We start from the raw sequence: 72,089 nt of genomic DNA on the forward strand, positions 1-72,089 counted from the left end.
GGCATCTGCATGGTTGCTCCAAAGAATGAGGGATTATGCGGGTTTCATTGAATCTTGGCGCATGTACGGGATCCGAGCAGCCCCCCTTACGAATGTTTTGAATGCACGTCGTAAACCAATCGCTCTCTTTGTTCGATACGTCCTGTCTAACAATGATAGAAGCAGCTTCTGAAGCCTCTTCGCACGCACGCCTAGCGATGAACGAGAGGCTGGTCGAACCCTGTCGCACAGGCCGTCCTAGTCCAGATAATAAATAGATAGCCAAGTATTTCTATCGATATAAAAGCTTATAGACAGGCTAGTCCAGATTAGAACAGCGTAATCTGCGCCATGCTCAACGCGCACCCGTTGACCTCCCAGTGGTGGCCAAACAACTGTTGCAAAGTGCCAAAAATCGGGAGCTTAAAGAAAACATAACTCGTGGCTGATGCCGCTTTCCTAGGAATCGGCAAAACACGAAAGTGGAATGGGCCTTCGCAGAGTGTGCATCTATATGAACTTGCACGTCGCTATTTATATTACGTCGCTATGGCAGCGTTGGATGCATCAACGTCAGACAGTGAATTGGCCGCGTAGGAACATTGCGTAAATCTGACGTAACCACAGCCCCCCGAAAACCGTGCGAACGAAATCGAACCGAAACCACTAGGAGGCGGGGGGTGCGGACACGAAGACACTGTCATCGAGGCGCCAACTGGCGGCGCTCAGTTCCGTCATGGTGTACTACTTCGCCTCGCCTCTCCTAGACAGCACAATCTGAATGAGGAAGGTAGTGGGAAAGACATCAGGGGCGTTCGTAGACCAACTTGCGCTTGAATTCACAGCGCAGCTGGCCGAGCGCTGTGTACCGTATCCTGTTGCACCGACAGGCTCGAAATAGGGACGTCATGAAAATTTTTCTGGCGATGTCATTTCCGTGACGGATACGACGCCGGTGAGATCTTGGTGTAGCCGGGCACTTAGAAAAAAAAGTGGCAGCACTTCACTCCGTGGATGATGGCGAGGGTGCGAAGTACGGGGACTCGAAATGACATCCGATTTGCCCCCCGACCGTCATTCGATTTGAGCCGTTAGTTGCACCTTGGTTATTCCCTAAATGAAACTGCAACTCACGGATAAAATCGAATTTCGCTTGATTTTCGCCTGATGGTGGCGTGCGCCCGCATGTACGCAGACGGATATTGTGCGGTCCTGAGGTACTCCGCACCTAAAACAAAGAACCGGCAAGATATTTAGGACAGCAGCCAAGCGGGTTCGACTCTGGTGCCACCGCTCGCAGTAACTTTAGTGAAAAGAATGATGCTCCAAAGGTCGCCTTCACTAGCAACATGAATTTCGGCTATGCAGCTGCGTCTCAACAACGGCAATGTCCGCAACATTCTCGAGGCGGCCGACATGTTACTCCTAGACGACGCACGCGACAGATGTCTGGCGTACCTGCTGCGTTTCCTGGGCCCAGACAACTGCATAGAAATGGCTCAACTCGCTCGACGATACTACTGCCCGAAGTTCGAGGACGCCGTCTGGCGTTACATGCACGAGCACTTCCAGGCGGTAAGTACTTCGCGAGGGGAGTTGTATTTTACATAGTACTGGGTGGAAAGCCTTTAAAACAAACAGGCTCTCTGATAGTGAACAATGTTTTAGGGCGAAAACCTATCGGGCTCCACTCTGCATAAAACCGTCGCCTTTGTCGTACGTGCCTAGTCAAGACAATGGTGGCCAATGAGATAAATAAATAAATAAATAAATAAATAAATAAATAAATAAATAAATAAATAAATAAATAAAGAAATAAATAAATAAATAAATAAATAAATAAATAAATAAATAAATAAATAAATAAATAAATAAATAAATAAATAAAATTTAATAGCGAACTGCGCGATCATAGGGGATTTCAACCCACGTCTCCCCAGAACCTGCCGAATGCGCTGCCGCCATGGTCTACTTCTCCACGTCACCAGCGTCAGAAGGAAAGCTGTCGTCGTTGTATGCACAGTAGAATCTCGATGAACGGAAATCGCTTAAACGGAATTGCTGCTTAAACGGAACAGTTGCCTGGAATTTGGTTGGTTTTGTATTCAGATAACGTCAAAAAACTCTCGGTAATCGGAACTAATATTTCCGCATCACCGTGTAAACGGAACCAGAAATGGAACTTCTTGTGAAATCCACTGGCATGAGAATCAGCTTTTTACGGTTCCGGCTGTTTCGTTGTTTTTTTTTCTTCCTCCATGCTTTTTTAGCCTTGTTGGCCTCGTAAGCTTCGTCTCGTAAGTGGTTAGCCGTGTTAGCGCAGCGAATGCAACATCGCAGTTCTTGTTCCAGTCGTTCGGTCTCGGTTCTAGACGCCGAGGCTACAGGGCTCACCTCCTGTCGCCTCGTTCGTGCCATCGTTGTGCTATTCGTCCTTCGTTACCACGTTTCCGTCTTCTACATTCTTCTACGGTGGCTCGTAAGCACTCGCGAAGTTGAGGCCTCTAGCCTCCGTGAAAATGCAGTTGCAAGGACTCAAACAAAAATAATTGGCGCACTTTGTAGTGCACAGCGACTCATTGTTGCCAAATCAACTTCGTGAATGCTTTGCCTATGCTTCTTGTAGTTTTCTTGCTTAGTCACTTTCTAGTGGTTAGAGTTCCATGAAATGCCCTTAGAAGTGTGTACGCACATAAATTTGCACCTTAGAACATCTCTCTCAGTAAACGGAACTCCTGTTAAACGGAATTAATTTTTCCGGTCCCTTGAAGTTCCGTTTATGGAGAGTCTACTGTAGTTGTTTCTTCGTCGAACATTCGCACAAGGGGTAGAATCGGATGTCTAAATTGGCTATGAATTCACACATGGTGAAGTTGGCTTTAAAGCCCCAACGAGCCCACTTTAGTAAACTATAAAAACCATAAATTTGAAAAGTTAAATTTGCAGAACACTGCGTGCCGCGTATCGCTTCATCGTGACGGCATGCGAGTTAAATGGGTGCGCACCAGCCGGGGAAACTGTGGCGCGGGCCAGTCAGCTCGGGTGAGCGATTGTCGCCCCAAGACGAAAGCCAAGAGAGAGAGGTGCAGCAGGAGGCCGTCGCACCAAAAACAAGAACATGATTTTGCTGCCAATAAATATCGAATCCCTTTCGCCTTCAACGCGCGTAAGGTGCCGAGAGGATTTTTTCTTTAAAACAAAGAGCGAAGATTCTGAAACGCGCTCTCTGATAGTGAAAAACGTGTGCGAGTATTTATTCCTAGGTCCCCCTTGATTCCTTACCCACTGACGTCTTAAGTAGCAGCTTTGGTTATGTCTCTCAATAATGTGCTCTACCTTGCACCACTCGGACATCGCACGTACGTCGCGGCTGTGGCACGGCGGGCGGCCGCGGGAGCCCTGCAATCTCCAGTGCAAAGCTTGTGCGTGCGTGCCTGCTGTAACGGCCTAAATAAAGGAAGTCCTTCAAGTACAGCGTAATCACTTGCACATTATTTTGTGGGGAGTTTATTTATTTATTTATTCATTAAATTTTTATTTATTTATTTATTTATTTATTTATTTATTTATTTATTTATTTATTTATTTATTTATTTATTTATTTATTTATTTATTTATTTATTTATTTATTTTGTAAGGGATATAGTTGAAACTCCGGTAGGAGACCGAACGTTGTTTATTGGCAGGAGCAGAAGCAAGGCGAGCGCAGGTACAAGCGCACAGACGATGGCCGGACACGCGCCAAGCACCTTCTGCTGTACTTCTTCTTCCACTGCTACCAGCGTGCGCGCATACCGTCGTGCATAGATTGGCCACGATCGCATGGCACTCTTTCTTGATGTGGCGCATACCCGGATAAGCTGATGGCGTCACAAGAGCTGCTCGTTATCCTTGCTACAATTTATTTATTTATTTATTTATTTATTTATTTATTATTTTTATTTATTTATTTCAGAACACTGTCAATCCCAGAAGGGATTACTACAGGAGGGGAATGTCAGTAATAGAGTGTCATTTCAATCAAAAACAACAAAGTGAATCGTAACAATCAGTAGGAAACGTGGGAACTAAGAATCACGCGATGCCAGAGACCAGTTCAAGAGCGATCACAATCCGTGCACTTCTCGAATACAACCAACTAACAATCATCATCATCATCATCATCATCAGCCTATCTACGCCCACTGCAGGGCAAAGACCTCTCCTATTTTTCTCCAATTAACTCGGTCCTGTGCCAACTGTGACCAATTTATCCCCGCAAACTTCTTGATCTCATCTGCCCATCTAACTTTCTGCCGCCCCCTGCAACGCTTTCCTTCTCTACGGATCCACTCTGTTACCTTTAATGACCAGCGGTTATCTTGCCTTCGTATTACATGCCCTGCCCACGTCCATTTCTTCTTCTGAATTTCTACTGATATGTCTTCAACACCAGTTTGCTCCCTGACCCACTCCGCTCTCTTCTTGTCCCTTAATGTTACACCTATCATTTTCCGCTCCATTCCCCGCTGAGTCGGAAAAATCAGATGTATGCACTTAAGGATAAGCAAGGCAATGTCATTACAAATAGGGATAAAATAGTCACAGTGGCCGAGGAGTACAGTAGCCAGGACATACAGGATAATGCCGAACGAGACAGTAGTTCAGAGGAGATAGGCATCCCACCAGTAATGACCAAAGAAGTAAGGAAGGCTTTGAAAGAAATGAAAGGGGGCAAAGCACCTGGCGAGGATCAGATAACAGCAGACCTCTTGAAGGATGGCGGAGAAATTGTACTTGAAAAACTGGCAAACCTGTATACGCAATGCCTAATGACCGCAATGGCACCGGAATCTTGGAAGAACGCGAACATCATCCTAATTCATAAGAAAGGCGACATGAAGGACTTGAAAAATTACAGGCCGATCAGCTTACTGTCAGTCGTCTACACGGTATTTACCAAGGTAATCGCTAACCGAATCTCTCCAACCTTAGATTTCAGTCAACCTAAAGAACAAGCAGGGTTCCGTAAAGGTTATTCAACAATGGACCATATTCACACGATCAATCAGGTGATAGAGAAGTGCGCTGAGTATACTGAACCCCTATATATAACCTTCAAAGATTATGAGAAAGCATTTGACTCGGTCGAAACCCTAGCAGTCATTCAGGCATTACGGAACCAGGGGGTAGATGAGCATTATGTAAGAATACTAGAGGATATCTACAATGGGTCTACAGCTACCATCATCCTCCATAGGGAGAGCAGTAAAATACCTATAAGGAAGGGTGTCAGACAAGGAGACACAATCTCTCCAATGTTATTCACAGCATGCTTACAAGAAGTATTCAGAACGTTGGATTGGGAACAAGTGGGAGTACGAGTTAATGGAGAATACCTCAGTAACCTCAGATTTGCTGATGACGTTGCCTTGCTAAGTAACTCGGGGGACGAATTGCAAAGCATGCTTTCCGCACTGGGCGAACGGAGTAGAACCGTAGGCCTGAAAATTAATGCAGAAAACTAAAGTAATGATCAATAACCTCGGGACAGCACAGCAGTTTGAGATACGTGGCGAGGCAGTGGAAGTGGTAAGCGAATATATCTACTTAGGCCAAGTTGTGACCCCAGATCCCAACCATGAGGCAGAGATAATTAGAAGGATCAGAATGGGGTGGGGTACATATGGCAGACATTCTCAGATAATGAATAGCAGCCTACCATTGTCGCTGAAGAAGAAAGTGTATGACAGCTGCATCTTACCGGTACTCACCTACGGGGCAGAAACTTGGAGGCTCACTAAGAGGGTTCAACTTAAATTGAGAACTAACAATAGCAACAGATTAACACAGAAACAAGAAGAGAACGAAATGTGGGAAGAGCTTACATTCGCTCCAAAATAGTGGTTTTTTGTTTGTATGGGGGAACCACACTATGTTCGCATAGTCAAGCATCGGCATGATAAGCATGAGGTATGCCAGTCGTTTTGTGTCGGAGACCACGTGGTTGAGGGTTCGTTTTAGGTAGCATAGGTTGTTGAATGCCTGTTTTTTTACGTTTTGTATGTGTGCCGTCCATCTAAGGTCAGAGGAAATAGTAATCCCCAAGTATTTTTTCTCTGCAGCATTCTTCAAGAGGGTGTTTTCGAACCCGTATGGAAAACTTAGACACGACTTCTTTTTTGATACTGTCATTGGTACGGTTCTTTCTGGATTAATCACCCTTGACCAGTCCCGACACCACTGTGCAGTGCGATTCAGCGAATCGGTCAATTTAATTACGTCATCAACAGTTTTTATCTCTTGGTAGAACATGCAGTCGTCTGCAAACAGACTAACTTTCACGTCAACACCGCCTGTTCAATTATTTATAAAAAGTAAAAATAATAACGGAGCCAAAACAGAACCCCGTGGAACCCCTGACATGACGGGAACAATATTTATTTATTTATTTATTCAAAGTACCCCTAAACGCCCTCACGCAGGAGTGTATTACACAGGGGGTAGTCAATGCAGCAGAAACAAACATACGAACAAAAATATATACACAGGGAGAAATAGAACATAAAAAGGACAACGCATGCGGTAACTTAAATATGATAAATGTAATGTTATCTCGAAATAACGCGTAAAAAATAAACTCAGTAGAGGCAACAACAAACAAAACGTTTTAGAAAAAGAACAATCTGTCAGAAGTTATACAATAAAAAAGCGAAAGTTCTGTTGTCAATTCACAACTTCCGTCAGTATTAGTTGATTAAATTTAACAGCATCAATGACGGTGGCTATGTGTGATGGCAATGCGTTCCATTCAATGATTGTACGCGGTAGGAATGACCGAGAATAGTGGAATGTATGACATGGTAAATGCTTTACTTTGAAAGGATGGTCGTCTCTGGGAAGAATGGAAGCTGGCGAAAAAAAGAAATTGTCATGAAGCAATGGGTGGGGATAACGTTTGTGAAAAAGTCATAACCTTGCAGCTGTGCGTCGTTGCGACAAGTCGAGCAGTTCTGCACGAATTTTAAACTCAGTGACACTGGAATGACGGGAGTAGTCTGAAAAGATGAAGCGAACTGCGCGGTTTTCAAGTGTTTCGCTGTTGTTGATTATGTAAGCTTGGTAAGGGTCCCAAATGGCTGATGAATTTTCGATTTTAGGCCGTATAAGTGTTATGTAAGCGCGTTTACGTAGGTGCGATGGGGCATGCTTCAAGTTATGTTTTAAAAGACCTAGTGAGCGGTTAGCCGATGCAAGTATGACGTCAATGTGATGATTCCAGGATAAGTCCGAACTAAGGTAAACACCAAGGTACTTGTAATTACTAGTAAGTTCAACTTGAGTATTATTTAAAGTGTACGAGGTTGAAATGCGAGATGCACGTTTAGTAAAGGACATACGCTTTGTTTTAGAATTATTAAGGCACGTTAACCATTTAGAGCACCAAGAGCTTATACCATCTAGGTCAGCCTGGAGGGCCTGCTCATCTTTTTTGCACAACATTTTGCGATAGATCACGCAATCGTCCGCGAAAAGCCTGATTTGGGATAAATCCGTGTTAGGCAAATCATTTTTGAAAATTTAAAAGAGCAGGGGGCCCAGCACGCTGCCCTGAGGAACGCCTGAGTACACTTCCCCAAAAGAGGAGAAACTGTTTGTAGAAACTTTATAGGTGTCATCATTGCTGCACCGATGTGATCACCATCATCGGTGCCCATAGTCGCGTGAGCAGCTCTCGCTCGAGCTGCTTCATCTTCATCAGTCGCCATATTTGTAAATAGAAGCACCATCGTATTGTCAGGACGTCGCGGCTATCGGTCTCTCCTTTTATTCTATATTTTGGTGCCGAAACCCGGGAAGAAGGCCCAGTGCGATTCGGATTCATCCGAACTTTGGCCTACGAGAAGGAGGACCCCTCGAAGCCGACGACGGAACGTTTGATGGACATATCGACGATGGTGCTACCCATGGCCGACCGACGCGATGGGAAGACAAGACACGAAAAGGAAAAGCGACAACGATCACTGATGTTTGCGGGGTGTTAACAAGCTTTCTGAGCCAGCTGCGGAAAAATGAAGTTGAATTGAGGTTGTTGAATGAGGAGATCGAACCGCTTATTGATATCGAAGATTTGGACCAGGAATTTACCACCAACATTGACTATGAAGACGAAATGACGCATATCATGATCCGATTGTACTACCGATTGAAAGATAAGAAATGTGACACCAAAGAAAAGTGCCAAATTATGGAGACCTTGCATTTATCAAATAACTTCAATGAGTTTTTTACAATGACTGAACAGTGCTACGATCCATGCGATTTGGACACACCCGCGGAACATGACTTATTACCAGAAAGCTCACCTCAGCCAGATTTCCCATCGCAAACAGGACTTGAGAATGCGACATATTCATTGTCTCCACTAGACCTTGAAACTGAAGGCGCCTTACTCTCGCGAGCATTGAAAGAGTCGGCCGAGATGTCCACGAACAAGACCGGCGGCAGGTCATCGAACCTCATGACGCCAGCAGAGTCTCCGTATGGCGAATATATCAAGCGGGAGACCATGGATTTGGAACCTGGAGAGCTTCAAGGGCAAGATACGACACAAAAAGGAAAACCGATGCACGACGCTGGAGAGCGGGATGAGTGCGTTTTTGAAAGGTATGCGAGAAAGATGGCCGCGGCACATATTTGGCAATCGCTTCTAAAGAAAACGATACACTGCAGAAAACATCTGAACAACAAGGCACGTCACAACGAAAATCGTATCACTAATGTCCAGAACTCCAGAAAACAGCGGAAGCCTCCAAAGCACTATTTTGAGATCGCAGTGAACGAACCTGAACTTACATCAGGGTACAAGACCGTCGAAGATGGGCTTCGAATATTGACCTGGCTACGTGGACTGCATCGACAGACTTGGCGTGTGCTCAGAAGACGGCCACAGTGACTGCTTCGCCGTCTGACTGCCCTACCGGATCGGATCGGAACGAACTTGTTAGTTTATGAAGCGGACTGACCATGGTTCGTTGTGGGTGGGGAATATGTAGAAACTTTATAGGTGTCATCATTGCTGCACCGATGTGATCACCATCATCGGTGCCCATAGTCGCGTGAGCAGCTCTCGCTCGAGCTGCTTCATCTTCATCAGTCGCCATATTTGTAAATAGAAGCATCATCGTATTGTCAGGACGTCGCGGCTATCGGTCTCTCCTTTTATTCTATACTCTAATTAACGGATGTGAACTGAAGTCTTCTTGAAAAGAGGAGAAACTATTATTAACGGATGTGAACTGAAGTCTTCTTGAAAGGAAATCTTTAATATATGCGAGCACAAGCGGGTGAATGTTAAGCTGTGTTAATTTGATTAGCAACCTGTGATGAGGGACCCGGTGAAAGGCTTTGGAAAAATCAAGAAAAATTGCGTCAGTTTGTATGCCAGCGTCAAGGGAAGAATGTACATCGTGAATAAACCCGGCAAGTTGAGTGTCGCACGAGTTTCCCTTTCGAAAGACGTGCTGGTACTTGAAAATGATGTTATGCTCTTCTAGGTAGGTAATTACCTGCGAGTGAATGACGTGTTCGAGAAGTTTGCAAATGGTGCTTGTAACGATATTGGTCTATAATTAGGCGGGGATGAACGATCGCCAGATTTAAAGATGGGTATTACCTTAGCAATTCGCCAGTCTTCGGGGATTAAACCAGATGACAAGCATTGAGTGAAAAGAGCTGATAAGATACGATGGATGCCTTGAGAAACATTTTTTAGTATTTTGTTATTGAATCCAAGGTGATCAGATGCGGAAGTGGTTTTACGTTTGCTGAGTAAAGAAAGTATACCAGCCTTGTTAATAACTATTTTTGGAATTGAGCTAACGGTGGAAGTGTTAACAGCAGGTGATGATGTGACGTCCTCTCGGGTAAACACTAAAGAAAAGGTGTTATTCAGGACCTGCGCGCGCTCGGCCTCGGGGATTGCGTCGCCTGCAGCATTAGAAAGGGTGATGTCGGGATAGTTAGAAGGGTTTATTGTGCGGCAGAACTTTTTTGGGTTGTTAGTTAACATTGACCGCAGATCACGGGCGAAAAAGTTACCGCGGGTTGATTTTAGTAGAGATTGGTAGTGACTGTCACGGGGCCACGGCACTGCCGCTGCGGGTCAACGCTCACCCATCATGTATCTGCAGGTGCTGCTTTTTGCCGTCGTGGGCCGGCTGTCGTCTGCATCATCGGATGACCTACGGACTACAGTCATCGAAGATTCTGGCAGCTTTTACGCGTACCACAGCCCGTTTATTTATTTATTTATTTATTTATTTATTTATTTTTTTTTGGGGGGGGGGGGTTTGGATGGTTTGCCGCCAGATCTGGACTTCCCCGTGTTTGCCGTCCGGCAACATGGTGCAACATCGGCTGACCCACCCCTTCAAAAGCGCGCCGACTGCATCGACACTTCGGGCCACGGCACTGCCGCTGCGGATCAACGCTTACCCGTCATGTATCTGCAGGTGCTGCTTTTTGCCGTCGTGGGCCGGCTGTTGTCTGCATCATCGGATGACCTACTGACTACAGTAATCGAAGATTCTGGCGTGTGCTCGGGTACGCCTTTGAGCAGCTTTTACGCGCACCACAGCCCGTTTTTTTTGGGCTTCAGATGGTTTGCCGCCAGATCTGGGCTTTACCGTGTTGGCCGTCCGGCAACATGGTGCAACATCGGCTGACCCACCCCATAGAGTTTCATACTAATATATTAGTATGAAACTCTATGACCCACCCCTTCAAAAGCGCGCCGACTGCATCGACACTTCGGGCCACGGCACTGCCGCTGCGGATCAACGCTCACCCATCATGTATCTGCAGGTTAGTTATTACGACTGTTGTTCCTACCTGGATGATGATGTTTGCCTTTTGGCGGTGTCGTGGCCTTCTGGGTTCTTGAAATTTGCTCGGAGTGCAGCGTTGTACCTCAGCCGCCTTTTGTTACTTCACGGTGACGTGGAGGAAAATCCTGGACCAATGAATAAGTGCCAGGAAGAAAAATTGAACTTTGTGCTCGATGCTGTTAAGCGCCTAGAAAACAACAGCGCTACCTTACTGGAATCCGTAAATAAGGTTTTACTAACACATATTGCTATTCAAAACGATGTAGAACAGCTCAAAACTCGGGTACAGGCTATCGAATCTAAAATGGAAACCAAAGATAACACCGTAACTCTACCGACCCACGACCAACATTTTTCCGCATTACATGACAAAATCTGCGACCTGGAAAATCGCTCTCGGTGTTCCAATGCTCTTTCCTTTGGCATAGATGATAAAGAACCACCTGAAACATGGGATGTAACTGAGGGTCTCGTTAGGACATTTTGCGCGTCAAAGTTAGGCGTAACAGTGGGTTCCGTTGCCCGAGCTCATAGATGTGGGCGTTTTGTACGGGACAAAAAGAGGCCCATTATAGCCAAGTTCTTTAACGATAGGGAAATTGAAGCAATTTTGAACAAAGGACCTAAACTAAAAAATACGCCCTTCAGCATCTCGCGCGATTACTCGCTGCCCGTTCGCGAAAAGCGCCGAAAACGTGCCCACTTCAAGAAATCAGTGGCGAAGGAGGGAGACCGCTGCCGCCTAATATTTACTAAGCTATTCGTGAATGACGACATCTACGTGTGGGACACTGAAAATGAATTCGCTGTCCGATTAAATTCTCGTGATAACGTACACGCGGCGCTAACTCCCGTGAGCGACACGAGTGAATGACGCGGCTTTCCCCCGAGAATTAAGTGTTCTTCGCCACTTGTACCCCGCCCCATAGTCAAGCATTTTCCATTCTTGTTTACAAATATCCGTACTGTTCTTTCAAAAACTGTCCCTCTTTCTTCACTCGTCGTCAGAATCAGTAGTAATATTAACCGAAACATGGCTTAATGACACTGTTAGTGATAACAATATCTTTGTTTGTGCATCTGAATTCAACTTTTTTCGTTGCGATCGAAAGCACCGAAGGGGCGGTGGTGTCCTCCTTGCCGTCAAGAACGATCTTGTTGTTACCCCCATCTCAATATGTTCTTTTCTAGAATGTGCCTTTGCTTCCTTGAAGTGCGCTGGTAATCATGTTATAATTGCTGTTTTTTACCGTCCCCCCGATATGGGTTGCACGTTTTCGGATGAATTTTCCCGTGTTCTGGGCGATATTCATACCTGCTTTCCGAACGCTGTTCTTATCATTTTCGGTCATTTTAATTTTCCTGCCATTAAGACCTCACCGTTCCACCAAGTGATGTTGGAGCGCACAAATTTTTGCAGAGTTGCCTTGACTTTTCTTTAACTCAACTAATCAGCTTTCCTACACGCTGCTCAGCAACAAGTTCGAATATCCTCGGCCTAATTTTAACAAATCAACCCGATGCTTGCTCGAACATTAATATTTTTGATGGTCTTTCCGACCATGCCATTATTACCGGAAACCTGATTCGCCCAGTTGTCGAAAAAATAACAACTAACAAATCGATTAGGTGCTATAACAGAGGTAACTTTGATGGCATAAATAATGAATTATCGGCCTTTTACGAATAATTCATACATGGTCACCTCCAGCGCACCACTCAAGAAACTGGTTGCTATTAATAAATAAACTTACTGGTCTCATGAACAAATTCATACCTGTCATCACTGTGAGAACCCGAAGCACGGTTCCTTGGCTTACTCAGCAGCTCCGACGGTTCAACAACAACAAAAAAAACGTTTATATAAACAGGCTGTCCAAACTCTTGGGCGAAATACAAAAAAAGCGATAAAGAATATCAGTCGCTTTAAAAATCTACCCGATATAGTCCCGATATTTAAAATCTGATATAGTCCTAAGATTCTGGCGCGTTGTTAACCCCAAATGTTATCCTGATATAGTCCTAAGCAATAACGATAGCGTTTCAGTTCCCACATCGCAAAGCGCAGAGGTCTTAAACCAGGCGTTATCCTCAGTTTTTACCAGAGAAGACGTTTCATCCGCTCCCATATTGCATAGTATCAACAGCACAGTCATGCCGGAGATTGTTAGCAATGAGGCGGGTATTCTGTCCCTTTTACAGAAACTGAAAATTTCTTCCACCTCGGATAATATAGGCTTTAATAATAAAATCCTCAAATCTATATCATTCAGCATCACCCCCTTTTTATGCGCTCTCTTTTCACAGTCTTGGTCTACCGGAACTCTACCTCAAGACTGGCTAACAGCTAAAGTCGTCCCCTCTTCAAATCGGGTGACCATTCCTCACCGCTAAATTACAGGCCCATTTCCTTAACTAGTACCATTTGCAAACTCATGGAGCATATCATACACACGAGCACGAGGTCACGGGTTCGATTCCCGGCCGCGGCGGCCGCTTTTCTGATGGAGGCGAAAAGCAAAAATGCCCGTGTGTACGAGATTTCGGCGCACGTTAAAGATCCCCAGGTGGTCAAAATTAATCCGGAGCCCTCCACTACGGCGCGCCTCATCGCCTGCGTTGCGTCGGCGCGTTAAACCCTACAATCAATCAATCAATATCATACACACTCAAGTCATAAGCTATCTGGAACGTCACAATATCATCTTCAATTTTCAGCACGGTTTTCGCAAGGGATTTTCATGCGACACCCAACTTGCCGGTTTTGTTCACGACCTTCATAAATCTATAGATGCTGGTTGCCAGGTCGACGCAATTTTCTTAGATTTCGCTAAAGCTTTTGACCGCGTTCCTCACCACAAATTACTACTAAAGCTAGAACAACTTAACATTCATTTTAACGTTCTTGCATGAATAAAAGCTTTTCTCTCCTCCAGGTCTCAATTCACCTTTGCTATGAATGTTTATTCTTCCTCTTTACCGGTAACATCTGGTGTACCCGAAGGGAGTGTTCTTGGTCCTCTACTCTTCCTCGTTTATATTAATGATCTACCGAATTCGAATTCTTTATCTTCACACGTTCGACTTTTTGCGGACGACTGCGTAATATTATTTACCGTAACATTTCTTCTGATTCGGACCGCTTAGCTTTGCAATCTGACCTTAACAAAATTAATCATTGGTGTTCAACTTCGCTCATGTCGTTAAATGTTTCTAAAACAAAGTGTATGTCCTTTTCTAACGCTGCTACCCGTTTTCCTAGTCAATACTCGTTGAATAATGGCACTTGAGTTAACATCTACTTACAAGTACCTTGGCCTCCACTTTCAATCGGATCTATCATGGCACCATCATATAGAACTCACTCTTGCAGCTGCTAATCGGTCTCACGGGTTATTGAAACGAAATCTTAAACATGCTCCATCGCACTTACAAAAGCTTGCTTTTACCACTTTAATTCGCCCTAAAATATAATACGCCAGTGCCATTTGGGATCCTCATCAAGCCTACATCGTATCAAATATTGAATCCTTGCAAAACCGTGCTGCTCGTTCCATTTACTCAGATTATTCTTTTTATTCCAGCCACTAACTTAAAAAATTGTGCTGAGCTAGAGGGTCTGGCCCTTCGTCGGAAATATGCGCGCTTATCACTTTTGCACAAACTTTACAATCACCCGTCATTACATGACAGTTTCTTTGAACCCTCCTGTTCCATCTTTCCACGCCGTGATCATCCTAACAAAGTTAAGCGCCCGCTATCTCGCACACTTCGTTTCGCTCAGTCATTCATCCCGCGCACTATTATTCAGAGGAACAGTTTACCCGCACACATTGCCACCGGGAAAGACTCGGCTAAGTTTTTAGAGCTCATGCGCGCTACGGTGACCAACTAATTATTTTTTTTTGCTTTTGTTGTTCTGTTTTCGTTTCTCTTTTGTTAACTATTGTATAACGACATGCAATTGCTGCCCGTATTCATGGTTTGCGTTTTGTTGCAGTTGTTACCTTGCATTGTATCTTGTTTTACTGCTTCTTTTCTGTTTTTTTTTCTTTTTTTGTTTTTGTAGTTTACACACCATGTGGTATTGCCCCCTCACCCCTATGTAATACCCTCTTCTAGAAGGCCTTTAGGGGTAACCTGAATAAATTAATAAATAGACTGTCACATAATTTGTAACGTTTCCAGGAAGCTGAATCTTTGTGCTTATTGGCCTGCCTGTAGAGGCGCTTCTTGTTATTAAGTCGGCGCAGCTGATTATTAAACTGTGTTAGTGCAAGAAATTGTTATGACGGGTACAAATTTATTTATGAGCTCGGGAAATTTAGTTTTAAACAAACTCCAGTTGTTCTCTACTGATCGGGTTGGAAAATCTTCGAGAAAACCTTCTGCGAAGGTAGACAATTCCTGGTTTATTCCATCATAGTTTGCCCTTCCGTAACACATTATTTGCTTTTTAGTGACGTTCTTTTAACTGGTGAGCATTTCAGGTTACCTGTGATAATGGAGTGATCGGAAAGACCATCAAGATGTATATATCTGAACAATGATTGGGGCTGTTTGTTAAAATTAGGTCAAGGATGTTAGCTCAGGTTGCGGAACGCCTTGTGGGCTGAGTGATTATTGAAACAATGAGAAATCAAGGGAGGTGTCGAGGAAAGCGCTAGCCTCTTATTCCGTGCATTAGATGCATGGTCGCCGAATTGAACCTATTGATGCCGATCAGACAAATATTTAGCTATCCATTGCAGGATAGGCCCGTCACCCAGTATTTCTTTGCACTTAACAAGTAAATGTACATGAGACACGCAATCAAAAGCATCTAAATGGCCTATAATTATGACGTCAATTTGAGAATGATTAATGCACTTCGCGAGGCCGTGCACTGTTTATAGAAGCTGTGTTACCGTGGATAACCCACAACGGAATCCGTGCTTATTCGTATTAAGAATTTCATTCCGTTCGACAAATTCAGATATATGTTTCATAATAATATTGTAACAGTGTATTATTACAGGGGCGATGCGGTCAATCCCACTGGCGTTAGCGCGAGAGTGTACAGAACGAAGAGCAGGATGAAGGCCTCTTGCCGGTGCTCTTGCTCCAGCTGTGTCGCCATTTTGACTCTCCCTCTGCTCAGTGATTAAAAGTGCCACCTAGTTTTATCCACAAGCTACATTGTTGGTCGAGGTGCGGGGTAGACACGTGAGGGGAGACACTCGCAGCAGCACACATGCGGTATTGTTGCAGAGCTTGAGCGTTCATCCACCCACTGATCATCCACCCAGCACAGCCCATCACAATTACTGTAAACGGTATCGTTCGCGCAATCGACAGATTGCCCCTGAGCTCAAGTCCAGGTCCTGATGGTGTCGGAACAAAGCTTCTAAAAATAACATCTCCATGGTCAGCCTTTTTACTTTCGCTAGTATTTCAGCAATCTCTAGACACTGGATGGATTCCAGACGATTAGAAACTTGCTTATGTAGAGCCTCTGTTGAAATCTGGCGATAAAAATTCTCCCTCCAACTACAGACCAATTTCCTTAACTTCCATATGCTGCAAATTGCTCGAACACATCATTTACACCCATATAATGTCACATTTAAATGCGAATAACTTGCTTTTCTAAAATCAGCATGGCTTTAGGCATAAACGGTCATGTCAAACTCAGTTATTTGAATTAATAACAGACGTTCATGAAGCCTTACATACCAAGAATTATATCGATGCAGTTTTCATTGACCTGTCCAAAGCCTTTGATCGTGTGCTTCACAACCGTCTACTCCGGAAATTGGCCGCCTTGGAACTTGATGAAGGCGTAACTAGCTGGGTAAAAGAATTCTTATCGGAACGCTCTCAATCAGTAATAATAGATAACTGTGTTTCAGAGACCACATGTGTCAAATTTGGCGTTCCCCAAGGCTCTGTCTTGTGTCCTTTGCTTTTCTTGGTCTACATAAATGACATCGCCACTAACATGACTTCAACTATACGACTTTTTGCTGATGATTGTGTTTTGTACAGGCAGATATCTACCCGAGATTATGTTACTGATCTTCACGATGACCTAACTAAGCTAACTGAGTGGTGCGAGAGATGGCAAATGCAAGTAAATACCGAAAAAACAAAACACATGACATTTTCTGTGCTTTCTAGAACCCCTACAAACTCTTATGTAGTAAACGGCACTGTTATTGAAAACGTAACTAAACTTAAATATTTGGGCATCTTCTTAACGTATCATCTGTCATGGAGAGCTCATATGGACTCAATTATTCATAAGGCTTTGAAAAAATTAGGTTTTTTTAACGAAGCTTATTTTTAGCCAATGCTGATACTAGACTTCATGCGTACACTACTCTGATCCGGTCATCTCTAGAATACGCATCGATCATCTGGAATCCTCATCAAGACAATTTGACTAACCTACTCGAGGCAGTCCAGAACAAGGCTGCAAGGTTATTTTGCGTTCTGACTCTCGAGACTAAAATGTATAGGCCTTTAAAAATTCTCTAGGTCTTTTAAACCTTAACGTGCGTCGTAAATTATCTCGTCTTGTTTATTTCCACTGACTGTATTACAACGGCTCGCTATTTTCTTCAAAACATATTTTTCCAGCGCATCACATCTCGTGACGGGTTGATCATGCGCACAAGGTGTCACCAGTTTTTGCCCGGACAGAAAAATACAAATCATCTCCCCTCCTCGTATCAATAAATGACTGGAACCATCTACCCGCCAGTATAGGATCCCTAGCGGATGCTTCATTTGAGGCCGCGTTACTCGGTCACCTTCAAGCGGAAAGTGCTGTTTAATTCTTCCTGTAGCGCTTCTTTTTCCTTAGTAAACTTGGTCACACCGTTTATACTGTTCCCTGCTTTTTTTCGCCGCCTGTGTACCTTTATCTTGCGATGTTTTTTTGTGTTCACACTTGTATCAATTGTTTATCTGTACTTTTTTTGCATTCTGTGTTGTAGAAAATCCCCCCCCCCCTATGTAATGCCCTGACGGGCCCTTAGGGTACTGAAATAAATAAATAAATAAATAAATAAATATGTGGCGGAGTAGGGAGAAGCCGGCTGCAGCCGCCTGCAGCCGCCTCCTCTCTACTCCGCCCCATACGCTCAAGCTCTGCAACAACACAGCACGTGTGCTGCTGCGAGTGTCTCCCCTCCCGTGTCTACCCCGCACCTCGAACAGCTTGCCTTACTTCCTCTCTAACCACTTGAGCGAGAGAGGCACATACCAGCGGAGCCGTAGGCAGTTGCGAAATACGGAGTTCTTCCCGCACACCAGAACGAATTAGCTCTCGTAGAGAATCCTGGCTGGTGGTCAATGCAGCAGACAGCACATCCGCTAGCGCGCAGCTGAGATTGCGGTCATACTGTCTGGCGCTCTGTTGCAGTGTCCTCTCCATTGTCGATGCCTCAGCAATAAATTCTGCGGCGATGTGCGGTGGCTGGCGTACAAGCCCCGCAAAGAGCTCCTTTTTCACAACTCGCATTTTGTCTTCAGCCATACTCGGGTCTGCGCCTCTTAAAAGGCGGTACATGTCCTCACAGTACATTGCCCCGTTCTCATTGGGACGCTGATTTCTGGTGTGTAGCGCAGCTTCGGCCTTTTCCCTCCTGTCGCCTCTTGTATAGGCAGCCAGAAACCTACTGCGAAATTTGTCCGAGGTTGGGAACTCCCTTTCGTAATTCTCAAACCACGTCTTCGCGTGGTGGTCGAGCAGAAATACAATTGTCGCCGTTTCAGCACTGCATCCCATCCATTAAAGCTCGTTACGCGCTCATACACGTCAAGCCAGTCCCCAGCGCTCGCGGCTGATGGATCACGAACTGATGGGGACAGAATAGTCGGTCTGCGCCGTAGTTGAGGTCATGATGTGTATTCTCGCGCTCCTGGTGGTCTCTGGCAGCACTCCAAATTTGGGTGAAGCACCTTGGAGTGGACAACTGCTGCGTTGGGGAACATGAGTCAGCTCCGTTCGAGGGACGTCGTCTCTAGCAAAGCTATGTTCTTGACGCATACAGGGTCAAAACCCGCACCCTCCACCATAGACTACGGCTGGTACTGGAGGCTGTTAGTTCGGCTGGTTTAACTAAAAATCCGAAAAAGTGCCACTTGGGTACAAACAGCTACGTTTTCTTGGCCACGTTATCAGCGCAGGAGTGTCCCCAGACCCTAAGAAGGCGGCTGCTGTCGCAGGCTTCCCGAAACCAGCCCACAAAAAAGCTGTTGGGAGAGCAAGACGTTGCTTTCAACAACCTGAAAAATCGGCTGCAAACAGCTCTGGTTTTTGCTCATTTTGACGAACATGCGGATTCCGAAGTCCACACAGACGCCAGTAATGTCGGCCTCGGCGCGGTCCTCGTGCAGTGAAAGGACGGTGCGGAAAGCGTCCTAGCGTACGCAAGTCGCACACTCTCCAAAGGAGAGGCCAATTGCTCCACGACCGAGAAAGAGTGCCTCGCCGCAGTCTGGGCCATCAGCAAGTTCCGACCATACCTCTAGGGTAGGCCATTTAACCTCGTCAGCGACCATCACTCGTTGTGCTGGCTGGCAAACTTAAGGAACCCATCTGGGCGCCTCGCTAGATGGAAACTCCGGCTGCGGGAGTACGACATGAAGGCCGTCTTGAGTACGACATGAAGGCCATCCATAACGATGCCCACAGTTTGTCCCGCGCACCTGTCTACTCACCAGGCCAAGAAATAGAGGAGTAAAGACCGTTTATCTCAGCAGCGCTTAAAGGATTACTGACACCAAGTTTAGAGGCCTAAAGAACGATATAATTGGCTTCAGTGGTTTGTACAGATTCCCCGCAGAAATTTTTGCAGCGACCCGAGGCTGGAAACGCATCTGCAATCGATTTCAATTCTCCTGGCCCCGAGCTACCACAAATCGGCAGCAGTAGCGAAATCGCTATGGGTGTGACGTAAGACTAGCCCGCATTTGCGGGCGATTCAGCATGACGTCGTACAGTTTTTTCCGGAACCTGAAACAACAGCCTGCACTGCTGTTGTGGGTGGTCGCGCTTCGATAGTAGGCTTGGCTGCGATATCGCTGTGAGCAAGGCAAAGTGCGCACTTAACGTTTTGGACGGTTTGCCTCAACAATTCGCGCTTGCTGTTATCTTGCACCGGTGCGAAGACTGTGTGGTGTCTGAGCGGCCCGTACGCGTCGCCAAGCACGCCGAAGTTCTATGGCAAGCTCACGGAGTGCAAAGTATTGCTCAGTGGCAGCCTGTCCTAGTAAATCCACGGACGCCGCCAAGCTGCATTTTTTCGCCCGGGACGACGGGGAGCGCAAAACCTGGGCTCAGTTCGTGCGCGGCAGTGCCCGCAAGAACTGGTCGCCCAAGCCGGGCAGCAGAATTTGCTTGCTGCACTTCTCGGAGGAGTGCTACGTGCAGAGCCTGAAGTTGACGCAGGAGTTCGGGCGTCTCCACTCAGATTTGCGCCTACATACAAATTTCCGTATTTTGCCTGGTGCCATGCCCACGATTGGCGTGCCCACCGCTAGCGATCCTGCACACGGGGGTCGAACACAACCGAAGCGCCGGAAATTCGAGGTTAGTACACGCCTTATGATCTGAATGCGGCCGTTCGTTTGTTCCGGCGGGATCGTGATGTTTGCCGTTTCAACTGCTTACGCAGGGGTGCAGCGAGGCTGGTTGCACTGGTGGCACCCAGAGCTCTGTCGGTAGCTTGTTGGGCGCCGCTGATGTGGACCTTCGCACAGATGGTTCTGCAAACGTCGGTTCGTATATGCTAGCGCGTTACCCTCTGCTAACCTTGCGAGACGTAGGCGATCGTGCATCAAGGTAGGCGATACATTGTGCTCAATCCAGTATAAAGTTTTGTGCTAGGAAGCCTAGGTTCTAGTGTAGTGTGCATAGGGACGAAGGGATGTTATATTAGCTACTTGGGTGCGTAGCAAATGACGCCTCATTGGTGAGGTGCCAAATGTGTTGGTCGGTGCAGTCTGCCGTGTATCCCACTGTTTTTTCGGTCGATCGGAAACATTAGGTCTTGAAGCCAGTGATAGCACACAAAAATGTCTGGGTGGATCCACATAGCTCCTTCACTCCGCTAGCCTGAAGGCATTGATTTTTAGCAGGGCGCTGGCCCTGTTACAACTGAGCTTCATTATGTACCATAGAAGCACTTAGTTCTGAATATTAGGACTTGCTCTTATTCCTGCTAAACTTCAGAAAGCCGGCTGGGAAGTTGACTTCGCAGGGTAAATAAAAGTGCGCGTTCTTAGTTCAGCTGCTAATGAGAGCGGCAGAACAGCTAGGTCCTTGCTTTAATGACCATAGCCCAAACAGCGGAGCTGCACACAGCATACAGAGAAGTTTTTGCCTAATAATTTTTAATTTCATTCGCCACTGCCTTACATGTAGGCTTTTTTTATGCTCCAGATTCCGTTGGTTCATTGGTCAATTTGGTTGTGGCTGCACCATGCTCCGATGAGCCGCCAGCACCACATTCCAGGGCCTCCGATGCACAAACACAGTGCTACATGCAAGTAGCACTGAAAGCGACGCAAGCGTCCATCAAACTAAAGACAAAGTCGATCAGGATGCAGACAGAAAGCAGGACAAGAGAAATAGGTGTGCAGTAATGCATGTCACTGCACAGCTTTGATAAGTACTGTAAACAAGCGCAATTACGCACTGTATGAAACTAAATCAACCCCTGCCTGCAGCGTGCCAAACTGATTTGGCTCTTCCGGAAAGCCTGCTGCTCGTGGAAACATGTCAAGCGTCTACGCCGGTGCCAGAGTGGTCGGGACCACCGCTTGGCGAACTGTCGCTCACATTTGACGATGACCCCTTGGTCAAAAACTGCGAGCCAAGCACTCCAGAAGACTTGGAGTGCTCAGGAGCATCACTCATGAATCCCTCATCGGGGCATGAGCCAACCGCGTCAGACCCATCATCAGTGTAAGCATCTGACGGCACAACATATTGCCTCTTTATCACAAGGGTTTCATGCATCGTGGTACTTAAGTGATATTTCTGGTCGCATGACCTCAGCTATCATTCATTGAACAATGCAATTGTAAAGACTAAGCTGCCTGTAAACAAACCTGCAAGAAGCATTTTTTGCGCTGGGTGAACAAGCACAGCGGTCAGCAGCACCACCACACATCTGTGCGTGCTTTTTCATCAAGAAAGGCAATTGCTAGTCATGAGATATTGCGAAAGTTGGGGGGACGCTTACTCCACGAGCACTATTCAAAAAAGAGGCATCTATGCTACTTGAAATAATAAAACCAAATGCAAGTGTAAAAAGTATACATTATATACTTTTTATTTCCAATAACGTCAGCATTGGCTCGTGGCTGAATGGTCCGGAGCGCCAGGTAAGTTATTTTGCAAGTTGCAAGTTCGAATTTTTCGGGAGTACATCCTTTTTTTTGTAAGTATATTTATTCGTTTTGGCCTGTGTTTTCTAAACTGAATTCACCATTTTTGTGCTGTGACATTCATTGCTCCACGGGCAAGTTTGCAGAATTCGCGCAGGCTGACACTGATGCAGTAGTCAGTTCTCGGTGGTGTGCTGTTGCCATGAGCACCGATTGCTTGCGGGCAGTGGGCACAGACCAGAATCAGCAGATCCTTGGCCTGGTTTGAACATGCTTTTTATAATACGGGCATTGGTGAGGAAGCACCACAGATGGGGGAAAAGTGTGTGGCATTTGAGCGCCTTTGGTGAGACGGAGGGCGTGCATCCACTGAGGAGGCCTCGGCTAGTGATTACTACCGTTTTAAGCCGTCCTGGTTGGCTTATCTGACACACTTTACAGCCGATAACATGACAGAAGTGCTATATGGCGATTACTGAGATATCGAGAATGCCCATCCAATAATATTGTCGGATGCCAAGCATGTTGTTACACAGAACCAAAACTGACACTTGTTTGAATTCTAATCTTGGACATCGTCCAATTAGTTGATTAGTTGGAGTAGCCGCCGCAAGCCGCGCATGGTAATGTTTCTTCTTTCAGGCTTTATAAGATAAATACACTCCGCAAGCACTCAAAGCAAAAAAGAACGATAAAACTGTGCATACAGGTTCAGGTGTAGAGGAGGTTGGTACACATCGCCAACATCACAGGAAATGCGAGAAATATGCCGCGAAGGTGACCAGGGACAGCCAATGGGACAGCCATGGCCTCATGCCGTCTTAGGCTATGCCATGGGTGCATAATTAGGAAAATTGAAGATATCGCGGTTGGTTTTCCGCGTTGTTCACAGTGATTTGCACGCTGGCCAATTAACATGCACGTGTAATATCTGGCTCAGGTATTCCTGGCAGTGTAATCTAAATGCCACGCCGGTTCACTTGCACTGCTCAAAGAGCGTTGTAGGGTCGCTTCAAGGACATATTAGTAGAAGGTAAGCATAGCAGGGGGCGGCAGAAAGTTAGGTTGGCAGATGAGATCAAGAAGTTTGCGGCGATATATTGGTCGTAGTTAGCACAGGACCGGGATAATTGGAGGCCCATTGGAGCGGCTTTTTCTCTGCAGTGGCCGTAAATAGGCTGATGATGATGATGACAACTCTTTACCATTCAAGTTTTGCGCGTCAGTGCAAACTTCCCTGAATTTTTTTATCTTTGACCGTTACTTCGTGTCAGCGGGATTATAAAAGGTAAAAATAGGGCATATTACACATCTGCAAGCTACTCTTTGTACATGCACTCATTTCCATTGCTGTTTTGGCACTAGGGAGTACAGTAATTACGAAATTGTAAAAATTTTGTTCTTTTAATTTTTACAGGCACCGACGCATTTGACAAGCTCTGTCCCATCATTTCAGCAAAGAGGCTGCTGGATGACATCAGGCAGATCTTCCCTGCTTTAGAGACTTACGGAGTGGAGTCTTTCCACTCCGTCATTAACCGTTTTGCTCCGAAGGCCTTCCCGTTCTCGTACAGAGGAATCGTTGCAAGGTGGGTGAAGAAAGTGAAAAAAGTAAACAAGCACGAGCGAGAAGCGCGCCGTCCCGTGTTCTTTTCTACGTGTAGTCGCTTTTCGCCCTTTTTCCCAAGAGGCTAGACCACTTAGATGCTTTTAGCAACTCTGCAGGGACTGTGTGTCTCACCCCTCCCCCTGTAAATGGTACAATATCCATGGGAGGGGACCCTGCTCTCCCGTTCAGTACGTTCTTTGTGCATTTTCTATTACGGTTGAAATGAATATCAGTCAGCGTGAAATAGGTGACCGTGTTACAGGTTCAAAATTTCCCCCATTCAATGGAGAGCGAGAGGGAGAAAGAAAGCTCTTTATTAGGGAAGAAAGCCAAGAGGTTTTCCGGACTCTCAACGCTGACATGCTAATTGGTGGGGGAAGGGGTAGGGAGGATGGAAGAGGACCTAGAGATGACAGGGCAGAAGAAAGAGGAGAAAAGAGGTAAAAAAAGAGAGCGTCCGTTGTGTGACCAGTTGAGTGAACATCACGATCACAGCAGTAGTATAAATCATTTCAGCGACGATGATCTCGTCCAGGTATTCAAATGACGCCTCTAGTGCTTTGTGTTGAGCTGAAGGGGAGGGCCATGAACTGAAGAGCACTTTTAGGCTGGTTGTTGCTGAGCATAGGTGCTCGATCTCCTGCACCTAACAAAGAGCAGCTTTTGTGCTACAGGTTTTGCAGTGCAGTTGTGTGCACAGTTGCTGTGCGCTCTCACCCAAAAACCGAGCACGGAAAAACATAAGCCTACAGTTCCAAGTATGTGTCTTAAGCGATACTCATAACTTACTCTTAGGGATGATGGTCATCTGTGCTCGAAAGGAACAAAATTTGCTCGCACTTTTTGCCTAAATTTTGTGGGACCTGTATGTTGTGTGCCAAAAACTTTCGCTAGTCTTCCACCTTCGGGGTAGAATGGCTTCTAGTTTTTCCATACCATCTTTCGATAATCACGCCATTATGTGTAATCATGTACACAGATGCACCTTATCAGCCTTGCACTACAGTGAGAACCCTGGAAGAGAGCAGGCAGAGACTCTGAGTAGGGACCCGCGCTTTAATGTGGAATTTCCGGAAGCGAGGAAGGGAGGCCACACTGTCGCCGCCATAAAAGTCCCACCCCCTTACGGTATGTGACTCTGTGCATGTGGCAGTAGCTCGTATTTTGCAGCCAATGTGTATGAGCGTTGACCAGAACAATCTAGGTTTTTTCCTTTACTGTTTGCTGCCACCTTTTTTACCTGTATCTGCCTTTTTCTTGTTTATTCAACAGTGCCATTTATTACAAGTATGAGTGCATAATTCGTGTGGCCTAGCATGTTCCTTTACTTTGCTGCTTTTGTTGTATAGCAGTTGTTAGGCAAACGTTATACTTTTGCTGTCATACAAGGACTAGCTGATATTGCTTGCAGGCTATGTGGACCACCTGCAAAGAGCCGTGGACGATCGGGTGAGCGATGCCAGTGGAGCACCTAGCCAACTTCAACCAGTGCCACCGCCTCTGACCATCTCTGTTGGGCCTGTTGACAATGCAGCAGCAGTGCAGGCTATCTGAAGCCGCTTTGACTGCTCGTAGGGAAACAATTCCAAGAGGGACTCCTGGCACCTTCTAGCGCGGAAAAGCTAGTCTACCTCTCTTTGCACATCTACGTTCAAGCCTTTTTATGATTCAGCGGGAAGGCGTGTTAAATTTTTGTGGAAGTTTAACGTGCCAAAGCTACACCTGGGCTATGGGGAACACCTTAGTGGGGGGGCAACAGATCCATTTTGGCGACCTGGGTATCTTTGACATGCGCCAAAATCTTGACGCACTGGCATTTTTGCTTTTTGCCTTCATCTAAAGTGCAGCCACCATGATCAGGATTAAAGCCGCGTACTTGGGTTCAGCATGCCTGAGAGGCTGCAGCGGTCAGCAGGTGATTTTTGTACCCCTTCGTGCCCGTGCTTGTTTACTTTTTTCACTTTCTTCACCATTGTGTACACTCAAATTTGTGCCGTAAACCCAACTCATAGAGAAGATGTGCGGCCATGTCGAGGTACACCTCTTGCATGTTCCTGGTTGTAATGCAGGTGTGCTTAGCACCAGAGGCACGTTGCCAGCGTGGCCAAGGGGGAGTACAGTAGATATAGCTCATCAGCATGCTGGGTGTTTTCGAAGGTGATCTCTACAGCTTGTGGGATATGAGGGGTTCCTCGGGCACCTTTCCAGCACTCCAGCGTAGGCCACCACGCTAGTTCCCGGCGTGTCAACCACGCAGGCTCCCATGCCTACGGCAGCCCAGCGAGGTTCGCCGATACGAGAACACAGTAGACAGTAGTGCCGAAGCACAGCCCGAAGCACGTTAATTTGGGGACTACCAAAGCATGCGAGCACAAGGCTCGACGGCGTTCACGAATCACGCCGTCCGGGTGGTGACCGTGAACGGGAGGCAGGCACTCACGGCACGCGACAAACAATAGTTCCCACCTGAGATACATGTACCCTCACATCGCCGCGCTGTTCCGCCGAACCAGCCCCGACCGGGTCTCCGCCGACTCTCCTCGTCTCCCGCGCGCGCGCGCCTATGCTTGCCTATGCCATGCTTGACTATGCCCGCACAGATCGGTGGTGCCATCTCTCGTGGGACGCCCGGGACGCCGACGAACCAGCGGAGCGCTGGACCGGTTCCAGCGCAGAAGTCTCTCCCGAAGCGCGCGCCGGCTCGGGATCGCGGGTCGCGGTTCTCCACGATTCCCGCACTCCTCCCCCCTAAAAACTGGACGCCACTTGAGCTCGAGTGACGCCACGTTACACCACACTCGTCACGACGCCTCCAGTCAGCAAAACAGCCACCGAACGCCACTCCTACGCCAGTCCACACCAAAGTTCGCCATACGATGCCGCCGTCGCGATGCTCGCCTCACAAACCCGCAAACACGTGGCGCAGGTTCCGAGTCACCCGCGGCCGGACAGCAGAGCAGGTGGGCAGGCGCGGGGGTAGTCTGCAGCCGCAGCCTACGAACGCCGGGGTCGTGCCATGATGCGACCCCCTACTCCCAGCTCGCGGCGGCAACAGGAACGACTGCGCTCACTGCGGCTGCCCGAAGGCTCGCGCCGCTCGCATAGACGCCAGATCCCGCCGCCTCCTGGGTTCCGTGGCCGCTTCGGCCGCAGGTCCTCCCGAACGGTTGGCTGCCGCCTGGCGGTAGCTCCGCGGGCCGCGCTCGGCCCCGCCGGTGGTTCAACAGGCCATCGACGCTGTCCGTGGCAGTGGTGACCGGAGTGGCTCCCGGTGGTTACCGTTTGGTGCAGGTCTCTCTCTCACCGACTGGTGCAAACGATTCCCAAACTTCAAGTGGGGAGCAGCGGGACTGCGCAATCTCCGGTGACTGGCCCGAAATCTTATCGACGACCTCCACAAATAGGGTAACAAAGATGCCTGAGGATACTCGCCCTTGCACGTTCGCTTGCTCGCAGAATCACAAGTCCGGAAACTGTGCTCCAGCAGCCACCCCCGCCTGGAGGCAGCTCGCCTGACTATTACGGGTTATCGGCATCGAAACGCCCGTCCGAGTTATTTCAGCCTGGTGCGTTGGTCGGCAAAGCTGCGTCAGCATCAAGCAGGCGGGGCTCCTGCAACTCACTCCCAGGAATACAAGCTGCCGTAGAGCCAGCGCCAACCGCAATACCAGCGGCATACGGGCGCACATCACCGGTATAGGTCGCCTGAGAGTCCGTCTCTTAATAAGACTAGCGATCTCTCGCGACCAACGAGCCCGCTGCCTAGCCGCGCGAAGCTCTTACAGCCTAAACGCAGTCTAGAGCCGAGCCTTCACGGCATCGAGACGCACGCGCTCCGGAAGCGCGGAGACAACGGTCCCATTGCTCCCGCTTCCACCCGCAGAAAGAGGAGGCTGAGTCTTCAGCGATCCCCCTCGCTCTTTGTCAGGCGTCAAATCGGCTAACACTCCGCCTCGGATTCGAAACGCAGTACCGGCGAGCTTACCTGCGGCATGGGAACTCCCAAACGCCGCACCCTCGCTCTGTACAGTCAAACCCGTTTATAGCGAACTGCAATATGCACCGCGATTTGTTCGATATATCCAATAGTTCGATATAGCCGAACCCGCCTATAACGAGCTTATTGTTACAAGTTCGCATTGCGCGATAGCACCCCCCCCCCTCCTCAACTCCACCATCTCCGCATGCAGAAACGAACGCAGTAAAGTAGCCCGTAACCATACCCAAAGTAATCCATTTATTGCAAATTATAAAGCTTCTTTCCGCCTTAACTACCTACTTTGCAAAAAAAAAAAGCGGTGATTTTTGTTTTCACTTTCGTTTTGGCGGCTACAACTAGCATAGCATTTTCTACACGAAACATTGTTTGCAGCAGTACGAGTCTGCGTTCTACAAAATCGAAGAAGCATTGGCGGAGCACATCGACTGTCGAAAGCACTTCACTATAAGCATCGGACGGCTTTCCCTCGCGACGTCATCGGCAACGTTCGCGAGCTCTTCCCACAGTTCACCGATGCTGCTGTCTTGGTCCGGACTCGCTGACTGGGCGCGTTCCGTCTTAAGTGCCACGCGTCGGAAATAGTTAAGCCGCGTTCCCACTAGGCCGACACGACGGCGACGACGACGCGACGGCGACGCCGACGAGTCGCCAAACCATCGGCCAACTGCCGAGTTGACCGACCGCGCTGTCATACTACGCCGACGGCGACGCAAACACGTCGGCCGATGGAAAGTCGCCGTAGTGTGACTGACTCGCCGACCGAAGACGCCAACAAAACCGGTCGTCCGACCGGTCGCCGGACGCGTCGTCGGGAATCGACCGAGAAGCGAAAACTGCTCCCCGACAACATTCGTGCCCAATGAATGCGGCTCTATTTTGATAGTTTCTGGAGTGTAATAAACTCAGTAACGTCCATGAAGCCCATACAACTCAACACTAGCGCTAATGCAATCCGTATTTTCGCGTTCGACGCTTCGGCCGTGCTCTTCGGCGACGCCGCTACCCCGGAGCTGCAACCTGCAAATGCGTGTGCGATCGGCTCGCCTGTAGAAAATGTAAGGTCAGTTTCGTGCAGAAGAAGAGTTACGTAGGGTAATTTGGGTAATAAGGCATCAATATCGGCCAAGGTTTTTCATGTGAAACGTAAAACCAAAGTACGGCAAGCACTATCTCCGCAGTGGGAAATCGCAGTCGCAGCCGTGCACACACATTATTGCGAGCGCTTTCGCGAAGCAGCGGAGTTGATGGCGAAGCGCTATTTAAGAAATTTCAGTTTACCAGCCAGGAATTCTGTAAACCAGCTAGTAAACACCGACGTATGACACGGAAGGATGGGCCTCCATCTATTACCCAGGGTATTTCGCTGCGAAGCACCATTTGGGCAGTGGCGCAGTGCTCTCGCGCGTCGCGCCCGTGTGCTCACGTTGGGGGTTCAATTCCCGGCGGGGTGAGTTTTTTTTTTTTTGTGCGTGTGTGTGTGTGTGTGTGTGTGTGAGCGGTTGTTTAGGGGGTATGGTTTGCGCATCCAATTTGGGAATCGCGTGATTTTGAGAAGCAACTACCTTTGCAATGAAATATTTCCTTCGAAACAGCGAGTGGCGTCTTGAGCCACAACAATTAATTTCCCTTTTCTTAATCGCACCGTGTTTCTAGAAAATGCGGTACCATGGTGCAAAGTAAGGCCTTCTCCATTAGAGGAGGTAAAATTTCTGCTGACGTACGCACTAATTTATAAGCATATTTTACGTGCTACAGGGGTTTTTTCGCTGGGGGTTAACATCCATATTATTACTGCCGCGGCAGCAGCGCACAGCTCTTTTTTCTCTGTCCGTAATCTAACAAGAAGTTGAGGAGTACATACAGTACAAGCAGCGCACACGCCAGTACGCACGAATGGCTTCAGTCGTGCTGCGGCGACACGATACTCAAAGTTTGACTAGAGAAAGAAAGAGATCCCCGGCGGAGAGGCGAGGCGGCGGAGTCGGCCGTCGCGGGGCCGTCGGTGTGGGACGTCGCGCGGCCGTCGGTGCGGTGTGACAAGCGCGTCGGCCGACATCGCGAAGACACCGACGCCTCGCCGATTTCTCGCCGACGCCGACGGTTGGGCAACGGTCGGCGTCGGCGCGGTGTGACATGGCCGCCGACAGCTGGCCGACACGGTGTTGGCCGACCAAATCGGCCGATGGTCGGGCTAGTGTCGGGCGTCACGCCGCTACGTAAGGCGCAATGTCCCAGTCGCGGCTCTTGCTCCGTGGTCGCGGCCAATCCACAGCTCAATCGCCGCTCCGAGACCATGCATTTCGGCGGCCATTCTAGGCGCGCGGAGTTCAATATATCGGATGTGAACTTCTTTATAAGGAATATGTTTCCCATGTATTTCCGAAACTGAAATATTTTTGTTTGATATATAGCATAATTCGCTCTATCCGGGTTCATTATAGCCGGGTTTGACTGTAGTGTCCACCGCGCCTGCGGGAAACTTGGGAAACTTGAACCGACGCCGCCGGCCTGACTGCGCGGGAACGGCGCTACGAGGAAGGCAACCCGCCGCCATGTTGGAACAAGCCCTACGTACCTCCCGTCTCGCAAGCTGGCCACGACTGTGGTGCTCGGCGGTATCCTTCGGACGCACCGCCTGGTGCGTGTAGGAAGGTTTACAAATTTGCCGTCACGGCTGTAACGGGCACCATAACTGTCCGCCTGCAACCGACTGGCGCGAGGCGTTTCGTCCGAAGTCTTCCGGACAAAGCGTAGCGGGCTGCGACTGCAGCAATGCATTTCTCGGGGAGCTAGCAACCTCGAATTCGTCTGAAGACGAGACCCACGTTCGGGCGCCATGTGGGATATGAGGGTTTCCTCGGGGACCTTTCCAGCACTCCGGCGTAGGCCACCACGCTAGTTCCCGGCGTGTCAACCACGCAGGCTCCCATGCCTACGGCAGCCCAGCGAGGTTCGCCGATACGAGAACACAGTAGACAGTAGTGCCGAAGCACAGCCGTTTATTTGGGGAATCCTAAAGCATGCGAGCACAAGGCTCGACGGCGTTCACGAATCACGCCGTCAGGGTGGTGACCGCGAACGGGAAGCAGGCACTCACGGCGCGCGACAAACAATTGTTCCCACCTGAGACACGTGTATCCGCCGACATCACCGCGCTGTTCCGCAGAACCAGCCCCGACCGGGTCACCGCCGAGACTCTCCTCGTCTCCCGCGCGCACACGTTCGCGCCGCCCGCCCCCGCGCGCCTATGCTTGCCTATGCCATGCTTGCCTATGCCCGCACAGATCGGTGGTGCCATCTCTCGTGGGACGCCCGGGACGCCGACGAACCAGCGGAGCGCCGGACCGGTTTCAGCGCACAAGTCTATCCCGAAGTGCGTGCCGGCTCGGGATCGCGGGTCGCTGTTCTCCACGATTCCCACAAGCTAGCAACTAAACCAGAACAAGGCATAACAGTCTGCCTGTTTCTCAGGGATTTTGTTGACTTCATGAGCGTTTTGTTGACTTCATGATGTATACGTAATCTTGGCTCAATCTTTTGCTGGTGCAACGTGAAAACCACCGCAGCTGCCACGACCTTGCGTGATGAGTTGTAATGATGTGAGTGGACACACATCCCACGGGACGACTTCATGTTCATTAAGACAGCCTCACTAGAATGGAAGCAAACCGCAGGCTCTACTTTCCGACTCTGCACACTTTTTCAGATGGTTCACACATGTCGACTGCATCAGAAGCAGCCTTTGTCATTTTGAAATGGCGCAGGCCGTGTGTATACGGTGTGGTAGTTCCATCTAGTGTGTCCAACAATTTCGTTTGATGGCGAGGTGATTGCCATGCAACGAACAACTAGTGCAGTTTCTCTTGGAAGACAGACCTTCCTGCGCCGTCAGTATCTAGTGGACAGCCTTTCGCTTTTATTAGCTTTTATTGAAACAGTCTGCTACCGTTAATCCCCTAAAAAAGGCCCCTTCCCTACTTTGAAGCCCACGCCAGGCCTTCAACTTCAGTGGGCATGGCAGACCGTCCAGCGCCATGTGGCTTTACAAGCCGTTTTTCTGCTTCGTGCAGGTTTGTAATTATTTCAGTACTATTAGGAGTGATTGCCGAGGTTTACTGGTCCTGCCGTGCCCACAGCAGTGTGTTGTTCTTGCGTATGATGCATACTGCGCATGCAAATTGCTCATGTGCGGTGATGTCGAGATGAACCCAGGACCTGATACGCATGAAATGAGCACAGTTGATCTATTGAATCAGTTACTTGCAGGGCAAAACAAATTATCAGCCGATATTGCTGCTCTCAGGGCACAACAAGCCAGTGTTGAAAAACTGATAACTGACCTAACTTCCCGCTTTGTTGACTTAGAAAAACAAACCGCCCGCATTGATAGCATTGAGCAAACGATGCATTCTCTGCAGGCGAAAGTGGTCGATTTAGAAGATCGTAGCAGGCGCTCTAACCTGATTGTGTTTGGACTGCCCGAAGAGCCAAAAGAAAGCGATACTGTCTTGAAACGGAAAGTCCTCACCGAGATCTTTAATGTTAAACTTGGTGTTCCCTGCAGTTCTGTTGGAAGAATCCACCGCCTCGGAAAACCTGGTGGGAACATTAGGCCAGTGATAATATTTTTTCAAGATTATAATGAAAAGCAAGAGGTTCTCCAGAATGCACATAAACTTAAAGGAACTAAACTTTCTGTACAAAGCGACTATTCAAAACCCACCCTTCAGAAGAGAAAACTACTCTGGGATAGCGCCAAAAACGACAAGTTAAACGGTAAGAAAGTAACACTAATATACGACAAGCTTAGTATTGACAATGAACTGTATGTATGGGACGATACCGCCAACAAAAGAGTTAAGGTTCCCAAATCCTACCAGCGGCCAAAGAAAGACAGCACAGACTTAGGTGCGTCATGTAGTAGCTCAGGTGCGGCAGGGACAGCCTGACTTAACTCTTCCAACATTAAAGAATTCCGACTTTTAAACATTAATTCCCGCAGCGTTGTTAAGAAGAGTGAACAATTAGAAGTTGTTATTCTGGGTCACGATCCGCATGTTGTAGTGATTACAGAAACCTGGCTGCATGACGACATCGATGATAGTGACGTTTTTCCTACAGACTATCAGGTTTTTCGGAGCGACAGGTCGACTAGAGGAGGCGGTATTGCTGTTTTAGTTAAGCATAATATTCAAGCCTTTCTTTCTCGGCAAATTGACCATCATGAGAGTATTACACTCAAGCTTTATTATCGAGGCCGATCCATTCTTTTGTTTGCCGTTTATCGCCCTCCAGATTCCCCACCGCATTTCTTGGCTGCCCTTTCTGAACACATGAGTACATTTAGGCATGATAACATATTTCTAGTCGGTGATTTTAACTTGCCCGGTGTTGATTGGGACTGTTGCGTTCCCCAACCCATCTCTGGTGTGAACGCAAATTTTTTATTTGATATTATGTTAAGCCTCAATTTGCAACAGATCGTTACTGAGCCAACGCGTGTTCAGGGTTCCTCAAGTTCTGTACTTGATCTTGTGTTTGTTAGCCGGTCTTTAGAAAACTTTATTGTTACAGTTGATCATGGATTGTCTGATCACAAAATGGTTTGTATTTCTTGTTTGTTTGAAGTTACTGATCACGTCACTGTTTCCAAAGCTATATCTGTTAAAGATTACTCGCGCGCCAGGGATGAAAGCATCCTCGACTATCTGGAACTTTGTCTTGAAAACTTCACTGGATCCGATACTTGTGATCTATGGTCTAAATTCAAAAATATATGCACATACTGTATCGATCATTTTGTTCCTAACAGAACAAAAAAAGCTTCGAAGCAAAATCCCTGGCTTACACGAGAAATTTTGCACATGAAACAAAAATCAAACGGCTCAAGAGAGCACGAGCTGCTGTGGGGGCAATTCAGGCAACTCAATCAGCTTTAAGTCATGCTGTGGTCTCTGCTAAACAGCGCTATTTTCAGCATACTCTTCCAAACTTTATTACTAATGCGCCTGATAAGTTCTGGCGATTTCTAAGCAAAAAGAAACAACCTCTAAGCCGCATGATGCATGACGGGACAGTAATCAGCGACAAAAAAAACCATTGCTCAACAATTCAACCGCTACTTCGCCAGTGTTTTTTCACCACAAGATGTAGCTATTCCTACAAAAACTTCCTGTTCCCCAAGCCAAAATGATATTGTGTCACAACCCGGTGTATTTGAAATGTTATTGAATTTAAAAACAAAAGCAAGTCCAGGTCCTGATAACATTTCAAACACTTTCTTGCGCCGTTATGCTGAGATGCTTTCTCACTTTCTTGTTGTCATTTTTCGTTCATCACTCAATTCAGGCGTTCTACCATTTCAATGGAAAATAGGGCGCGTAGTACCCGTCTTGAAGAAAGGCGACAGTGCTTTCTTCAGTAACTATAGTCCCATATCATTAACTTCATCATGCTGCAAGATGCTTGAGCACATTATAGCTACTTACATAACAACGTTCCTGAATGACAATGTCGTACTTTCTTCCTTCCAACATGGATTTCGCAAAGGTTTTTCTACGGTCACTCAGTTAACATCAGTGGTTCATAGCTTTGCCCAGGTCCTTGATAAATCAGGTCAAGTTGACGTTATTTTCATTGATTTTTGTAAAGCCTTTGACCTCGTCCCACATGGCAAACTACTGCATAAGCTCGAAACTATTGGCCTTCCACCTTTCATTATTAACTGGGTTTCTGCGTATTTGTCTAACCGTGTTCAATTTGTAAACATTGATGGTCATAATTCCGACGAACTCCCTCTCATTTCCGGCGTTCCCCAGGGAAGCGTCTTAGGTCCCTTACTTTTTTTAATTTATATAAATGACCTTCCTAACGTTATCCCGGACTCTATACAAATTAGGATATTTGCTGATGACTGTGTTTTGTTTAAGGAAATTTCTAACCATGATGACCAACGGCTACTTAATTCCTCCTTGCATAACATTATTGCATGGTGTAATGAATGGGGGATGCAGCTTAATCCACATAAAACTGTTTTCATGAAAATTACCAACAAAAGAAATAGTCTTTCCTTCCCATACCACCTTCCTTCTCGTCCACTTTCAGAAGTTAATGAATATAATTACTTAGGCGTAACTTTAACCAATAACCTTAGTTGGAATAAACACGTTAAAAATATTTGCTCATCCGCCTTTCGTAAACTCTGTTTTTTGAGACATAAACTGCGCCATACTCCTGCTAACGTTAGGCTCCTCGCTTATACTTCCATAATAAGGCCAAAATTAGAATATGCATGTTTGGTATGGGACCCTTACACAAAAATTAACATCGATGCCCTTGAAATGATTCAGTGTAAAGCTGTCCGATTTATATTCTCCAAATATCGTGCAACTGACTCTCCTACCCTCTCATTGAAGAAAAATGGAATTCCTACGCTGCAAATTCGAAGAAAAATGTTACGATTGAAATTCATGTTTCTACTAAAAAACAACAAATTATCCATGCAACCTGACTCTTACATCAAGCCTTCCACAGCCCGGTTGTCAAGAAATAGGCACCTCCAATCACTTACCCCACACTACGCCAGAACTAACATCTTCAAATACTCGTTTTTCCCTCGAACCATCACAGAGTGGAACCAGCTTTCACCCTCAAACGTTGAAAACCTTGATGCCATCCAACAAGCTGTTTGCTGATATGTGTTTTCATGTACACCTTGATGTTATGCCCCTCCTGCTTGGGCCCTTCAATGGGCCTGCAGTATGTACCAAATAAATAAAAATAAAATAAAGTGTACTGCGTCTTTCTATATACCCCGTGCCAGCTGAAGCTGGTGTGTGGGGGTATGAGCTCGCAGATACTCTCACCCGCAGTGCTGCGACAAGGGGAGAGGAGGTTCGTGGAAGGTGGTCGAAAACTAGGGTGCGCTCTTTGCTGATAAAGGTTGGTCGCTTGGTGTGGCAGGATACAGGTATCAACAACTATGACAGTGATTTATATCGATGCACCCCTAGTGTACTTGACCTCCCTTCCAAACCCAGCTACATTCAGAGGCTCTGTCAGCTCTTGAGATCACCTTTCCAACCGCCACATCTTCCCCACCTTTTGGACACATTGAAAGCAGTGGATTCTAATGGAGCTAGTCAATTTAATTTCTCTAACTATGCCTGAGGTGTGATGCCTATTGTTTTCAGTGACTTGCATCTGAGCCCTGTAGTGCATGTAGTGCCAGCCCTTACCTTCCAGCACTCCATAGTGTTGGCATTGGTGAGGGGTTTATTGAGCGTTTTATCTTGTATCTGCACTCCCACTTGCTGCACTTTGTGTTGAACTGGATGACCCCTAGTTATGTGCCACCCATGAACTGCATCTCTACAATACTGCGTCCAAGACCACACTGCTTCGTGTGAACTCGTATCTGTGAGATGTGCAGAATGCCGTCTCAGCTCTGACTTATGCCTTCTTTGAGAGTACTGCTCATAATTGTAATGCTTTCAAAACCCGGAACTCGGAGTGCTCATTTGTGCTGCAAGTAAAGTACATATTATGTTCAGAGTTCACTTTCGCAATAGGCTATGTAAGGCTTTAGCTATGTTTATGGGTTCCTGGAAGTACATGCTTACACGAGGCCTTTCATTCGATTTTAAATTGTGTACATGCAGTGAGCGGTGTATCGCGATATGTTTCCTTAGCGTGTACCTCCTGCTTTGTACGAACTGACTTGAGAACTTTCTCTCTTCTGCTCCGTTTTATGTTAACTTGTACTTGGTGTTATTTTTATAGTTTCTTTTTAAACTTTACTTCAATGTCCTGCTGTTACGTACTTCAGGGTGTTTTTTTTTTCTTCAAATTGGCTTTTCCTTTAAAAATGTTTAGTTGGCTTCTAGCCGTATTTGTTTCTAAAGTTGTCATAGCCAAGCTGAAAGAGGTCTCGTTCCCCGCATTTTTTTTTCAGAAAGTGTGGGGAGGGATGGAGTATTGGCTTTCGGCTGATGGCTTTCGGTTCGATTTTTGTAGTAACTGGGCCAATATGTATTCTTTACAGCATAAAAACTGAAAGCCAGAAATTTAGTGTCAGTACTCCTTTAACAACACAACGATGAGGAAGAGGAGACACAAGACGGCGCTGACTCTCAACTATATCTTTAATCGGAAGAAAACACACATATAAACAATCATACACCACATGTGTCTCTAAACGTCATCACTACACAGAAGTGCGCCAACAATCTTATCGTAGCCCACTCACTGCCTCCGCCCCCCCCAAAAATAACGCAATCTACGGCATCCTCTTAGACAGGAAGGCAAATTCCTTATCAAAGAGTGTCACAGAAGCATGGCTAATGCACTTCCCTTCCCTTTTTTATAGGAACAACTCTCTTGTCAACTCGCGTCATTGTGGCGCCAAATAATACACGTGTCCTTATGCAATGGGTTGCATTTTTCTTGACTGTTTTTCTCGTGGGCCTTACAGTGCCGAGTGATATGTACAAAAAGATTATTCTTGAGTGAAGCACGGTGCTCCATCAGCTGTACATGGACGCACCTGCCTGTCTGGGCAATGTACACGTCACCACGTGAAAACCGAACGATGCCCGTCGAGAAGGGAACTGAACGTGACACATGTTTCACGCTGCCCCCGGTGCCAGCTTTCTGTACTGACAACTTGTTTTCCACCATTTTACATTTCGTCCAAGTTTATTCGGGCCGAAACAACAACCCGAACCCCGTAATGACCGGCAACATTTTTCAGGCCATGTGATATACGATGCACGTAGGGGATAACAGCGATCCGGTTTCTTTAAACCGGACGGCTAGATTCACACCCCGCGGATGAATTCACAGCTTTAAGTAGCTTCTGTGCACTCCTGCGCAATATTTCCTGAGGAAAACCAACCGAGTTAAGCCGGTTGATTTGGGCCTCAAAACTACTGACAATGTTATGCATACAAGACTTAAAACGGCCGAGCTTAGCACAGAAAAGGCAATCCCACATTTAACCAGTTTGAAGTGCCCAGAGCTGTAATTCGAAAGCGGTTTGGCAGACCTGGGGCAGTACCCCCAGCATACATGCCCTGGTTCCAAAGACAAACAAACGCAAATCCAGGAACTGTAGCTGACCGTCTCTCGGAAGCTCACATGTAAACCGAAGCCCCAGGACGAATCCTTTAAAATACTTTAAAACATCAACCATTCGGCGTGACACATCGCAAATATTAACAAAAACCAGAAATGGTCCACATATCTAACTACCTTTATAGCGGAGCCACACAGGTTCTGCTCAATACGTCTGTCGATCCCACTGAGGAAAATATTGCTAAGGACCCCGGCTACCCTAGAACCAATACATATCCTGGTTTTTGGTGCATGTAAGCCCCCATCCCACACCACAAAGGTTGACTTGAAGTAGAAAGACAAAATTTCCCAAAACTGCTCACCGGTACCCCACAATTGGTAATGAACTTCATTTCATCATTTTCCTCTGTGATGCACCGCTTAACACTGTCCATTAATTCACCACGGGGAATGGAATAGTACAAATCTTCGACATCAATACTGAAAATTTGACACATGCCTGGATTGTCCGTTCACAAAAAATCTACAAGGTACTCCGAGTTAGCGATCAAAACCGGATCCACAATAGCGCCACAAGGAAGAACTGACAAGAGAGTTGGTGGAGGCGTTTCATACAAGAAAAAGTGAAGGGAAGGGCAGTAGCCATGCTTCTGTGACACTGTATGATAAGGAATTTGCCTTCCTGTCTAAGACGATTCCTTAGGTTGTGTTTTTTGGGGGGCGAGTGGGGTACGATAAGATTGTTGGCGCACTGCTGTGGGGTGATGACGTTTAGAGACACGTGTGGTGTATTATTGCTTATATGTGTGTTTTCCTCCGATCAAAGATTTAGTGCAGAGTCAGCGCCGTCTTGTGTCCCCTCTTCCTCGTCGTTGTGTTTTTAAGCGCTGTTTAGGATGGACAGATACGAACAAGCCCAGCTGTCAATTCTGTTGATATACCATTTCTTGGAGCCATCAGGACGTCAGAAATGGCCCAACTGCAACCAGCTGACCCAGAGCTGCTACTCATTATCCAGAGTCTGGAAGGTCGTGAAGTTCGTATACCGCCCACATTTATCCGCAACATCGCCTCCTTCAGCCTCTGGAACAGCGTGTTTTACAAGCGCGATTTTGGAAACACAAAGGAGGCGTCTGTAATGCGTGCGGAAATGTTGTATGCCTGAATATGGAAAAACAGCGCTAAAACGGGACAAAGAACGTGACGAGACTGGGCGCTGACTAACAACAACAAGTTTTATACCAACAAGCCCGCACCAACACACTTTTTCAGTTCTTATATGCCTGTCACGACGAAGCTTCAGCCGACCATTTGGGTGTCCGCCGTACAGTATCCAGGATTCCAGAAAAGTACTTCCGCCCGAAACTTTTGCAAACGGTCCAGCAGTACGTCAAGAGGTACCGTGAGTGCCCAAGAAGGAAGACTCCACCTTGGAAATCGGCAGAAATTCTTCAGCCGATAAAACCGCCTACAGCACCATTCCAGCAAGTCAGTATGGACCTTCTTGGCCCATTTCCAACGGCAACACAGGGAAATAGATGGATAGTGGTAGCGACAGACTACCTGACGCGCTAGGCGGAGACAGCATCTGTAGTACGGGCAACATCAGCTGAGGTTGTGGAGTTCTTTGTGAACAGCGTCGTTTTACGGCACGGGGCCCCCGGGTCGTAATAACAGACCGAAGGAAAACCTTTACAGCCAATCTAACGCAGTCTATCATGAGGTTAACTCAGACCACCCATAGGCGAACGACCGCAGACCACCCGCAGACCAACGGCTTGACCGAGGTATTAAACAGAACCCTCGCCGACATGCTTTCCATGTGTGTCGACGTCGAACACAAAACATGGGATGACGTTCTAGCGTACGTAACGCTCGCCTACAACACGGCAGTTCAAGAAACTACAGGACTGACTCCCATCCTGGTTTACGGTCGCACGGTCACCACTACTCTAGATTCTATGCTACCCGTTGCAGAGGACGAATACAATGGTGACGTCGACGACTTTGTACAGACGGCGGAGGAAGCTCGACAGCTGGCACGACAACGAATCGAAAATCAACAGCATGTCGTCGCAAGCCATTAGAATCAGCGCCGACGTACTGTGTCCTACAACCCCGGAGACGCGGTGTGGATGTGAATGCTCAGTACGCCAGAGGGGCCGATCCAAAAAACTGCTTCGCTGGTACTTCGGGCCCTACAAGGTGGTGCGTCGCATTAGTGACGTCAACTATGAAGTCACTCCGGATAGTAGGGCACACTCCTCGCGGCGCAAGTCCACTACCGAGATCGTGCACGTCGTACGAATGAAGCCGTATTACGACGGAGACTCTTCCCGCTCATAACGCCGCCCCCCCGCTAAGGCCAGTGTGGAAGCTGACCTCTTCGCTGACGACTGTATGTACTTGGACAGTGAGGCGCCGTAACGTCGTCATCCGGATATGAAGCCATCGTCGCCTCGTAATATACCATGTCATCGGGACGATGCCCGCAGAAAAGGGGGGTAGTGTAACAGTGTCTATTATTACAGTGGTGATGCGATCGATCCCACTAGCGTTAGCGGGAGAGTGGGCTGGACGAAGAGCAGGACGAAGGCCTCTGGGCGGTGCTCTTGCTCCAGCTGTGTTGCCATTTTGACCCTCGTGTGCTCAGTAATTAAAAGTGCCCCCTAGTTTTATCTAGACGCTACAATATGTTCCAGTTGTTTAGACAAGTACCGGTTAATGAAATCGACCTAAAATTTTCGGGGGAACTCGCATTACCATTAACCATGACCACATCCAACTTAACAAATCCCTTAACCAAATAGCCGAGTCCATTAACATTAAGAAGTCAGTAACTAGACGGAAGAATTCATCCGTTTTTACGTACAAAATTAACTACACCCCTCTGCGTAATGTAAGTCAACATAAGTACCCGGGAATAATCATAAAACCGAGCTCAGATAGGACACCCACATCTTAAACATTGCTGCATCGGCCCTTCGCAAAATATGTTTCCTTAAAGGGTGCTTGCGGCCATCACCATCACCTACCAATCTATTGGCCTTACGCTACGTATATTCGACCGATTCTTGAATATGTCAATACAGAGTGGTTCCCATATTAGATTCATTTATAATAAGTACAGTGCGCGCACTGATTCACCTACCAATCTACTATCAGCCTCTGGCCTGCGTACACTGGAAGTTAGGGCTAGGCAGGTGGGTCTGAAGTTCATGTCCGATTTCCATATGTTCCGCTTTAGTTTTCCTTAGTTCTCGGGAAGTACCACAACCTTGAGTTGGTGAAATATTTGCGTTTTTATTGTTTTTTCTTCTCTTTTCAAATGCCTTAGCCTCTGTAATGTTTATATTGATTGCTTCTTTTGATATCTCGTGTTGAAAATGTTAGAATTATACAATTCATGCCGGTGGTTTTATGTGAAATCGAAGGTTTGTTGGAACCAATCGGCATCAAGTGACGAACGTTTGTTCTGTGTGCCTTATTCATTTGGCACATCAATGCATTGTATTTGTGGTGGCCAGCTGCAATGCTCTCAAGCTGAGAGTGGCAGTATTCGAAATAAATATCACCTGCTTTGTGCACTGGAGTAACTTTGGAAAGTTTCCATTCTGCTGGTAGACGTCAATCTTGAATCGATTTATTGAGAATAACACACAGGTATTTGCTAGCAATTTATGCACATCTTTTGAACTATTTCGCCCGGTCCAGAACTCATCTTTTCATCTAAGTTTAGAAGTAGAGCTAGCACGCCACTTTCTGTAATAGTACGCGGTGCTTAACAATTTGGCTTGACGGTACGGAGATTGGAGGTCACAAGATAATATACAGTTGTCTGTGAAGACAGACTTCAAGTACGCGTTAAATAAGTTGGCGCTTTTTTCTCCTAATGTGGTGGCAGCGCAAGCGCTGGTGTTTTATGTTTAGCGCCAAATTTATTCGGCCCAAATTTATTAGCAGCAGTCAGTTGCTGCCTCAAGTATCCCCGGCGTACGGGGATGCACGCACAGTTTAGCTGAGGCTCAAAACAACACTCTTTGACTGCCCCTTTGAACAAGTCGGTGACCCTCTGACTTGGGCTTGTGATAAGTATATACTTACGTACCCTGTATTTATATTGGCTATGTGGGAAAAATACAATGTTGATTTTTACAAGATTGCTTTTACCCAATAACAATTCATCGTAAGTAGCGCTAGATACGGGACACAGAAGAGAAGACGCACACGACGGCGCTAACTCGCAACTGACTTTATTAGGCGTAAACACAAATATATACTCAGAAAGAAAGAACACGTGCCCAGGTCAACCCCGAAAATGCAGATTTGATAAACACAAAGGTCACAGGATTCCGATTCGAAAAAACACACAAGATTACACTGCACATGGTCAACAACCAACCAGCAACACATCTAAGTTAATGCATTTGACAAGAACAGAAATTCCTGTTCAGTTGCGAGTTAGCGCCGCCGTGTGTCTTCTCTTCTGTGTCCCGTATCTAGCGCTACTTACGATGAATCAAAACCAACTAGCCCAACGGTCAACTTTATTGAACCCAATAAAAATAACACGAATTTTATTAAAAGATTAGGAAAACGTACTTACGACACAGAACACGTGTTTAGAGCAGCGACTCCGCCTTTATCCGATGATTTTTCTAAGACGTCACGTAACCTTTCCTGTGCATTTGGCTGCCGCCCGCCTAATCTAATATCACGGAACACGAGTAACGGGCGGTTGTGGGGCCTCTAGATAGCGTCGTCTAAATTCAAACGCACCCCGTTTTTAGTGCTGGCTTCACTCCTACCCATCCTTGCATCGCAAGATTACAATTGTAAATGCAGAGCATTTCTTTAACTCACGATGTCACCCGTTCTTGGCGTCCGTAGTTGTCCGCATCGCTCGCCTCGACATGCCCGGCTCAGACGTTTCGCTATCGGCGCGATCAACATTCGATAGCGCGCCCAGGCACGTTTCAAGGACACTCTCTCCCCTCTCTCGGACTCAACGTGCGCCGAGGCTGCCAATTTTACTGCTGACGAGCGCTCTCTCGTCAGCAGTTGCCACAAGTGCAACAACATTAACGTAACGCAAACTACTTAACGTCGTGCGCCCCGGGAAATGCTCTGCATTTGATCGTGCCCCTCGCGAGGGGGATGTTTCACTGCGTCGCCATGCGAACAGTTTGCCACGCTTTAGTTTCAGTTCCGTATCTCCCCGCCGCGGCCGTGGAGAGAAGGCGGCCGGCCGCGATTCTCACCACCGCGGCGCTGCGGTTGCGAGTTGCGCTAGGAAAGCGAGCGTCGTCTGCTAGCGGGGAGCGGAACGCGTTCCGCTCGGCATCTCCGGTCTTCGCCACTTCTGGCTGCGCACTGCAAAAGAAATAACTTTTTTCAATGTTGCTTGTGTTTTGTTTCTTTGGGGGCGGGGTGATTTGTTTTTCCTCTAGTTGGTTAAAAATGAGAGTTGTTTTCGTCTTCACGGTCTCTTTAGAGATGGCGCAGCGGGTTTTAATGCTGGAGTATTAAATGGCCTTGCGAGCACAAAACAACCGCCGTCTGGCGTATGTAACGACGAAATGGCTCCTGAATTGTCCATGACGCCGGTAGAACAAACGTAATGTAACTATAATTTAAAAATAATTGCAAACTTTTCCCGGGATGAAAATGGAACTCTGGGCTTCCCAAATGCCTTGAGTTCTCGTCGCAAACATATAACGTTGCCGAACTGTGGCTTACTAAAGGTCGTCGACCTGGTAACTGCGCGCCAACCGTTTCTCCTACCCCGACGATCAGGGCACACAGAGCTCGATGTAAAAATTATTTGGCGTGGGTTCGGACGTCACAATAACAGCACGTTAGGCGGTGCAGACTTCTGTTGAGAATTGAAAACAAGCATGAGGACTTGGTCACTGCAGGGGAAGTCCGTGCCGCCTGCAGTGCTCTGCAGGCTGACGCAAGAGAGCCTGAACAGCAACATTGGTCTCTTTGGTAATTAGTTTACGCCGAAAAGGACGAAGCATGCTCAAGTCACACACGCCGATTACGTGGCGGAGGGTAGACACGTCTGAGCAAAATTTACATCCAGTGTCGTATCGATTTGTGTGCATTAAGTGAAGACCGGGGTGTGGGAAGACGAGGCCAGCTTGTGTGAGCCGTGAAGTAGTATGTTGTTCCCTGGCCCGAGAAAATTACAGCTGCCATCCTGGCAAGACTGTTCGAAGCGCAATACATAAACGAGGGACGACGAGAGGGCGCAGGGACAGGGCTGAAACGCCATCCTGGGCGTTTCACTGCTTCCCATTCTACTGACATGCAAAACACCCACCCACAATTCTTCTTATACACCCACTCACGGAGACTGACAGCGGTCGTCACAGTAATGCGACAGAATTAACAATTCACATTTGGTTAGAGCATCAATATAACCACAGAAAATTCCTACATACAACACTCAATGGGCTTGAGCGTCAGAGGCTCACAGCCGATCCCCGTATTCCTAGTGGCTGTGCGGTAAACATACCCACTCGATGTTGCACTCTGTGGTGTTTATTAGAACGGCATTGCTCTGATGTTCTGTTCCCTCATAATTTGTGCATAAAAACTTACTTCGCTTGAATGGAGTCGAATTGGTCAAAGAATAGTCACCCAAGGTTTGCAGCCTGACACGATCAGTTGCCGTGTGCATGGGGTATGGGGTAAAAGAAACAGAAACTATGCGGCACATCGTGTTAGAATGTGAGGGTATCCATCCAAATCTACATGAAGGGAATATTGGGCTTTCAGAAGCCCTAGGATTTAAGGGTATCACAGAGGAAGTTACCTTCAAGGCTGTCGAGGGTACGAAAAGAAGATTAGAATGCTGGTGGACGAAAAGCAGAGAGGGGAATGTTGCCTAGGACAGTTACCACCTGTAACAGGAAAAAAAAAGTATTTTGTGCCTAATAAGGTTTTTGTGCCTGCCCTAAGCAGCGCTAGTATTAAACCAAAAGTGTAAAACATATGTATATTAGTCCTTTTTGGTAAGATGACATGTCATCACCCCGATACAAAGGGACAAAGGGGAAACCAATAGAAATCATCGAGCTCAACAAAATGTGTTTATTCGCGCTTCACATTGTGGTAGTCGAGAATCAGGCTTTCAGCACGAGACCTGTTTCGTAGGTCCCTTAAGGGCTTATTCAGTAACTTTATACGTTTTCATCAGTGCCTAACTACTAAATATGTACGTTTTCATGCCAAATAGTGCATACTGTGAACCTGCCTGTATCGATGTATGAACGACGTGCTTCCTAGACACTCCTGCAATATTTCTGCATGTTCTCAAGTTTGAAAAGACTGCACAGAATTGTTGATATAAATGATATTTGCTGCAACGAAGTTCTCAACAATCAACTAGAAGAGAAACAGAAACGTCGCAGAAAGCATAAACAACTGATCTATTGGCTGGGGCTGACAAGGTTACACTCTTTCGCTTTCAAACAAGATTGTCGTGCGGTGCATAAGACGGGAGGGCGGAACGCACGCCTTGCGTGAACACATGGTAAAATATCCGAGCGCTTGTAGGCAAAACAAGAAATGGTTGGAGGCAATATCGTATGACCCCTCCACTACAATTTTACGCGATTTCAGATCTGGTGTACGAGCAAGGCATTTCCCGACGCTCCGGTAGAAATACTATTGGAATGGCTTTCGTCGGATGACCTTAACGTCCGCCACGAGGAAGACTTGCTGTACGCTATCTATCGCTGGTCATGGAGCAGCCTGGTCGCAGGCAACTACCTCCCTCTTCTTCGCAGACTTCTACACTGCGTCCGCGTTGGGCTGTGCAGCCCAGAGTAAGTAGTTCTACGTGAGCACTAGGCTCTTGCACCTATATCTGCTTGTTTCCGAAGCTATTCTGGAAACGTAACACTAAAGAAATTAGGACCCACGACCCTCACAACCATTAAAAGGGCTCCCTAGTGCCTGGGACTAAAGGTTCGATTTTTTAAACCTAGTATATAATATTTCCTAAAAAACCAGGGTTTTTGTTACATAGCATACGTCCGTTCAGATATCTCACGCGAGGAAATTCGTTGTGTTACACCCAGACGGCCAAGAAATTCTAGAACTCTTGTGACCCGTTAAGTCTAAAAGTACCAGCTGTAGGCTGAATTTATTTTATTTTATTTAACTAACTAATGCTTACGCAGCAATGCTAACCAAACTGGTTCGTGCCGTTGAAGTGCAGAGGTTACGATCCTCGCTACCAACGGGGACGTCCTCGTTCGACCTCTGGCGTCGTAAAGCTTGGTTTCTGGTCCCGAGCATGCCTCATCGCACATAATTTTATTTAATATCGCAAAACGCAAACACCCCATTACGTTTTTTTGGGGCATGATCGACGTGCTTTCGATGATCCGTTTGAGCGAACTGGGCTGCAGACCGGTCTCCTGAGGCAGAGGTTCTTCTTTTGGGTAACAAGCTTGTGAAGCCGAGATGAATTTTCATAGTCCTTTCTTTCACTGTGCAGTTTTCTTCTTTTTACGCCCCGCCCGGGGCACCTTGAGCAATCTTAATGACGGTATTGGCGACACCGCAGACCCGGAGCCCCCCAACATAAGCTGTGACGTACCGTGGTGATGTGTTTGAATATAAAGGGTAAGAAACCACAAACGGTGGCTGTCGGAGCCCACGTCAAGCTCCGGCGGACAGACTCCCTGTCTGTTTACCAGGCAGGGAGCTCCAGGACCTCTCTCAGAATCAGGGTAACCCGAGCAAAGAAAGTACCCCCGTCCCATGTTTCTATATTATGATATATGGTATTTTCTAAACTCTCCCCCCCCCAAAAACGTGATCGGTCCCTGAAAAGGGGGCCGCACTGAAGTTTTTTTTCCTCCTTTGCAATCAATATTGCTCCAAAAGCCCAACAATTTGTCGCGCTTTTTGATCATGGAATCTCTTGGTAAGACATAGCCGATCACTTCCCAGTCCGTGTTTCTAATCTCCAAGTATCTCGAAAGCCTTGTTGGTAAGTCGTACAAAGCTAAAAAACTGAAAACGGGAGAACTCCTGATAGAGGTAGACAACAAACAGCAGTCCGCTAACCTCCTCGTACAAACACGCATGGTCGATGTTGACATCAAGATCACGCCCCATCGCAGCCTTAAGAGCTTCCAGGGCGTGATCTCTGATCGAAATCTTATCAGTGAAACTGAAGCCGATCTGCTCGAGGGCCTTCGTGATCAGGGCGTGACGGCAGTGAGGCAAAAAACTATACGCCGGAACGACCAAATAATACACACCAAACACATAATCTTGACGTTTTACCGCTCAACACTTCCTGAGTCGGTCAACGCAGGCTTCATGAGATGCCCGGTCCGACCCTACGTGCCAAACCCTCGCCGCTGCTTCAAGTGTCAGTGGTTTGGACACGGCACAACCTCTTCTCGGTGTAAATTGACGTGCGCAAAATGTGCAGCACAAGATCATCCAACTGACAATTGCGAATCCGGGAACTTCACCTGTGGAGACTGCCAGGGACCGCACGCTACCTATTACAGGAGCTGTGACAAGTTCAAACAAGAGAAACAGATCATTGCCTTGAAAGTCAATGAGAACATCACCTTCCCCGAGGCGCGAAAGAGGTTCGCCTCCTTCCCCTGAGGAGGTACGCCGACGCAGTTCGCCGGGGGGTGGAGCGGTGTCGGGTTTTGGCGGGCACCCACTACCCAGAGTCGGACTTGGTCCCGCCCCCGTTCCCCCGTGGGTTGCCTTACACAGCTCCACCCGCCACCACACCACCTGCTCAGTCATCAGTGGCTGTGGTGGCAACCACGTCCGTTGGGGATGCTACTGCATCCACTGTTTTCACTTCACCGGCCCGAAGCACACGCGAGGGCACGGAGGAGATGGACACGGAGGAAACCGCAGTAGTTCCCACCCTTGCCGTACAGCCGGTGCCACCCGGGGCGCTCCTGACGCTGTCGGTGGTCGCGGCTCGAACGAAGGGAACCGGGAAGGGTGCCAAGTCCGGGGGTCCGCTCCGCTGGGTACCCCTCCCAAATCTGGTGATGACATGGATGTGGGACCTTTCCTGTCTGCTTCACAGCGGAAGGAGCGGGTCCCTCCATCAAACCTCCAGAGAAGGTAAAAAACCATCCCAACAGTGCGAGCCTCGAAAGACTTTGCGTAAATAGTCACACTCTAGTAGAGAATATTGTTCAATGAAACTGCAGAGACCTTCTTAATAATCTTGACGATGTATATGTGTCACAAACTCGAGCGTACGACGTCTAAAAGTATCGTATAAATTTTTCATTTTATTGTACAGCGCCTAACTCTTCTTCAGTCGTCCGATTCATTCAGTTCGGTTCTATTCGCCCGAGACAAGGCTAGAACTTTCGCGAACGAAGAGGCAGTAACACGACCCCTCGCCGGCTCGCCGGCAAGAAAATACCAAAATAAAAAGCTCCGCCGCTCAACTTACACCGAAGCTTCGAGCACTCTCGAGGAGGCACGGGTGGCCTTGCCAGTGCTAAAGAGCGTCGATGATTCTAGAAGGGAGAAGAGTGAAGTTATTCGCTGACGGCGGCGGGCGCGTTGTGTGTTGTGCTCTCCCTCTCCGCGCCGGCACGGTTATAAAAAGAGAAGCCGCGCCTAAGCAAACCAGCTACGTTTGGCAGTCGTGATGTGACAACGGCACCTGTCAGTTTGTACATCACACCATCGGCGACCCGCGCCCTGGAGGACTCCAACGTACTCCCGGGCCCCGAATCAACGTGATCGTCTCGGACGGCCTGGCCTACAACGAAGCCACGCTTCCCAGGAAGCCGAATCGCCTCCGACAGCGGTGCATCGTCCGGCCCGGTCGGTGAATATGCTGGGACTCTGTCATAAGCATCGAACTGTTCATTTTCTTTTAGTTAACTGCTCCGATTCGTATTATTCATTTGTTAACGCTTCTGTTTGTATCATTTTGTCTAATTGGACTGTTTATTGTATTTGAATTCCATCTAAGTTGTCTGTCATTATCGATCCGTTACATCGTGCTTGTGTTTTGTGACTTGCCTGTCTAAATATAAGTCTTTGTGCTGTTTTTCGTTCAAGGCTCTTGCTCATTCTTGCCGCTCTGGTCGGCGAAAGCCGCACATCAGACGGCCACCCCCTTTGTCACCTGTGCCCTGCGGATTCGGCGGGGTTTGTTGGCTCTCTTGAGTAGACTCCCCATATCTTCTGACAGTGCACCCAAATTTAAGGAAACGGGTGACAATAGGAGATTCAGCATACTAATCAGCCAAGTGTAATGTGTGTCCAGGAAACACATTTAAATTACAATACACAAATTTCTTAAATAGTTATGTGGTATTCAGAAAGGAAAGGCATGGCTGCACACACTCTTCGGGCAGTGTGGCAATAATCGCCCGGAAATCTTTAGCATGCCACCCTATCACTTTGAACACTTTTCTTAAGGCTGTAGCAATACGCACAATAATATTTATTAGGTTTATAACCGTGTGCTGTATTTACATTCCTCCCGATTTTGCACTTTCAAGCTCCGAATTCAAGGCGCTGGTTTCATTCATTTGATTCATTTCATTCATTGCATACTGCAGACCTTCGCAGGTCCAAGCAAGTGCCAGCTGCCCGACCAGCTGCCCGAACCATACGTCATCACAGGCGACCTTAATGCGCACAATTTTCTTTGGGGCTCTTCTCGCATGAATGCCCGACGCCGCCTGAAAGAGAAATTCCTAACATCCACGGGAGCATGCCTTTTCAACAAAAAACAGCCCACATACCATAACTTAGCACACAATACATATTCATATATTGACTTGGCTATTGGTTCTGCGATTCTCTTTCCATGTCTTCAGAGGGGTGTGGGCACGGACCCATATGGTAGTGACCACTTCCCCACCTTACTAACATATATAGGTAAAGGCCCAAGCAGTCCGCCTTCCCAGAACAGGTTCAATGAAGCAAGAACAAACTGGAATACATTTACAGAAACATCTAAACTCACACTACACAACCAGAATACACCTACACATTGAAGAAGCTTCCCAACTACTTCCGGCGCACATCCTCGACGCCCCCGAAAAGTCCATTCTCCACGCATCTGGTGCCCCGTGCAACCAGAGGAGGCCGTGGTGGAATGAGGACTGTAGGTGGGCGCGAGAGTAGCAGAACAAGGTGTGGGGTTCATCGGTACCCCACGTCGGTTAACCTCCTCTTGTTCAAACGGCCAAATGCGCTTGGAAAACATGTGCGCCGTAAGGCAAAAAGAGATAGTTGGCGCTCATTCATAATATCAATAAACTCATACACAGACACACGCAAGATATGGACACGTATGCGCAAACTCAAAAGACAACAGACACACAGCCTGCCCCTGGTTAGTACAACAGGGGACACACTGGAAGACCAGGCTAACACACTCGCACAACACTTCCAACACGTGTCCAGTTGAGCACACTACACGAACACTTTCCTGATGCATAAAGCGTCTTGAGATAAGAAGTACCTACGCGACAACAACAAATCACAGACTTCTTACAACTCCCTGTTTTCACTACGCGAACTGAGGTCTGCTCTGGGCACGTGTAAACCCTCAGCTTCAGGCCCAGGCATTACCTACATAATGATACAACACTGGCATGGATACACACTTGAAGCACTCCTTTATTTATGCAACAAAGTCTGGCTTTCGGGGCTGCTTCCAAAATCTTGCAGTGAGGCTATAGTTATAGCTTTCCTGAAAGAGGGGAAGCACCTTTACTTTCCCTCCAGCTATTTACCCATTGCCCTGACAAGCTGTCTGTGCAAGCTTTTCGAGAAGATGATTGACCGGAGGCTTGTGTACTTCCCGGAGTACAATGGTCTTCTCGAGAGCTGCCAGGCAGGCTTCAGGGGGGATGGGGGCGGGGCGCACCACCAAGGATCAACTTCTTGCGTTGGAATCCCACATAAAAGATGCCTTCTTTTACAAACAGTTCTGCCTTACAATCGTCTTTGATCTGGAAAAGGCCTACCACACGGCGTGGCGATACGGCATCTTGAGTGACTTGAAGTCATTCGGTGTTTCCGGCAATATGCTTAACACCCTTTCTAGCTACATGTCTGAAGGAACTTTCCATGTGAGAATTGGTAGTGCACTTTCTAATTTGCATATGCAGGAAAATGGCGTGCCTAAAGGCGGTGTTTTGAGCTGCACACTCTTCATAGTGAAGATGAACTCGCCCCGTAAGGCATTGGCACCAGCCGTTTCATGTTCAGTTTATGTAGACGATGTCCAATCATCTTTTAAATCATGTAATAAGTCAATTTGTGAACGTTGAAACCAGCTCTGCGGGAATAAACCTGCTGGCTGGGCGTACACAGACGGTAAACTGAACCCCGGAAAAAGTACTTGCGTTGTATTCACCCGTGTGCGCGTGATCCACGTGGACCTTGACATTACTATTGTCAGCTAGGTCGTGGCTCGAATGAAGATCGAATAGAAGAAACTAGGTTTTGAGAATTTAAAGGTTTACTAATAGAGAAAAACTGAGGTTACAGTAGATCAGGACAGAGGAGCACGGAGAGAAAACGTCTGACGCGGTGCACAGCCGTGGGGCGACTCTCTCTAGGCGAAGGAACGTACACGTGAGAGTGAGGGAACGTAGCGTTGCGTCTGGCGTCGCCTCCTGTCCTCGGGCATAACACACCCGAGTCAGGGGCGCGTTGGTGCTCTGGAGGAGCTCGGATTCGCACGGCGCGGTCGTTGCCGTAAATTGCGGTCGTACTGCGCTTTATCGGACGGCACCTCCGGTGGTGTTGAGTGGCTAAATGCCCCGTGGCCGTCCGTTTTCACTTATCGGCGCAGAGAGTTCTTGGAATCGTGGGAGCCAGCTGACACGCCCCTCCTTAATTTTGTGCCTGTCCTAAGGCACAAGTGACCGCGTTGTTTCACGTTCGTTCGTATCCAGAGACGCAACTGTGCACGAAGGTTTGCGCAGTTGCTCGATGCTGGCGTTTTTTTTTTCGTTGCTCCGGATAAACTTCGTTTAGTGGGCGTTCGTTTCGAAGAGGTCGGCGAATTTCAAACTGACTTGATTTTTGCGTACCGTGGGATTCGTTTCGTCGGACGTGAACTTGGGAGCATTTACAGCGTTGCGTTGGTCACGTCGCTTCCGTCGGCGATTGAGTCTGTGTAGCTCCTTGCGGGGTTGATGCGCGTGGGAACGTTGGCGTGCGTTTCGTCTGGTGGCGAGATGCGTTCCGTGAAAGTCGCGGAGTTCGATGCGTTGAGGGCGTTGTTTTGCTCGAGGTGTGTGTTTCGTACGGTTCGGGAGCGGTTTGTCCTTTCGTTCAGCCTGCGGTGGCGTGGCGTTGTCGTGAAGTGGCGCGGCTGATCGGACAAATTCGTTGCGACTCCTTGCTCGCTTTCGCCGTGGTTGCCCTTGGAAGCGAAGCTGTTGTGGGAAAATGGGCGTAGTTCGCCTCGTCCATTCGGTCCCACAATCTTTGGCGTCGTAGGCGTGGCTTCCTTGGTATGGCATTCGATGCCTTTGTCTGGGTCGGTCTCGTTCGTTGTCGTTCTCGCCGTGTCCGTGTCATCGCTCAAGCTATCGTTGCTTGCCAGTTCGGTCGAAAGTGCTGCGGTCGGCATTCCTCTCGTGTTAGCAGGCTCGATGGCGTCTCGTTCACCTGGTGCCCATATGCTCGCGGCTGCATCCTCCTGTACCATCGTGGCGTTTGTCGGATGAGTCTCGATCGGAGCAGCGGGGGCCGGGGAACTTGTACGTTCCGGCTCGAACGTGCCGCGTGCGCTGGGTGCGTAGTTGCTGGTAGATGGGTTCACCTGCGTGAGTGCGATGTCGTTCGTTGGGTGAACTCGGGCTGGAGCAGCGGGTGCCGGAGAGCTCGTACGTTCCGGCTGGGTTGAACCACGTGCGCTTGGCGTTTCGTTTCTCGTTGCAAGTTGCGGTTGTTACGTTCGCTGGCCAAGTCCGGAAGACAGCAGCAGGACCGGAGGGTGTCATGAATAGCGTTTCCTCCGTGCGTGCTGGCTTGGTCGTGTTCTGTGCCCCGTGCGTTTTGTTGGTCGTGCCCAGCGTCTCTTGTCTGGGTACGATGTCGTTCTTGGGCGGTACCTGGACTGGAACAGCGCGTGCGACGGTTGTCGTGCGTACCAGCTCGGATGCGTTCCGTGCGCTGTTCGTTTCGGCTGTAGTGGTCAGCTCCACGAGTCTGGGTTCGATGTCGTTCGTCGCCACTGGTGCGTTTTGTGCACTTTGCGTCTCGATTGTCAGGGCCATGTCCACCAATACAGGTGCGTTGTCGTTGGTTGCGTGGACTGGGGCCGGGACAGCATGTGCGGAAAATGTAGGTGCTGGCTCGGTTGTGTTCCGCGCTCTGATTGTTTCGTTCGTAAGCTCCACCAATTCGGGTACGGTACCGTTCGTGGGCGAGGTCTGGACCGGAGGAGCTAGCGCTAGGTACGTGCTGCGTTCTGGCTCGCGCGCTGCTTACGTTTCGCGTCTCGTTGCTCATGGCCGGAAGGACCTGCGTGTGGGTGATGTAGCTCGTCGGTTGGCTCGGTGTCAGAGCAGTAGGTGTTCGGGATCTCGCCAGGAATTCACTGATCTTCGCTTGCGTTTCCGTAACCGTCCGATGAGCGGGCGGTGCACCGTTCTGTATGTGTCGTTTCGTCCGTGTGCGTGCCGTTGTGCTTGTCGCGCATGTCCGGACTAAGCTGTGCGTCGTATCGTTGAAGGGCTGCCGCTGGCTCTGGCACCGTGGGAAACGTGTGGCCGACTCTCGCCAGTTGTCTCAGAAGACGTTCTCGTTCTTCGCGCAGCTTCCCGTTCTCGAATAGCGCCTTTTGCATGTTCGTCTGCCGTTCGTCGTCGTAGGCAGCGTGAAGTATCGTTGGCACATTCGTTCGTTTGGAGAGCTGGCGACGTTTTTCGTTGTCTTCGAGGAGACGCGAGACGATGTCGTCCTTACGGCCAGAGCAAGGGAGCCCTCGTGATCGTAGTTCGTTCACCAACTGCTGCTTCTTTGTTGAACACAGGACGTCGCGTTCCGTTGAAGTCAGGAGCCGGTCGATCACCGTTGAAGTGGAGTCCGTCGTTGCCCCTCGTCTGCGTGCACTCTCGTAGTTGTGGTGCGGCTCGTCCGCGTCGTTCATCTCCTCGTCCGTTCGTTCCGTGGCCTCAAATCCTGATCCTGTCGACTGCGCCATGTCAGCTAGGTCGTGGCTCGAATGAAGATCGAACAGAAGAAACTAGGTTTTGAGAATTTAAAGGTTTACTAACAGAGAAAAAATTGCCCGCATTTCCCCGAGGGGAAGAATGTGAAAGTGCGAATGCACGAGTTGAATTTGCGCGGTTCGGTAATGTTCGCGAAAGAGAGATCACACACACACACACACAACTACAAAGAAAGAAAGATGGATTTATTCACAGACTCCTATTTGTGTTGTCGTTGTACTTGATTGCTAGAGCGGATCTCAGCTTTGAAATTTCGTGTCAGTACTCCTTTAAGCGGGTGCATTAGCCCTTCTCACGCCCGATTCCTGGCCCATCCCCCACGTGGGTATGTGCCATGTCAGCGGCCAGGCAGCGCGCGCCCATCTCCCCCCGTTGCCAAGGAAGACGAGGAGATTCCTGGTGGCCAATCCCCCACGTGGGTATGCTATGCGGACATCGCCAATTGATTGCTAGAGCGGATCTCAGCTTTGAAATTTCGTGTCAGTACTCCTCTAAGCGGGTGCATTAGCCCTTCTCACGCCCGATTCCTGGCCAATCCCCCACGTGGGTATGTGCCATGTCAGCGTCCAGGCAGCGCGCGCCCATCTCCCCCCGTTGCCAAGGAAGACGAGGAGATTCCTGGCCAATCCCCCACGTGGGTATGCTATGCGGACATCGCCAATTGATTGCTAGAGCGGATCTCAGCTTTGAAATTTCGTGTCAGTACTCCTTTAAGCGGGTGCATTAGCCCTTCTCACGTCCGATTCCTGGCCAATCCCCCACGTGGGTATGTGCCATGTCAGCGGCCAGGCAACGCGCGCCCATCTCCCCTTGTTGCCAAGGAAGACGAGGAGATTCCTGGCCAATCCCCCACGGGGGAATGCTATGCGGACATCGCCGGTGGACGCAGGTTCAGGGTCGCTTAAGAAGTGCATCGCACTTAAAAACTGAGGTTACAGTAGATCAGGGCAGAGGAGCACGGAGAAAAAACGTCTGACGCGGTGCACAGCCGTGGGGCGACTCTCTCTAGGCGAAGGAACGTACACGCGAGAGTGAGGGAACGAATATAAACACACGCGTTGCGTCTGGCGTCGCCTGCTGTCCTCGGGCATAACACACCCGAGTCAGGGGCGCGTTGGTGCTCTGGAGGAGCTCGGATTCGCACGGCGCGGTCGTTGCCGTAAATTGCGGTCGTACTGCGCTTTTTCGGGCGGAACCTTCGGTGGTGTTGAGTGGCTAGCTGCCCCGTGGCCGTCCGTTTTCACTTCTCGGCGCAGAGAGTTCTTGGAATCGTGGGAGCCAGCTGACACTACACTCGGATACAACTGAAGAAAAATGCGGCTTTTCTTCATCAAAGGACGCCCATCCAGCCAATGGTGTCACCGTATCAACGTGACGTCATGGTAGACGGCCTCCACGCCGCGTTCAATTAAGAAATCACAGAGCATGTTCTTCCGCGCTCGCGGACTTCTGCCAAAATGGCTGCTTCCACTCTTCACGTCAATCCACTGGCGTCGTCTGGCTCTGGGAATTATTTAAATTTACAGAGCATTTCAGTAACTCACGATGTCACCCGCGTTGACGTCCGTCGTAGTCCGCACCGTCGTTGTCCGCACCCCTCCCCCTACACTATATAAAAAAAATACTATCCGGCGCCTGGTTTCGATCCCTGGACCCTGCGGGCAGAACGCAATGTACATGGTGTTCTACCCACTGCGCCACAAAGCGGACACAGAATGGGAGGCTACGAACGCGCCTTATATCCTTGACTCATTCAAACTACGTCAAGAAGCTGCTGATACAACGCATTCACTACCACCAACTCCCCAAACGCTAAACGTTAACGCAATACACCCACCCCCTATGCGACGCATTTACTCGAGTCCTCCTCGCGGGGAGGTGGGCCCAATTTTTTTATCAACGTTGGCTATTTTTCAAAGTTGACTCGGCCAACCAAACCAACTTTACTGCTACGGCAGACACATCGCTTTGCGGGAAAACCGATCCGCAAGGTTTTTCTCGTGGACGAGTGTGCCGGGAACCCCTTGCAATGGCGGACCTCACGACGAACTATACTAATCCGTGTTATAATGTAGAGCACTTTGCACTCGCGGTAAAGTCGCCCGCGTATTTATTAGATGATGGTCTTTCGTGTATGACTTTTTTAGTGTCGTTCAGTCGTATCCCTTGTTTGCGTGTTCTTTGAAGTGTTCTTAACATGCTTGGTAACGACAATCGCTATGGTGTTTTTTCTTCTGATTTGTGAGCGACCGACGTTGCCAGGAAATAGCCGCCGCTGCAGGTACTGGATTCTGTGCATGCTGTGGGATACAAAGCGGTCGTCGGCATCCTGTGCGGGCGTTTCATCTTGAGCGGGAAGTGCTTCTCGTTCTACCGTTTAGTCCCTCCTGTGTCTGGGCTACCCACGTTATCGCACCTGTGACTGCGACAAGGGGCTGATTGATTGATTGATCAAACTTTATTATGCGAAAGAATGAGCCCCCTCCGGTGGGGGGGGGACCCGTCGATGGGAGCGGAGCCTCATTCCCAGTCCCCGTACCGGGCTAGCAACTCCCGCCCACGGGCCGCTAGGCTCGCGTGGACGTTTGCGGAGGGGCTGAGCCGAAGGATCTCCCATCGCTCATTAAGGGGAAGGGGGGGAAGCGGAGGGTGTGTCGGGTATTGGTGCCTTTAGTGCGGTGCACTCTAGGATGACGTGTTTTAACGTTCCTTTGCTAGTGTTGCAGAACGGGCTCAGCTCGGAGTATTGGTGCGGATACATCTTATGTAGTAGTGTTGGGTGGGCCAGAGACCCTGCCTGTATTCCGCGTATTATCGTCTGGTCCCTGCGGGTGAGGGAGTGATGAGGCTCAGGTAGCGTTTGTCTATTTTCCCTGTACATTCTAATGATATCTTTATAGGCAGAGATTGGTGTCAATGAGGCGACCCCCATCTCCTCCACCTCCCGGCGGGACATGTCTCGGGCGTAATAGTCGGCGATGTTTGCTGAGCACTAGGTCGCGGGTTCGATTCCCGGCCGCGGCGGTCGCTTTTCTGATGGAGGCGAAAAGCAAAAACGCCCGTGTGTTCGAGATTTCGGCGCACGTTAAAGAACCCCAGGTGGTCAAAATTAATCCGGAGCCCTCCACTACGGCGCGCCTCATCGCCAGCGTTGCGTCGGCGCGTTAAACCCTACAATCAATCAATAGTCGGCGATGTTGTTGCCGACCAGGGAGGAGTGCGCGGGGGTCCAAATCAGTTCGACCTCGTTGTCTGGTGTTTTGTGCCGTTTGAGGACGCGTGCCGCCTCGGCGGAGATCAACCCCCCGCGGTAGTTCGCGTAGGCTTTCCTGCTGTCTGTAACGACCTGCGTCGCCCAGGGTTGGATTAGTGCCAATGCGATCGCCATCTCTTTAGCGTTTGTTGCGTTTCTTGTCCTCATGGACGCCACGGCGACGAGCCTGTCTCTTGTTGTTCCTGCCAAAGCGGCCTTGTCGCTTCCCTTGACCAGGGCGGCGTCGACGTACATGACAGTGGGTTTGCCTTCCCAGCGCGTTTCCAAAGTCTTGGCGCGCGCTTTTCTCCTGTCGTCATCCTCCACCGGCGCCATGTTGCGTGGGAAGGGTTTTGTGTTGATGTTGTCTCTCCAATGTTCGGGGTCGTGGCGGGACGTTTGCACCGGTTCAGGCCTCCATCCAATCTTTTCCAGTATCCTCCTCCCGTGTTCGGACCCTCTGAGACGCATCCTCTGATTGGACAGGTGCGCCTTCACGAGCTCGTCCACTGTGTTGTGGACCCGCATTTCGTACAGCCGTTTGGTCGACGGTCGACGTGTACGCGAGTAGTCCAAGGGCTTGCTTCGTGGCTTTTCTCAAGATGACGTCTAGTTTTGCCTTCTGTGTTACGGTTAGGTTAAGGTATAGAGCCGAGTAGGTGGTTCTGGTAACCACGAAGGTCTGAACCAAGCGCAGCGCGTCGTTCTCCTTGATGCCCCGATTCTTTTTTGCTACGCGGCGGAGCATGCCGAGGATCTGCTCCGACGTTAGGCATATCTTGTCCACGGCCGCGTCCGCCTTGCTGTCGCTGCGAAGCAACAGCCCCAGGATCCGACACTGTTGAGTGGGTTCGACCTGGATGCCGTCGATCTCGATCTTCAGGCCGCATCTGCTCCTCTTGCCGACGCCCGGCTGGACTACTAAGAGCTCGAACTTTTGGGGGGGAGCAGCTAAGGCCACACGACTTTCCGTACTCTTGGACCGTCGTCGCTGCGCGCTGCAGTGTTTCTTCCATCCACCCCTCCGATCCGGCCCTGTTCGTCCAGACTGTGATATCGTCGGCGTAGAAAGCGTGGTCTAACCCTTCAATGCGTTCCAGCAGTTTAGGCCGGGGTAGCAGTTCCAGGTTGAACAGCAAGGGCGATATTACAGATCCCTGGGGTGTTCCGCGTTCTCCTAGGGTTATTGGGTCCGTCTTCGCGTTGCCTATCGTCAGAAAAGCCGCTCTGTCCTCGAGGAAGTTGCGTACGTAGTGGAAAGTTCTGGCGCCACAGCCGGCCTTGTTCAGGTTGCGTAGGATGCTGGCGTGGGTGACGTTGTCGAACGCCCCCTTGAGGTCGAGGGCCAGGATAGCTCTAGGGCTCGATCTGGTTGCTTGTTTAATGACGAGTTCGTGCAAATGAACCATGACGTGCTGCGTACCGAGATGTTTGCGGAAACCGAACATGGTCGCCGGCATCTGTCCTGTTTCCTCGAGGTGTCTCTGCAGCCTGTGCAACACCATCCTCTCCATGACCTTGCCCACGCAGGACGTCAACGATATGGATCGCAGATTCTCGATCGACGGTGGTTTCCCTGACTTCGGGATGAAGCGGACCTTGGCCGTCTTCCATTCTTGCGGTAGTCGCGACGTTTCCCACGCCTCGTTGATGTGTTGCAGTAGCTCGTTGGCCGTTCTGCCGCACATGCTGAAAAGCAGCTTATAGGTAATGTTCTCCGCCCCGGGCGCGCTTTTCCTGTTGTGGCGGCAGATACCGCCCCTTTCGGTCTGAAGGTAACGCTTTTGGAGGTCCCTGAGCAATTAGGCGCTATCCCCGTCGTAATTATTGATGACTTTGGTCAGGTTCCGATTCGTGGTCGACTCCGTTTGTGCGGGGTCGATGAGATGACGCAACAATTTCCAGGTCTTGCCCGCCGACAATTTCCCTTGTAAGCCTTCGCACATTTTATGCCAGTTTTCCCGGCACAATTTGGCTGCATACGCCGCTATCTCTTTGTTCAGTAGGCCGATGCGCCTAGCCCGCTTCCTGTTATGCCGCTGGCGCTTCCACCTGCGAGTGAGCGAGTGGCGCAACGCCCACAGGTTGGAGAGCCTGGCGTCCACGAAAGGCGTGTCCACCGTCGTGGTGATCTCTTGCGTGTACTTTTTCAGCGTGGCCTGCTGTCGTCTGGCCCAGTCTTCGCAGGATTCCGCAGACGGTTCGGCATCTTCTTCTTGTTTCCTCTCACTCGTGTGCTTTCTCATCTTATCCCAATCCGTTATCCTCGCCCTGCCGTACACCGCCTTATACTGAGGCCCGAGGACATCGATCTTGATGATTTTGTGATCCGAGCCGAGGTCGGCGTCGTGGCACTTCCACCTCGTCTCCAGCGGCCCCGAGGCCACGTGAGATCGGGGGTCGTGTCGTTGGTCACGCTGTTACCCGTTCGGGTCGGGATTCCCGGCTCGTTGATGAGGTATAGCTCGTGCTTTCCCATGGCTTGGACGAGAGCCTTGCCTCTCTTGAACGCAATTTTATAGCCCCACATGGGGTGAGGCGCGTTAAAGTCGCCCATGACCATGAGCGTGCGGCTTTTTGCTAGTCCCATCGCGTCCTTCAGTATGGCATCAAAATCGTATTGGTGCTTGGCTCCAGGTCTACAGTAAACGTTCAGTATGAATACGTTCTTGCTGTGCCCAATGTCTTTCGCGTGTGGTCGCAGCCGTGCTGCGCCGTGATGTGTTGCGTCGCAGCGACCGTATTACGTACGAGGACGGCGGTGCTCTTTTCGGTCGGGTCGGTATATGTAATGTACCCCTGCAATGAAGGCATAACTTCGGTCTCTTGTAGCGCTATGACTACGGGTTGTCGGTGTGCGTCCTGGCTCCCTATGTGAAGGATAAGCTCCCTCTCCTTGGCCTTTATACTTCGGCAGTTCGACTGATATATAGCAGTCACCTCATCGATGACCCGTGTCCGATTAGATTTGTTGCGTTGTTTCGGCTTCGTCTTTCTGGTTGGTGTCTAATCGTCCCCTTCTCTTGCAAATTGTTTCCTTCAGCCGTTCTGCTCGTTCCTTCTTTAATGTTCCGTATTTCTGCTTGACTTCTAGGGCGTTGAGCCTAGCCGCCAGGCGATCGTGCTTGGCCTCAATCGTAGCTACCCTTTCTTCAAGCCTGCTCAGAGCCGCCAAGATGAGAGACTCGCCAGGAGTTAGCTGTACCTGTTCTCCCTTCTTTTGCACTTGTTGCGGTGGAAGCTCCTCGTCCTCCATCGCTTGCACTTCCGAGTTCTGCGTCGCTCCGGCGGGTACCGCGGGTGGCGACCTTCTCCTCGGCAGCTTGTGCGGTCCCTCTCCTACCGGGTTATCTAGTGTTTCTTCGTGTATCGGTGTGTGGTGCGCGGTGTTGTTATTCGTTGCTTTCTCTAACTGCCCCATTAGTTTGCGAATATGTTGATTCTGCTTCTCTATGATTTTCTTTAGCTCGTTCACTGTGGCGTTATCACCGTTCATGTTGTTGTTACCGGGGTTAGAGGGTGGGGAAATGGGGGATCGAGCTTTGGGAGACCCGCCGGCCCAGCCCACCTTGTTATCGGCGACTCCACGCTGGCCTCCTCCGGGCTCTCCCCGCGATCTCGAACGCCCGCGCTCCACGGTAAGCTCCGCGTCGCCCCGACGTCTCGAGATGCTCCGCGCCGACGATGCCATTCTCCCGGCTGTTTTCCAGCACTGGTTGCCCGGGGCCGGTAGCCTCGAAAGAGAGCGCCCTCGGTGCGTGCTGCTTCCTCCCCTGGCTTGAGGTCCGCGGCTGACGCTCTTCTCCCTCCGGAGTGGTGGAAAGTCCTCGTCCCTCAGGTCCCGTCGTTCTTGCCGGTGTTTGCGCTCCCACTGTCGTTGCCTGACTACGTAAGGCGTCTTGAATTTATTCCCGCATTCTCTGTTTCCGGTGACGTGTTCGCCTCCTCAAAGCCTGCATCTCGGCTTGCGAAATATTTCGTCTGGTGTTCGATGCCCGGGTTGACAGTGCCGCAGGCGAAGCAGACGTTTGCGGTCGGGTTGGGGCAGACGTCGCCCCTGTGTCCGGCTTGCCCGCACGTCTTGCATACGTCGAAGTGTTTTTTGTAAAGTCCGCCGCGTACGAGGACTGCTCTAGTTCGGCACTTCATTGCCTTCGAACAGGACGATTACGGCGGTCGACGTCCCGATCCTGTGCGCTTGTAGCGCCTGGGGGTTGTACATGTTCACGATGTTCGCGTTGATGTCTTCCTGGGTGTCCGTGACCGATATTCCCTTGATCACTCCCTTCACTGTGCCTTCAATTGCCGCTTGGTATGCCCAGACTTCGTGGCCAGTGCCTCCTATTGTCAGACACTTAATCCTCAAGTATTGCCTCGCTCGTCTCTCGTCCGGCGTGCTCACGACTATGATATTCTGCACGGGGTTTGGGCAGAATATATCCCCCATAGCGTCCTCTCTTTTGACACCAGTAGCTGCCAGAATTGCCGCCATCACCGTCGGCACTTCCGTCCTCGCAACGTTCAGCCCACCTCTAGTCCTAATCACAATCTTGATATCTTCCCGCGGCATGACTCGCGGCATGCGTGCCGCCGTTGTGGCCGCTCTCGCTACTCTTTTGGCAAAAGGTTTTCTTTCACGAGGCCTGGATTGTGTCGCCGGTTGGGGGGACTCACCGCTTTCGACGTTCTTGATGTTATTCCGAGCACGCTTGCCACTTGGCAGGACCCACCCTGCCGTGTCGTCGGGCGCCAAGTCCTCACCAGTCACAAATACACACAATTTTCCATCAATGTCTCTTAGTCCGTGTTGTTGGGCACTCATGGCGGTCTCCGCTTCCATGTCCGCCTCCATTTGGCTCACCGAACGAGCCGCCGAGGCCGGGAGGCCGTCCATCGCGTAGGCCGAACGGCCCCGCTAAGCCTAGGCGTGGTGGCGAAACTCACAGTCCTGTAGAATTCAGAATCCTGGGTCTATCTTTACAAATCTGGTGTCCAGTGATGCCGAAACACTTGCTGAACAATCTTCAATGCTGTAAATCAAACACCGATCGAATTCTCCTCCTCAAACTGGACATCGAACTGGGAGCCGATGTAGAGTGCGTCCGATCTGCGACAAGGGGCGATAACTTGAAACGAAAAACCTTTTCTTGAAACAAAAAACCTTTTAACTAGTTCCCAGTATGCCTTCCGAAAAAACAGATCACAGCTTGCACTAATAGACCAAAAAGAATTTACTAAGTAATTTTGAAAAGCGATTACTAACACTAGGAGTTTTCGTTGATTTCACCAAAGCCTCTCAATCAATTACTAAACCGCGTATCCAAACCAATACCACCCCAAAAAATTATTGACCACGATATTGAACTATCAGGAGCACAGCTGCCAGATACATTTAACGATTACTTCGTTAACTGTGGGACCAGTACAGAAGATGCACGTGCCTGCGACAACATTTGCGCTGATTGCCCTCAGACTATATTTTTTCAACCCACCAGTGAATCGAAGATAGTTGGCGTCTTTCAAGATCTAAAAAATAGCAGTGCCTGTGACGTCGATCGCTTGCAGATAAGGACAGTAAAGCATGTATTAGATATCATAGCACCAGTTCTCGTTCACATATATAATTTGTCACTGTCGTCCGGAATATTCCCTGACCAAATGCAAGTTGCAAAAGTTTCGGCACTATATAAAAAAGGTGACAAAACCGCCCTGTCTATCTACAGACCAATCGCAATACTACCAGTCTTTTCCAAAGGTCTTGAAAAAATTATCTTTAACCGCATATCAACATTTCTCGAAACGAAAAACCTTTTAACTAGTTCCCAGTATGCCTTTCGAAAGAACAGATCAACTCAGCTTGCACTAATAGACCAAAAAGAATTTATTTTAAGTAACTTTGAAAAAAGATTACTAACACTAGGAGTTTTCGTTGATTTCACCAAAGCCTTCGACTGCATCAATCATGAACTTTTACTTAGGAATCTATTACATTATGGTATTCGGGGCGTAGCATTCGATCTAATCAAGTCGTACCTAAACTCTAGACAGCAATACGTAGAAATGAGCAACACCCGCTCGCAGATACAATCAATTCACACAGGTGTACCACAAGGAAGCATCCTAGGTCCTCTACTTTTCAACATTTACATAAATGATCTAGTAAACATAGACACCAGCACAAAATATATAATTTACGCAGACGACACCACGTTACTATTCACAGCAAATGATGCTCATGATCTTGCCTCAACCGCGAATGCGGTTTTAGAGAAACTGCACTTGTGGTGTATCGATAACGGTCTTAAAGTTAACACCGAAAAAACGAAAGCAATTTTCTTCCAACCGAAAAACAAAGACTTATCTGTGGGTAGCGATATTCTGTTTTCTTCCTCTAATATTGAGCTCGTACAGTGTGCTAAAACATTGCGAGTTCTCTTCGACCATCGCATGTCGTGGAATGAACATATTGTAGCGTAAACGTAGCAACTGGTCAACAGTAAGGGGTATAGTTTAATAAGAAAGAAACCAAAAACCCTAAAGCAGACTAATGGCGTCTCTGCTTGCTGAGCGAAGCCCGCGCGACAGAGAAAAGTCCTCTTCCTCCTTTAGCCGGGGTGTTCCCGTGCACACCCAATCTCGCGAGGGATTGACGGCACCGCTTCTTGAGTGCCTCAGAGTTGCCTTCTAATGACTTGACTGTGGCATTGCCCCCCTTTTCGGAAGAAGCATCGTCTCGGAGCTCGAAGTGCGGGTCACCAAGAAGTAATAGATTACGGCCCCGGAACGAGATAATGGAGTGCTTCATTGCCGAAGGGTAACCATCACAGGGATTCGGCAGGGAAAACGTTCTGTCCATCAGCACTGTAGAAGACATGGCTAGTCTCTGTCGTAGTACGGTTTCATTCGGACCACGTGCACAACCTCTGGAGTTAGCCTGACGCGTCGGGAGCAGGCTGCCCTTCCATAAGGTGCCACTTCATAGTTGACGTCGCTAAGGCGGCGAATAACTTTATATGGCCCGAAGTACCGACGAAGCAGTTTCTCAGAACGTCCACGCTGTCGAACTGGTGTCCAAACCCGAACCGAGTCCCCTGGTACGTAGAACACGGCCCGCCTGTGCTCATTGTAGCGAGCAGCATCGGAACTTTGCTGACGTTGAATTCGCTCCCGTGCTAGCTGGCGTGCTTCCTCGGCTCTTTGCACGAAATAGTCGGCGTCGGCGTCTTCATCCTCATGGACCGGAGGCATGCTATCAAGAGACGTAGTGGCAGTGCGACCATAAACCAGCTGAAATGGAGTCATGGCTGTGGTCTCCTGAACTGCGGTGTTGTACGCGAAAGTTGCGTATGGCAAGATCTCATCCCACGTTTTATGCTCGACGTCGACATACATTGAGAGCGTGTCGGTGAGGGTCCTGTTAAGTCGCTCAGTCAAGCCATTGGTCTGCGGATGGTAAGCAGTTGTTCGCCTGTGAGATGTGTGGGTTAGTACCCTGACGGACTGCATGAGGTCAGCTGTGAAAGCAGTGCCCCTGTCCGTTATGACAATCTGGGGAGCTCCATGCCGTAAAACGATGTTGTGGACGAAGAACTGAGCTACGTCAGCCGCAGTTGCCCTTGGGACAGATGCTGTCTCCGCGTACCGCGTGAGGTAGTCGGTCGCCACCACGATCCACCTGTTCCCCTTCGTGGAGGTAGGAAATGGGTCCAGGAGATACATGCCTACTTGCTGGAAAGGGGCCATCGGTGGTTGTATTGGCTGAAGAAGCCCTGCTGGTTTCAAAGGCGGAACCTTCCTCCTCTGGCAGTCGCGGCAGCTCTTGACGTAGTGCTGAACTGTTCGCAATAGCTTCGGCCAATAGTATTTCTGGCGTATCCTCGCCAGTCTACGGCTGACACCCAGGTGCCCCGCCGACGTTTCGTCGTGGCAGGCGTATAGAATTTCCTGGCGCATCGCTGTTGGCACAACGAGTAAAAACGCGTCCGAGCTATTTCTGAAATTCCGCTTGTACAACACTCCGTGCCGGAGGCTAAAGGACGAGATGTTGCGGGCAAAGGCGTGCGGAATTTGGGCATTGAGACCTTCCAAATACTGGATGACAAGAAGCAATTCAGGGTCCTCTCGTTGTAGTTGGGCCATTTCAGCAGGAGTAACGACTCCGAGAAAGGGGAAGTCTTCGTCGGTGTCTAGGCTTGCCGACTCGACAGGTGCCCGTGACAAGCAATCAGCATCGCTATGCTTCCGCCCGGACCTGTAAACGACCGTCATGTCGTACTCTTGTAGGCGGAGACTCCATCTGGCGAGGCGTCCAGATGGGTCTTTTAGGTTTGCCAGCCAACACAAGGAATGGTGGTCCCTGACAACATTAAACCGCCTGCCATAAAGGTACGGCCGGAACTTGTTGATGGCCCAGACGACGGCAAGACACTCTTTTTCAGTGGTGGAGTAATTCATCTCTGCCTTTGATAGAGTGCGGCTGGCATAGGCTAGAACTCGCTCGGCTCCGTCCTTCCACTGAACGAGGAGTGCGCCAAGACCGATGTTACTGGCATCGGTGTGGATCTCCGTATGTGCGTGTTCGTCAAAATGAGCTAGCACTGGCGCTTTTTGTAGCCGGTCCCGCAGGTGATTGAAGGCGACTTCTTGCTCTTCTTGCCATGCGAAAGGTACGTCGTCTTTTGTCAGTCGCGTCAATGGTTCCGCCAGGCCAGAAAAATTCTCTACAAAGCGTCTGTAATAGGCGCAGAGGCCTAGGAAGCGCGTAACAGCTTTTTTATCGGCTGGTCGGGGGAAGGCTGCTACGGCTGCCGTCTTCTCAGGGTCTGGTGCGACACCGTCTGAACTGATGATATGTCCTAGGAACCGCAGCTGTTTGTAGCCGAAGTTGCACTTTTCGGGTTTTATAGTCAGACCAGCTGACTTTATAGCGTTAAGAACTAATCGAAGTCGTTGTAGGTGGTCATCAAAGGTGGCAGAACACACGACCACATCGTCCAGGTAAACGAGACACGTCTGCCACTTTAATCCGGACAAGACAGTGTCCATCATTCGCTGGAACATCGCGGGTGCCGAGCAGAGACCAAACGGAAGTACTTTAAACTCATAAAGCCCATCGGGTGTGACAATCGCAGTCTTCTCTCCGTCTTGCTCGTCAACCTCAATCTGCCTGTACCCACTTTTGAGATCCAGAGAGGAGAAGTACTTTGCATTACGCAGTCGGTCTAAGGCGTCATCTATTCGTGGAAGAGGGTATACGTCTCGTTTTGTTACACAATTTAGCTTCCTGTAATCGACGCAAAATCGTAAAGTTTTGTCTTTCTTTTGGACCAGCACAACAGGGGATGCCCACGGACTTGTCGACGGTTGAATCACGTCGTCTCCTAGCATTTCCGTTACTTGGGCCCGGATGGCTTCTCTTTCCTTATAGGACACGCGGTAGGGATGCTGGTAGGGATGCTGGTAGACTGGCTTGGTCGTTTCGTCGACGATGATGCGATGTTTGGCCACAGGCGTTTGTCGAACTTTCGATGAAGTAGAGAAACATTCGCGGAAATCCTCGAGGAGGGCTGTCAGCTGCCGTTGCTGCTCTGCCGACAGGTCAGGGCTGATGTGGATTATCCCGACAAAGTCTTTCGGAGCCGATGCTTCATGCCCACCTTCTCCCACAGTGCAAACTTGTGCCGCTTACACGAATTCATGCGAGGAGGCGATGGCGGTGCCTTTTGGGACGTGTTGAAGCTCGTTCCCGAAGTTTGTCAGCACCCCATTCGCACAGCCGCTATGCAGGCGGATAAGGCTCCTTGCGACACAAATGTTTCGTTCTAAAAGCAAATTCATGTTGCCTTCCACTAGCCATTCGCAACTTTCAGCCACGTCCCCCTTAACAAAGACCATTACGCTGCTTCGTGGCGGTACCACCACGCTGTCGTCCACTACGCGGAGGGCACAGAATTGCCCTGCTTCTGAATCGTTTCTGGCGATGGCTCGTTCGGTGGAGAATGTAACGGTCGATGTCTGTAGGTCGACGATGGCGCCGTTCGTTTGCAGGAAGTTCATACCCAGTATCACGTCCCTCGAGCATTCCGGGAGTACGATGAAATCGCCCACGTAGGTGTACCCCCGTATAGTAACCCTAACCGTGCATTGGCCTGTATGGGTAACCAGGTGACCGCCTGCCGTGCGAATGTGAGGCCCAGTCCACTGCGTCAGTACCTTCCTCAGCTCTCTTGCCAGATTGCTACTAATTACCGAGTAATCCGCACCTGTGTCCACCAGCGCAGTCACGTCGTAGTCGTCGATACTAACGGCAAGGTCACATGTGGCTCTTTTCCCATAACTTTCTAGATGCGTCGGTTCCGATGTACGTCGTCGTATACACGATGGAGGATCTTCGCTGGTGGTCTTTTGAGCGGCCCCACCTCCAGAGGTCGCTTGTTTCAGTTTTCCCGATTCGGGCTGGGCGAGCGCCGCCCAGGCGAGCTAGACGAGAGACGAGGGCTCGGCGACCTGTAACGACGGAACGATGCTGGCGTGGTTTCCGGGCGAGCGGGAGCGCATTTCGCGAACAGATACTGTTGGATTTCGGCAGGTCTTTAACCGTTCAGAGGGCAGAGCGCGTTTGGAAGGAAACCTCGAAGGCCAGCAAGACGGTAGGGGCACGACCTGTACAGATGACCAGCCTCCCCGCAGTGGAAACACAGTGGTAGCCCGCCCGGTGCACGCCACACGTCCGTCTTGCGTACGGCGCTCCGTCCAGCATGAGGGGCTGGGCAGTTTCCAGGCTGGCGACGAATAAAGACACCAGCAGACGACGGGGCGTACGCGTCGGTAGTAGCAACGGCGACGTTCGAAGCAGCGTACGTAGGGGCTTCTTGCAGAACCGTGGAGTATGTCATCACGCTCTCCGAGATGCGTGAGGGCGGCGGCATGTCGAGGTTCACCAGTGGTTGAACCGCTTGCTTAACCTCCTCTTTCACGAGTTGGGCCAGAGGAGCGTACGTCGGTGAGGCCTGAGGCAGTTGTAGGAGGTGAAGCTCCTCCCTAATCACTGAGCGGATGAGCTCCCGCAACGTGTCACGACTGGTCCCCGAGGCCGAAGCAAACACGTCCACCGACGCGCAGGCAGGGTGGCGGTCGTATTGTCTGGAACGCTGTTCTAGCGTCCTTTCCATCGCCGTCGCTTCCGTAAGAAACTCAGTCACGGTACGTGGGGGATTGCGCACAAGCCCAGCGAAAGGCTCCTGTTTCACACCTCGCATAAGGTGACGAAGCTTTTTATCCTCAGCCATGCTCGGGTCCGCACGTCGGAAAAGACGGGACATCTCCTCGTAGTACATCGAAACGCTTTCATTGGGGCCCTGGTTTTTGGAGCGCAAAGCGGCTTCAGCCTTTTCTTTGCGGTCACCCCGGGCAAAGGTCTTCAGAAATCGGCGCCGGAATTCATCCCAGCTTGTAAAATCTGCTTCGTGGTTTTCGCACCACGTCCTCGCGCCGTCTTCCAAGGTGAAGTGCACGTCATGCAGCTTCCGCGCTTGATCCCATCCATTAAATCTCGCGACCCGCTCATACAGCTCAAGCCAATCCTCCGCGTCTTCGAAGGCGTCTCCATGAAAACTTCGAGCCTTTCGCGGCTGTTGGAACACGCATTGATATGGCGTAAGGTTGTCGCTTGCCATTGTTGGGGCCGTGGGGTGTGCCGCTGCTGCCCTGGATGTCGCCGCTGCTGCCCTGGATGTCGCGGGCAGAAGTCCGTACTCAGGCGATGCACTTCGAATCCGACGACGGGTGCGTTGATGAACGGGCGTCAGCTCTGTTTCGTGCGCCCGGTCTTCAGAGGTGGTGTCCTCGCTGTGCATGCGAGATTCGCGGCTGGTACCCCGCACCTCCACCAAAAATGTAGCGTAAACGTAGCAACTGGTCAACAGTAAGGGGTATAGTTTAATAAGAAAGAGACCAAAAACCCCAAAGCAGACTAATGGCGTCTCTGCTTGCTGAGGTGGTGGTGGTGGCCCAAAAAATGGCGCATACCCACTTAGGGCTTGCTGAGGGAAGCCCGCGCGAGAGAGAAAAGTCCTCTTCCTCCTTTAGCCGGGGTGTTCCCGTGCACACCCAATCTCGCGCGAACGAGGGATTGACGGCACCGCCCTGCGCTTCTTGAGTGCCCTAGAGTTGCCTTCTAATGACTTGACTGTGGCAATATCAATGTTCTAATAAGCAAACTTTCCAAACTGCGCTTGTCCTCTCTACTTGTCACGGTCCTGTCTTTTACGCGCAGTTTTTTCTACTTTCATAATGCTGCACCAACTAGCCCAACAACATGCTGTACTAAACTTTCCAAAGCAGTCGGGCTATTGTAATCAGTTAAAAATCTTCCTCGTAGAGTCAAAGTTCTGATTTATAACGCTCTCTTTTTAAGTCACATAAATTATTGTTGTTGTGTTTGGGGAACCACTTCCGCTACAAACTTGCACCACTTGTTTCTTCTGCAGAAAAAATGCGCGCGCATAATTTCTAATATGCCTTACCGCTCCCCATCTGAGCCCTTATTCCAAGAGCTGTCCCTGATGAAAGTACATAATCTGCTAAACCACCGACTAGTGTCTGCGTATCGCAAAGAAGTGAAAAGTGGCACCAATTTTATCGCTTCCCTGGCAAATCTGAAAGCAAACGTCCTAACCTACAACACACGGTCACCGGAACTTTGTCACGTACCCTGCCCAAGAACAAACTACGGCACTCAAATGCTTCCTACATTACTGAATAAACTTCACTCAAGTGAAGTTTATCACATCGTCACATCCACATCCTTAACTGCTCTTCGTATGTACTTTCTGTAGTGACACGCTATCCTTTTTTATGCCTGCCTGAAATTTGGAATGCGTTTCTTTAGCACAGGAACCAATTTTCTTCTTTGGCGCTCATATCATTTGATATCTTGTTCGCCCACCACGCCAAAACCACATTTGACTTTGAATTCTCTAGTAATCCGCATTGTGTATCATTGATGTTTGATGCCTGTAAGTTGCACTCTTCTTGTTCCTCTACCAGTGGTTGTCGCCTTCATTCTGCATTGCCCCAAGCGTTCTAGTTGTCCCTAGCTTGAACACTGTCCCGCTCGAGCCGTTATACTTGTGACATCGAATTGAATTACCCGATGCCTTGACTTGTACATCTCTAGCGCCGGTTTCTTGTTCTTTTCTTTTTTTTCTGTATTTGTTGTTATTGTAGTAGTACTACTAGTTGCTGTTGATGGTGTTTCTTATTTTTGAGGGGAGGAGTCCCTCTTCTCTTTCTCTCTTATTTTTTTTTTTTCATTTTCCTTTCTTTTCAAAAAGGTTTCGTTCTTTGTTTTTCTTTTCTTTCTCACTCCGCCCCTGCTGCTGCCTCTGTCAATGAATTTTAGGGCTTGTCAAGCTGCCTAGAGCGGCTTTTTTCCCAACAAATCCACCATATATTTTATGGAAATAAAGCAAATTTCAAACTTCGTTTTCATTTCTCGTAGATTACGCCAGCCGTAAATATTAATGTTGTGCATTGCGCACGACGTGAACGCCATGGAGAGTTATGAACGGGCACACTATAATATCTCTATGCACGGCGTGAAACGCAAACACCGCGACGTCGCGCCCTGCATTTCGTTAGAATATATGCGTCCCAAGTCCATGCCGGGTGCAAGCGCATTCGCCCAAATTGTGATCAAGTCGCCAAATACAAGAAGCTTTATTTTCGCGTTTTTTGAACGTGAATGCGTACGAGCTGTACGAGCTTAGCCGCGTGATGTGATTTAATATGCCACCTTTTCTATTTTGATTCTCGGTTACGCTGGGATGCCATTGTTAAATATGTTATTTTGCAGGTGGTATGTTTTCTTCGTCTGTTTTTTTGTTGGAGCGCTTTAAGTTGTTGTTTTGGACAAAAACCTTTGTGAATTAAATACGAATAGGGATCTGCGTTGAGTTTGCATTGTCAATGATAATAAAGATTCCATATGAGTATTACCAATGTAACTTCAATTTCATTGTCTTGCTTAGGCTTCGTGAAGGAGCTGTGCTTCGCGATAGTGAAATCTCATGAGCTAGATTTCCCCGGTATGACCAGCTGCAACAATGCATGTGAAGACATCAAATGCAGCACTTAAATCAAGTAACCCGCCTTTCAGCTTTTCCTACGCGTGTGGATCCATATTCGTCGCCAAATCAAATTCTTGCATCAGATATGTTCATTAATGAAGCTATATAGGCACTGCTCGCCTTGTGTTTATGTCACTTAAGTAAGAAGCTGCTGCTGTAATGGTCATCTGCATGCATGTGCTGTAAATTAGAAATAGAGCATTGAGGGTGGAAAACACGTCAGCATTTCACCCATTCTCCCTGGGGCATCATAAGTGGCTGCTGGATCAAGAAGTTGGCAGCTCCAGCAGTGCTCAACATCGTGGATGCCAAGTATAGTAGTAAGCTCCTGCTTGCTGCACCGCTCTTCGCAACGCAACACCTGCAATGTCTACGCATATATTAAGAGTAAGTCACAAAGACAGCACATCAGCTGATGCCGAATTCATAACACGGGCAACGATGTGAGTTTGAAGGGTTACTTAGAGATCTGTACCACAAAAAGTTATCTGCACTGGTTGATGTGACATGTCGGTTGAGTGGATGCAAGGAAACACACATATGGCACATATCGT

At 48.9% G+C, this 72,089-nt stretch overlaps 1 pseudogene; it reads left to right on the forward strand.

Annotated features, from left to right (window-relative positions):
• Nucleotides 1-10,139: 10,139 nt before the first annotated feature.
• LOC144167850 (uncharacterized) lies at nt 10,140-16,214 on the forward strand (annotated as a pseudogene).
• The last annotated feature ends 55,875 nt before the right edge of the window (nt 16,215-72,089 follow it).

The sequence above is a fragment of the Haemaphysalis longicornis genome, unplaced genomic scaffold, assembly GCF_048455015.1.
Source record: "Haemaphysalis longicornis isolate Haplotype H1 unplaced genomic scaffold, Haemaphysalis longicornis Haplotype H1 scaffold_2, whole genome shotgun sequence".
NCBI lineage: Eukaryota > Metazoa > Arthropoda > Arachnida > Ixodida > Ixodidae > Haemaphysalis > Haemaphysalis longicornis.